The sequence below is a fragment of the Capsicum annuum genome, unplaced genomic scaffold (assembly GCF_002878395.1).
Source record: "Capsicum annuum cultivar UCD-10X-F1 unplaced genomic scaffold, UCD10Xv1.1 ctg4748, whole genome shotgun sequence".
Classification (NCBI taxonomy): Eukaryota; Viridiplantae; Streptophyta; class Magnoliopsida; order Solanales; family Solanaceae; genus Capsicum; species Capsicum annuum.
The window spans coordinates 2,814,661-2,886,749 of NW_025855126.1; positions in this window are offsets into that span (position 1 = coordinate 2,814,661).

Consider the following 72,089-nt stretch of genomic DNA (forward strand, 5'->3'; position numbering starts at 1 on the left):
TTTATTGATTATTATAAAAGGGTAGCATGATGGCTCCCGTTGTGAATTGTTGAATTGTTTATTTGTGGATTTTCTTTTGAAAAGATCTGAGCTAAGTACGGGAGTAGTCTTTAGCACCGAGCGGGAGGTATAGCAGAATCGGTACTTCCCTAGAACTACGTGCCCACATAGGTTGTGAGCCTGAGGTTGATTTATATAGTGATCACTAGTGTTTGCATTGATGATTTAAGGTCCTACTCCGATGGTAAGGATAGGACAGCTCTCCCTAACGTGGGTTACATGTTGGACTCCATGGAGCTCACATGGTTTATGTCGGTTGTAAGAGACTCCTAATGTGTGTGTGTGTATTCTCCCATCTAATATGAAAAGTCTTATTCTTCTATCTTAGATGAAAACATATTTGTTTTAAAGACTGAGTTTGAGAGTCATTGTTTTCGACAGATTTAATGAACATATATTCCAAAGAGAATTGTTATGAGATTTGATTGCTTTGATGATTTGGAATCGAGATGGAAGTGAATTGAGATTTATTATGATGACTCACATGTTTCACCCAATATATTTTACTTTCTTATGATTATGATGATTTTAATTTGAGCTAAGTGAGTCATTTATATCAGCATGCGTAATTTTATAAACTGTGATGATATTAAGATATTATTTTATATATGCATTGCACCCCCATATGATCGGTACCTTTCCATGGTACTGACCCACATATTCGTACGTGGGCTATATTTTCTTGAAATGTAGGTACAAGGTATAGTGTATATCTTCAGATCCAGTCAGTTCGCGGCATCCAGTCAGCAGGTGATGAGTCATTTTGATTCAAGGGCTTGACTTTGTTATAAAGTTTGAGAAGTGTTGTATTTTCTTTCTTCAGTCGTATTGAGTTGGGTTAGACGAGAGTCATGAACCGGAACCTACAGTCAGTACTAGTAGAGGCTTCATAGACAGTCAGTAGAAGTTGATGTATTCTATTTCAGTTTTGGTTTTAAAAGCAGAGTTGTAATCTTGTAAATTTAGTTTTGTATCTATCATATTCAGAAAAGAGTTATTTTCCGCAGATTCGTATAGATTTATACTTTTTGTTCAGTTGCTTATGAGTTATGCCAGTAGAAGGGTTAGCTTGGGGTCACTTGTGATCCTAAGCACCATGTGAAGTTTCGGGACCCGATATCGGAGCGTTACACATCGTTACTGGAAGCTTTGATAGTGCTTTAGTAAATTGGTCTTAACTTCTTACTCTGCTATTGGAATAAATAAAAAATAGTTGCACTGGAAATATAATTCAATTATCTATCTTTTGGTGAGTCTTGAGCTCAACATATCATAGTAATCAAGAAGTTAGGATCGTTTGAAGTTAAATATAGAAAGATTTTTCTCAAGAATTCAAATGGTAACGGATGTCATGACTTGGCTATGAGATATGAGTTATTTGTGGCCTTAATATATGTCTAAATCACTTTACATACCACCAAAATATTATGTTTAATTTCACAAGTAGTTAAACAATGGTCCTAATATTAGCTTGAATTTTTGGGGTGTTACAAGTGCTGCTATAGGTGAACAATATTTTATTCCGTATCTTTTCAAAAAATTTCAATGTGGGCTCTTTGAGAGAATCAAAGCAATCGTTGAAATATATATTTGTGAATCTCTATGCCAATGATATATTACACTTCACCCATATCCTTCATTTCAAAATTCTGGATAAGAAACAATCCCGTCTCATATAACAACCCCAAATCATTATTAGCAAGTAAAATATCATTCACATATAGGCCAAGGTAAATATATTTACTCCTACTTATTTGAAGGTATACACATTGATCAATAATGTTCTCCAAAAGTTTGAATGAAGAAACAACATTACAAAATTTAATATACCATTGGCGAGAAACCTCTTTTAGTCCATAAATAGATTTATTTAACTTGCTAATAAGGTGGCATTCATCCTTATCACTAAATACTCTAGGATGACACATGTATACCTCCTCTTCACGATCTCTATTCAGGAAAGTCATATTCAAATCTATTTAATGTAACTCTACAATAAAGTTAGCTACTAATGCCATGATTATTCTTAATGAATCCTTCTTTGATACGGGAGAGAAGATTTCATGAAGCATCTACTCGATCCTTCTACTAAAGTTCTAAACTTAACTGATGGCTGAGACTTCATCGCAGCGTATGCTCGATGCTAAGTACTACTCCCAACTAAATGACACTGATTACTGAAAATGCTCAATAATAGTAATATTATAAAAAATAAAATAAACACATTATCTTAAAGTACTCAATAACATGTAAGATGAAGGATTTAGCAATCAAAAGTGTATGCACAAAATCCTAGGTCATCGAGTGTTCATAACCCACCATCTCTGAAGAATGCAACTAATCTGACCCAACCCGACCCCGGGCCTTGTCGTAATAGGCATCTCAAGTTTAACCAGGACCGGGGACCTCCCTCTATTACCAAACCCAACCACTTATGTCCAACGTTATATGGGCTGAATTTCAAACATATAACAAGATAACATTATTATTCTGATAAAGACTTTAGGATTGGGTCACAACCGTGACCGACCCAACCAAGTCCGACCGTTCCTCATCAACCGACCAACCGTACCAAACCAAACCATAGACCATAAACCAAAGGAATACCAAAACATCATATGAAAATAAATCCCAAAATGTAATATGATGGAAAAATGAGAAATTATGTCCGATGATGCTAGCCTCAATAACAATATCAATTCTAAGGCTGACACCTCTATCGATCCCGCCCATACCAACCCCCACAAGTACCACAAAACCTATATCCAAAAGAGTAAACAAATCCAGTTGGGACATCCCCCAAACTATGGCAAAAACCAATATCCAAAATAAAATAAAAATGTCTAAAGAGAATCTGCAAAATGAAATGATGCCTTTCCAAAAGATGGAAGCTTACCATTTTAGTCCAAATGTTGATACCGAATATGCGTGCTAAACCGAAGGAGTAGAATGGATAGTTCCTGCATAGCGTGGGTATACAACCACCAGTATAAAGGGTTAGCGAATGACTGCTCTAATGAAACTCTGCGTAAGGATAAAATAATGCCAATTATAAAGCCAAGTAATATCACTCATAATTCCTACAACTATACATGTCTATAAGTATCGGGAAAAGGGACCGGGTTTAGTATGCACTTAAACCCTTTACCTGGGCTATGTAGTTTTACCGTCCTAACAACCCTTGGGCGATATGGGTTCATCTCTTCCTGCTGAAAAGGTCCTGGTGTGTGTATTCGCATGACTGGGCAATATCCCATGGGATGACTAGTACATCCCTCAATATAAAGCATGATACTAACATGTGGTTATTAAGGACCCCTCATATCGACAAATATGAGTTTTCGATTTTGGTCCCCCATGACTGCCATCTTCCATAGCTTAGCCACACACCCTACCAGCCCAATTAAAACCATGTACAAACAATTCATTTACCATTTATTAACCAAGGCACATATTGGTGGTATCGTCATACCATCCCTTACTTTCAAGTAATATCCATAGCCAAACCATTTACGTTAAGGGGACCTTAGGTGCCTTTTCCATATACCATATTAAATCCACTTGGGAGACTTTCATGTTCTCCACAAGCATAACCATTTAGACTTTCTCCTTTTCAAACTATTTAAACCATGCATAAATCCTTTATCCACTTTAAAACATGCAAGTCCCATGAAAAGAAGTCAATACAATAAACATATCTTTATAAGCATTTTATCAAACACCTTGAAGGCATAATATAACAAAAACCAATACCAATGACAATAAAATCATTACCATGCAATCCAATTGTCCAAAACAACCATTAATGCATATAAAAGCATATTTAAAACCATAGGAAACCATAACCAAGAATTCAATATCAAAACCCCCAATAATAGTTGAAATCCATAATCATGGAATAGTAAAAACCTTGAAATCAATCATATAAACCATGCCTTTAGTTGAAATTACAATAAGGGAAGAGAATCATGTCTTATACCAAAGAATTGATGGAAAGAAATCGCCAAAGCAAGCCCCAAAGCAATCCTTTAGTTGAAACCCTAGCTTCCTTTCCCCAAAAGCTCTTGAGAGAACTAAGAGATGTTTTGGAATAATTTCTACGTGTAAATGAATATAATAATTAGGTAAATAACCTCTTAAGTGTATTAGAAGTCATGGGTCCTAATTAGGGTAAGTAGGAAAATGTCCAGAATACCCCCACTTAAGTTGCACAAAAATACCATCACAGAGATACGACTGGCCCTCACGATTCGTACCCTTCTATACGATTGGTATCCACCACTCAAACCTAGACCTCAACCTTTGGATCAAACACTATTTAGTATACGACTCATCCAACAAAGTCGTAACCACAGTATATGATCTATATCCATTACCCTTATCAATGGAAGAATAAAATACTTGGGGAATTGAACTGCTTACCATACGAGTCCTGGGTATGACTCGTACCCTAGCTTATGGCTTATGGTGTGCCACTCGTACTCAGATCCAACCTAAGTAACAAAGTCTAAAATTAAGTTAAGGAACCAAATGACCCATATCCACCAATACGACTCGTACCCCTAAGTCGTATTCATTCCAGTAACCAAAACCATCCCACCAACTACCACTGGTCAAACATATAACAGGACTATACCATTCATACCCTAGCATACGGCTCTTACCCATGAGTCATACCGGGTATGGAGAATGAATTTTCAGAAAATTTTCTAAGGGCCAAAACTCAGGATGTTTTAATATCCCCTACTAGGAACATTCATCCCCAAATGACGGACAAGGTAGGGGTAACCACACACAGAGTCATTTACATTATCAAACAACCCTTTAACAAAGTTTGAAAATAAAGATGCAAATATTTAATATTTTTTTTAACAAACTCAGAAAATAAAGATGTGTTCAAGAGCACATACCTTCCACACGAATCCCAGGAGTAGAAAAAATGTGGATACTTTGACTTCATGTACTCTTTCTCTTCCTAAGTAGCTTCTTCTACCTTATAGTTCCTTCATAGAACCTTAACCGAAGACACCTACTTGGTTCGTAACCGATGAACTTGCCTATCTAATATCTCAACCGAAAATTCTTCATAAGATAGAGAATCCAAAATACCCAACCCTTCCAATGGAATAAACGAAGAAGGATCACCAAGACACTTCCTCAACATAAAAACATGAAAGATCAGATGAACCAAACTTAAGCTAAATAGCAACATCAACTCATAAACAACATTGCCCACTCTTCATAAAATCACATAAGGACCAAAAAACCAAGGACTGAGTTTCCCCTTTTAGCAAAATTACACCATTTTATTCATTGGAGATACTTTAGGAACACCCTATCCCCAACCTCAAACTCCAAGTCTCTACACCTAATATCTACATAGGACTTTTGGCGACTTTTGGTAGCTTTAAGCCTATCCCGAATCAACTTTACCTTCTCCATAGCCCGATAAACCAAATAAGGACCAAACATATTTGCTTCTCTAAGCTCAAACCACCCAATAGGAAATCTACATCTCCTACCATACAATGCATCAAAAGGAGCCATACTAATACTCGAATAATAGCTATTGTTGTAAGAAAACTCCATCAAAGGCAAATGCTCAAGCGAATTGCCACCATAGTAAATCCCACAGTCTTGAAGGATATCTTATAAAGTCTAAATAGTCCTCCCCGCTTGCCCATCCAACTGTGAATGAATAACAGTACTCAAACTAACCTTAGTCCTTAACCCTTTCTAGAAAGACTGCCAGAAGTGAGATGCAAACTGCATACCATGATTGAAGATAAAGGAAATAGGTACCATATGTAGCTTCACAATCTCTTGAAGTTACAACCACGCATAATCCTCTGCCTAAAAGGTAGTCCACACTAGCAAGAAATGCTTAGACTTAGTCATCCTATACATGATGACCCAAATTGAATCATACTAGTTCTAAGACCAAGGAAGACTGGTAACAAAGTCCATATTAGTCATGTCTCACTTCCATTTAGGAAAGTCAATCTCTTGATACAACCCTCCTGGTCTCATGTGCTCAACCTTAACCTGTTGACACACCACGCACTTGGACACGAAATCAGCATACATCCCTTTTCATGCCATTACACCAATAGATCTCCTTGAGATCATGATACATCTTAGTCCAGTCGGGATAAATAACATAGCGCGACTCGTGCACCTCAGCCAAAACCCTTTACCATAACCCATCAATATCAGGAACACACAACCTCCCTTGGTACCGTAAAGTACAATCACCACTAATCTCAAACACGACTACCTTTTGCCACCAATATCAATCTTGATTTTTATCAAGATAGGACCTAGCACTTACTTCTCCTTAATCTCCACACCAAGAGATGATTGAACTACTTCTTGCCCTATCATACCTCCATCCTTAGAGTCTGAGAAACGAACTCCAAGATTAGCCAAGTAGTGTATATCCTTCACCAATTCCCATTTGCCTTCCTCCATGTAAGCCAAACTCCACATAGATAACCTGCTAAGAGCATCAACAACCATATTAACCTTACCTGGTTAGTAATGAAGACTGATATCATAATCCTTAAGAAGCTCAAGCCACCTCCTCTTTTTGAGATTAAGCTTTTTCTGAGTGATCACTTATAGAAGACTCTTGTGATAAAAAAAGATATCCACGTGAACACCATACAAATAATTCTGCTATATTTTTAAAGTAAACACAACCGCCAATAACTCCAAATCACGAGTAGGGTAATTTCTCATATTTACCTTCAACTTCCTTGAAGCAAAGAAAATCACCTTCCCATGCAGTATCAAAACACAACCAAGTCCTACCCAAGATGCATTATAATAAAAGAAAAACCTATTAGTTCCTTTCGACAAGATCAGGATTGGAGCTGAAGTCAACTTATCTTTAAACTTCTCAAAACTCCCTTCACAAGCATCCGACCATGAAAACATAACCTTCTTATGAGTCAACTTAGTGAATGGAGAAACTATCAAAGAAAACTTTTCCACAAACTGCCTATAATACTCGGCCAAACCCAAGAAGCTCTAAATATCGGATGGAGTCATGGGCTAGGCCACCTTTTCACTATAGCAACCTTCTACGGACCTACTATGATCTCTTGGCTAGAAATAACATGATAGAAGAAAGTCACAGCATTCAACAAGAACTCTCAGTTAGAGAATTTGGCATACAACTATTGTTCCTTTAGGGTATGCAACACCATACGGAGGTGATAGCATGACCCACCTCACTGTTCGAATAAACTAGAATGTCATTAATAAACATAATGATGAAAAATTCCAAATACTGCCTGAACACTCTGTTTTCAAGTCCATAAATGTAGTCAGAGTATTAGTCAATCCAAATGACATCACCAAGAACTCAAAATACCCATTACGAGTATGAAGATCCATCTTAGGAATATCCATATCCTTAATATTAAGATGATGATACCTAGACCGAAGATCTATCTTATAGAAGAACTTGGTCCCCTGTAACTGATCAAATAGATTATCTATCCAAGCAAAAGGATATTTGTTTTTGACTGTTACTTTGTTCAGCCGCCTTAGTCAATGCACATCTGAATGGAACCATCTTTTTTAGCACAAAAACACTAGTGCACCCTACGAAAAAAAACTAGGATGAATAAACCCCTTATCCAGAAGATCCTTAAGTTTCTCCTTGAGTTCTCTCAACTAAGACGAAGCATTTTCATATGTTGAATGAAATCGGATGAGTGTCCGGAAGTAAATAATTACCAAACTCTATTTCCTTATCTGGAGAAATACCGAGAATATCATCCATAAAGAACTCTGGAGAATCATTAACCACAGGGACCGAAGAGAAAAAAGGACGTTCCAAGTTAGATCTTTAATCTGGACCAAGTGATAAATACAACCCTTAGATATTAACCTCTCAGTTCAAAGATAAGAAATAAACCTCCCCCTAGGAGTAAAGGAACTACCTTCTCACTCTATAATTGGTTCACCAGGAAACTTAAAGATAACCCTACGGTTCCAAAAATCCACTGATACATAATAAGAATGCAACCAATCCATACCTAAGGTTACATCAAAATCTACCATATCTAACTCAAACAGATTTGCCAAGGTCTGCTTGCTTCTAACAGATACCACAACCCCTATAGACTATCTTAACTATAACTGAGTCACCAACTTGGGTAGAACTAGAAAAGGATCCAAAATAACTTTTAGATCGAAACCAAATTATACAACCATATCTGGAGTCACATAAGAAAAAGTGGACCCCGCATAAAAAACAATATACATCCTAAGAGAAAAGCTGTTACATACCAGTAATAACATCAGGTGATGCTTTAAATTCCCGTCGGGACACCAAAGCATACAACCTATTCCGACCAACACAAGAACCATGGGTAGTAACAGAAGTAGATGCCACACCACAAGTGTAGGAGTAGAAGATAAAACAACAGGAATCTTATTTCCCCCTTTAGCAACTTCGTTGATCGAACAATACCTGAATCGATGGCCTACTTAGCCACACTTAAATCACTTATCCCTTTTTCATCGCAATAACGCCAATGAGAAAACTACAGAATTGATAAGAAAAACATGAACAAACTGACTGACCTTTGCTAGCCTGTGATTGGGAAACCTATGCACGAGAATTGTCAGCACCTTGATGATGCCTGTCTCTTGATTGTTGTAGGTAAGAAGCATTGGTAGAAAAAGAGCTATAACTCCCCTACTTTTTTTCTTCTACTTTTCACCGTCTCTACCTTCCTGAGACTAAGGACCTCCATGATCAGAAAACCTGTTCCGCTTCCCTTGCCTATCCCTAAACTTTGCTTGTTTCCTCTTTTTACCCTCAACCTATAGTATATGAACATTAAACCTTGAAATATCTATATCCTTAATCATCAAGGCAGTCTTGCTCTCCATAATCAAATCTTTATTCAACCCAAAAGTGAACTTCCTCATTCTCGACCTCATATCAACTACTAAATCAGGAGCATATCTAGATAGCTGATGGAATGTCAAAGTGTATTCTTTTACAAACATCCTTCCCTGCCTGAGGTTCACAAACTCGTCCATCTTTGCTTCCCTCAATTCTTGAAGAAAGAACTGATCAATAAAGGCATTGCAAAAAGCATCCCATAATCCTTCCTCTTCCATATCAACTCTATCCCTATTCCACTCCTCGTACCGTTAATAAGTAACATCCTTGAGCCGATAAGCTACAAAGTTAACTCTCTCTACATTAGTAGCCTGTATCACCTAAAATGTTTTTTCCATTTTATCCAATAAGCCCTATCAATCCTCCTCTACCTTCACACCAATAAAAGTTAGAAGACCCATCTTTATCATTAGACCAACCCTTGTGGCCTCAGCAGACAAAGCACTAGTCATACCCCGCTCAGCCAAAGCAGCAACCAATTAGGCAATGACATAAATATAGTAATGAAATTCTGCATTGGTCACATTTCCTTGTGGGAACTAAGGATAACTAGCCAAAATAGGAGGAACTCCAGTACTATCAGGAATAAGACCATGAGATCAAAGATATATGGCGTGCCCTTTCAGCTTTATCCCCAGATGGGATGGGAGAATTTCCTTGTGTTTCATATCTAGGAGGCATGATCTGAAAGATGAACAAAAAAGGATTAGATGAGACTCTAGGATTGAGAACTCAAGCTTGAAGATTGAATACCAAGAGAGTGAAAATTTCCTAAATATCTTGCAACAAATGTCTTATTAGCGTGGCACGCTTCACACCCTTAAGAAAGACTCTACTTGATACGGCCTTGTGGACTTCCCAGTTGACCATAAACCTAAAGCTCTGATACTAGCTTAACATGACCCAACCTTGGGCCTTGTTGTAATGGGCATCCTAAGTCCAATTGAGATCGGGGACCGCCCCCTATTACTTATCCCAACCACCTATGTCCAACCTTAGATGGGCTGAATTTCAAACATATAATAAGATAGTGTTATTGTTCTCATCAAAACTCTGGGATAGGGTTACAACAGTGATCGACCCAACCGAGTCCAACTGACCAACCGCACCAAATCAAATGATAGACCATAAACCAAAGAAATACAAAAACATAATAGAAAAATCAATCCTAAAATGTAATATGATACAACGGTGAGAAATTATATGCGATGATGCCAGTCTCAATATCAATACCAATGCTAAGGTTGACACCTCTACCGATCCCGCATATACCAACCCCCAAAAGTACCACAAAGCCTATATCTAAACGAGTAAACAAATCCGGTTTGGACATGCCCTAACCATGGCCAAAACCAAAATCAAAAATAAAATAAAAATGTTGAAAGAGGATCCACTACATGTAATAATGCCTTCCAAAAGAATAGAAGCTCACCATTTCAGTCCAAATGTTGATACCTAATCTATGTGCTAAACAGGAGTAGAATAGCTGAATCTTGTATATTGTAGGTATACAAACACAAGTAGATGGAGTTAGCTAATGACCGCTAGCATGAAAATCAGGGCAAGGATAAATCCTTTATCCACTTTAAAACATGCAAGCGTCCCATGAAAAGAAGTCAATGCAATTAACATATCTTTATAAGCATGTCCTCAAACACCTTGGGGGCATTATATAACCAAAACTAATACCAAAGACAATAAAATCATTACCATGCAATCCAATTGTCCAAAACCTCCATTAATGCATATAAAGGCATAATTATAACCATAGTAAACCATAACTAAGCATTCAATATAAAACCCCCGAATAGGAGTTGAAAGCCATAATCATGGGATAGTAAAAACTTTAAAACCAATCATATAAACCATGACTTTAGTTGAAATTACAATAAGGGAATATAATCATGTCTTATACCAAAGAATTGATGGAAACATTATCCAGTATAAGAATCATCCAACCAAGTCGTAACCACAGTATATGATCCGTATCCATTACCCATATCCCTGGAAGAATAAAATACTTTGTAATTGAAACTGCTTGCTATTCGAGTTCTGGGTATGACTCATACCCTAGCTTATGCCTTATGGTGTGCCACTCATACTCAGATCCAACCTACATAACCAAGTCTAAGATTAAGTTAAGGAACCAAATGACCCATAACCACCAATAAGACTCATACACCTAAGTCGTATTCATTCCAGTAACCAAAACCATCCCACTAACTACCACTGATCATACATATGATAGGACCATACCATTCATACCCTAGCATAAGGCTGTTACCCATGAGTCATACTGGGTGTGGAGAACGAACTTTTAGGAAATTTTCTAAGGGACAAAACTCAAGATGTTTTAATCTCCCCTACTAGGAACATTCATCCTCAAATAACAGATAAGGTAGGGGTAACCACACACATAGTCATTTACATTATCAAACATCCCTTTAACAAAGTTTGAAAATAAAGAGGCAAATATGTTAATCTTTTCTTTAACAAACTCATAAAATAAAGATGTGTTCAAGAACACATACCTTCTACACGAATCTCAGGAGCAGAAAAAAATATGGTTACTTCAACTTCATGTCCTCTTTCGCTTCCCAAGTAGCTTCTTCCACCTTATGGTTCCGCCATAGAACCTTAACCGAAAACAGATACTTGGTCCGCAACCAATGAACTTGCCTATCTAATATCTCAACCGAGAATTATTTATTAGATAGATAATCCAAAATACCCAACCCTTTCAATGGAATAAACGAAGAAGGATCACCAAAACACTTCCTCAACATAGAAACGTGAAAGATCGGATGAACCAAACTTAAGCTAAATGGCAACTCCAACTCATAAAAAACATTGCACACTCTCCATAAAATCATATAAGGACTAATAAATCGAGGACTGAGTCCCCCCCTATTTGGAAAATTACACCATTTCATTCATTGGAGACACCTTTAGGAACACCTTATCCCTAACCTTAAACTCCTAGTCTTTAAGCCTGACATCCATATTGGACTTTTGGCAACTTTGGGTAGCTTTAAGCCTATCCCGAATTAACTTGACCTTCTCCATAGCCCGATTAACTAAGTAAGGACTAAATATATCTGCTTCTCCAAGCTCAAACCACCCAGTAGGTAATCTACACCTCCAACCATACAACACATCAAAAGGAGCAATACTAATACTTGAATGATAGCTATTATTTTAAGAAAACTCCACCAAAGGCAAATGTTTAACCCAATTGCCACTATAGTCATCCCACAGGCTTGAAGCATATCTTCTAAAGTCAAAATAGTTCTCCCCACTTGCCCATCCGACTGTTGATGAAAAATAGTACTCAAACTAACCTTAGTCCCTAACCCTTTCTAGAAAAACTGCCAGAAGTGAGATGAAAACTGCATACCATGATCGGAGATAATCAAATTAGGTACCACATACAGCTTCACAATCTCTTGAAGATTAAACCGCGTATAATCCTCAGCTAAAAAGGTAGTCCATACTAGCAATAAATGTATAGACTTGGTCATCCTATGCATGCTGGCCCAAATAGAATCATACTAGTTCTAAGACCGAGGAAGACCAATAACAAAGTCCATATTAATCACGTCCCACTTCCATTTAGGCAAATCAATCCTTGATACAACCCTTCTGGTCTCATGTGCTCAACCTTAAATTATTAACACACCACATACTTGGACACGAAATTAGCCACATCCCTTTTCATGCCATTCCACCAATAGATCTCCTTTAAATCATAATACATCTTAGTCGATCCGGGATGAATAACATAGTGCGACTTGTGTACCTCAGCCAAAATCCTTTACCGTAACCCGTCAATATCACGAACACACAATAACCACTGATCTCAAATACCACTCTCTTTTACCCACCAATATCATTCTTGATTTTTATCCATATAGGACCTAGCACTTGCTTCTCCTTAATCTCCACACCAAGAGATGATCGAACTACTTCTTGCACCATCATACCTCTATCCTTAGAGTTTGAGAGACGAACACCAAGATTAGCCAAGTAGTGAATATCCATTACTAATTCCACTTTGCCGTTCTCCACATGAGCCAAAAACCACATCGATAACCTGTTAAGAGCTTCAACAACCACATTAACTTTACCTGGTTGGTAATGAAGTCTGATATTATAATCCTTAAGAAGCTTAGTCCACCTCCTCTGCCTGAGATTAAGCTCTTTTAGAATGAACACTTACTGAAGACTTGTGATCAGAAAAGATATCTACGTGAACACTATACAAATAATTCTACCATATTTTCAAAGTAAATACAACTGCTAATAACTCTAAATTATGAGTAGGATAATTCCTCATATTTCCTTCAACTGCCTAGAAGCATAGGCAATCACCTTTCTATGCAGTATCAAAATACAACCAAGCCCTACACGCGATGAATCATAATAAAAGACAAGCCTATCATTTCCTTTCGACAAGTTCAGGATTGGAACCGAAGATAATTTATCTTTAAAATTCTCAAAACACCCTTCACAAGCATCCAACCAAGAAAACTTAACCTTCTTCTGAGTCAACTTAGTCAAAGGAGAAACTATCAAAGAATTTTTTTTCACAAATATCCTATAATACCTGGCCAAACCTAAGAAGCTAAAAATATAGGATGAAGTCATGGGCTAGGTCACCTTTTCACTATAGAAACCTTCTACGGATCCACCATGATCTCTTCACTAGAAATAACATGATCCAAGAAAGTCACAGCATTCAACCAGAACTCTCACTTAGAGAACTTGGCATACAACTATTATTTCTTTAGGATCTACAACACCACGCAGAGGTGATTAGCATAACCCACCTCACTCTTCGAATAAACTAGAATGTCATTAATAAACATAATAATGAAAAAGTCCAAATACTGCCTGAACACTCTGTTTATCAAGTTCATAAATGTTGTCAGAGCATTAGTCAACCCAAACGACATCACCAAGAACTCAAAATACCTATACCGAGGATGAAGATCCATCTTAGGAATATCTACCTCCCTAATATTAATATGATGATACCTAGACCGAAGATCTATCTTATAGAAGAACTTGGCACACTATAATTGATCAAATAAATCATCTATCTGAGAAAAAGGATATTTATTCTTGACCGTCACCTTATTCAACTCCTTAGTCAATGCACATCCGAATGGAACCATATTTTTTGTGCACAAACAACACTACCGCACCCCAGAAAGAAAACTAGGATAAATAAACCCCTTATCCAGAAGATCCTTAAGTTTCTCCTTGATTTCCCTCAACTAAGCCGGAGCCATTCCATATGTTGAATAAAATTTGATAAGCATCCAGATGTAAATAAATACCAAACTCTATTTCCTTGTCTGGAGGAACACCAGGAAGATCATCTAGAAAGACCTCTGGAGACTCATTAACCACAGGGACCAAAGAGAAAAAAAAATATTCCAAGTTAGAATCTTTAACCCAGACTAAGTGATAAAGATAACCCTTAGATATTGACCTCTGAGGTTTAAGATAACAAATAAACCTCCCCCTAGAAGCTAAGGAACTACCTTCTCACTCTATAATCAGTTCACCAGTAAATTGAAAGATAACACTATAGTTTTGAAAATCAACAGATACATAATAAGAATGTAACCAATCCATCCCTAAGATTACATCAAAATGTACCATATCTAACTCAAATAGATTTGCCAAGGTCTGCTTGCTACCAACAGATACCACATCCCCTATGGACTCTCTTAACTATAATCTAGTCACCAACTTGGGTAGAAATAGAAAAGGATCCAAAATAACTTTTAGATCGAAACCAAATTATACAGCCACATATGGAGTCACATAAGAAAAAGTGGACCCCGCATTAAGAAAACAATATACGTCATGAGAGAAAAGCTGTAACATACCAGTAATGACATCAGGTAATGCTTCAAATTCCTGTCGGGACACCAAATCCTAAAACCTATTTCGACCAACACAAGAACCATGAGCAGTAACAGAAGTAGATGCCATACCACTAGGTGCAGGAGCAGAAGATGAATCAACAGGAATCTTATTTCCCCTTTTAGCAACTACGTTGAATGGACAATGCCTGAATCGATGGCCTACCTGGCCATACATAAATCACTTATCCCTTTGTTCCTCACAATAATCCCAATGAGAAAGCTACAGAATTGATAAGAAGGATATGAAGAAACTAGCTAACCTATGCTCGCCTGTGATTGGGAAACCTATGCACGAGAATTGTCACCACCTTGATGATGCCTGTCTCTTGATTGTTGTGGGTAAGGAGCATTGGTAGAAAAGGATCCAGAACTCCCCTATTTTTTTTTCTTCTACTTGCCACCGTCTCTACCTCCCTGAGACTAAGGACCTCCATGATCAGAAAACCTGTTCTACTTCCCCTGCCCATCCCTAAACTCTACTTATTTCCTCTTTTCATCCTCAACCTACAGTATATGAACATTAAACCTTGAAATATTCATATTAACTCTATCCCCATTCCACTCCTCGTACCACTAATAAGCAACATCTTTGAGCCGATAAGCTGCAAAGTTAACTCTCTCTACATTAGTAGTCTGTATCACCCAAAATATCTTTTCCATTTTATCAAAGAAGCCTTGTGGATCCTCCTCTAACTTTATGCCAATAAAAGTTAGAGGACCCATCTTTATAAATTGACCAAACCTTATGGCCTCAGCAGACAAGCACTTGTCGCACCCCGCTCATCCTGAGCAGCAACCAATTAGGAAATGATATGAATATAGTAATGAAATTTTGTATTTGTCACGTTACCCTGAGGGACCTAAGGATAACTAGCCAAAATAGGAGGAACTCTAACACTATCAAGAATACGAACATGAGATCAAAGATGTACGACGTACCACTTCAGCGTTATCCACAGATGGGATGGAAAAATTTCCTTATGTTCCAGATCTTGGTGGCATTATCTGAAAGATGAACAAAAAAGGATTAGATGAGATTCTTGGATTGAGAACTCAAGCATGAATATTGAATACCAAGAAAGTGAAACATTCCTAAGTATCTTGAAACATCTCTCTTATTAGTGCGGCACGGTTCACACCCCTAAAAGAGACTCTACTTGACATGGCTTTGTGAACTTCCAGTTGACCATGAACCTAAATCTCAAATACTAACTTGACATGACCCAACCTCGGGCCTTGTTGTAATGGGCATCCTAAGTCCAATCGAGATAGGGGACCGCCCCCTGTTACCCAACCTAACCACCTATGTCCAACCTTAGATGGGCTGAATTTTGAACATATAATAAGATAGTGTTATTGTTCTCATTAAGACTTTAGGGTAGGATCACAAGAGTGATCGACCCAACTGCGTCCAACCAACCAACTGTACCAAACCAAACCAAATACCATAAACCAAAGAAATACCAAAACATAATATAAAAATCAATCCTAAAATGTAATATGATACAACGGTGAGAAATAATATTCGATGATGCCAGTCTCAATATCAATACCAATGCTAAGGTTAACACCTCTACCGATCCCTCCTATACCAACCCCAAAAGTACCACAAATCCTATATCCAAAAGGGTAAACAAATTCGGTTTGGACATGCCCCAACTATGGCCAAAACTAATATCCAAAATAAAATTAAAATGTCGAAAGAAAATCCACTACATGTAATAATGCATTCCAAAAGAATAGAAGCTCACTACTTCAGTATAAATGTTGATACCTAATCCATGTGCTAAACAGGAGTAGAATAGCTGAATCTTGTATAATTTAGGAATACAACCAGTAATAGATGGAGTTAGCAAATGACTGCTAGCATAAAACTCAGGGCAAGGATAAATCCTTTATCCACTTTAAAACATAAAAGAGTCCCATGAAAAGAAGTCTATGGAATGAACATATCTTTATGAGCTTCTCATCAAACACCTTGGGGGCATAATATAACCAAAACTAATACAAAAGACAATAAAATCATTACCTTGCAATCCAACTGTCCAAAACCACCATTAATGCATATAAAAACATAATTAAAACCATAGGAAACCATAACCAAACATTCAATATCAAAACCCCCAATAATAGTTGAAATCCATAATCATGGGATAGTAAAAACCTTGAAATCAATCATATAAATCATGCCTTAGTTGAAAGTAAAATAAGGGATGAGAATCATGTCTTATACCAAAGAATTGATGGAAAGAAATCACCAAAGCAAGCCCCAAAGAATCCCTTAGTTGAAACCCTAGATTTCATTCCCTAAAAGCTCTTGAGAGAATTATGAGATATTTTGGAATAATTTCTATATGTAAATGAATAGAATTATTGGGTAAATAACCTCTTTAGTGTATTATAAGTCATGGGTCCTAATTAGGGTAAGTAGGAAAATGTCCGGAATACCCCCACTTAAATGGCACAAAAATACCATCACAGTGATACGACTGGCCCTCACGAGTCGTACCCTCCTATATGATTGGTATCCACCACTCATATCTAGACCTCAACCCTTAGATCGACACTATCCAGTATACGACTTATCCATCCAAGTCGTAACTACAGTATATGATATGTATCCATTACCCATATCCCTTGAAGAATAAAATACTTGGCCTATTAAACACTACTTACCATACGACTCCTGGGTATGACTTGTACCCTAGATTATGGCCTATGGTGTGTCACTCATACTCAGATCCAACCTAAGTAACCAAGTCTAAGATTAAGTTAAGGAACTAAACAACCCATAACCACCAATATGACTCGTACCCCTAAGTCGTATTCATTTCAGTAACTAAAACCATCCCACCAAATACCACTAGTCAAACATATAACAGGACCACACCATTCATACCCTAGTATACGACTCTTACCCATGAGTCATACTGGATGTAGAGAATGAATTTTCAGGAAATTTTTTAAGTGCCAAAACTTCGGATGTTTTAATCTCCCCTACTAGGAACATTCATCCCCAAATGATGGAAAAGGTAGGGGTAACTATACACAGAGTCATTTACATTATCAAACACCCTTTTAACAAAGTTTTAAAATAGAAAGACAAATATGTTAATCTTTTCTTTAACAAACTCAGAAAATAAAGATGTGTTTAAGAAAACATACCTTTCACACGAATCATAGGAGCAGAAAAAATGTGGATACTTCTACTTCATGTCCCCTTTTTCTTCCCAAGTAACTTATTCCACCTTATGGTTCCGCTATTGAACCTTAAACTGAGCCACTTACTTGGTACGCAACCGATGAACTTACCTATCTAATATCTCAGCCGGGAATTCTTCATAAGATAGAGAATTCAAAATACCCAACCCTTCCAATGGAATAAATGAAGAAGGATCACCAAGACACTTTCTCAACATAGAAACATAAAAGATCGGATGAACCAAACTTAAGCTAAATGGTAACTCTAACTCATAAACAACATTGCCCACTCTCCGTAAAATCATATAAGGACCAATAAATCAAGGACCGAGTTTCCCCTTAATGCACAATTACACCATTTCATTCATTGGAGACACCTTTAGGAACACCCTATCCCCGACCTCAAACTCCAAGTCTCTACGCCTAACATCCACATAGGAATTTTGGCGACTTTGGGTAGCTTTAAGCCTATCCTGAATTAGCTTGACCTTCTCCATAGCTTGATAAACCAAATAAGGACAAAACATATCTCTTTCTCTAAGATCAAACCACCCAATAGGAAATCTACACTTCCTATCATACAACGCATCAAAAGGAGACATACTAATACTCGAATGATAGCTATTGTGGTAAGAAAACTCTACCAAAGGCAAATGGTTAACACAATTGCCACCATAGTAAATCCCACAAGCTTGAATCATATCTTCTAAAGACTAAATAGTTCTCCCCGCTTACCCATTCGACTGTGGATAAAAAACAGTACTCAAACTAACCTTAGTCCCTAACCCTTTCTAGAAAGACTGCCAAAAAAGAGATTTAAACTGCATACCATAATCGAAGATAATCAAAATAAGTACCACATGCAACTTCACAATCTCTTAAAGATAAAACCGCGTATAATCCTCTGCCAAAAAAGTAGTCCACACTAGCTAGAAATGCGTAGACTTAGTCATCCTATGCATGATGACCCAAATTGAATCATACTGGTTCCAAGACTAAGGAAGACCAGTGACAAAGCTCATATTAATCACGTCCCACTTCCATTCAGGAAAATCAATCTGTTGATACAACCCTCCTGTATCATGTGCTCAACCTTAACTTGTTGACACACCACACACTTGGACACAAAATCAGCCATATCCCTTTTCATGCCATTCCACTAATAGATCTCGTTAAGATCATGATACATCTTAGTCGAGCTGGGATAAATATCATAGTGCGACTCATGCACCTTGCCAAAATCCTTTACCGTAACTCATCAATATCAGGAACATACAACCTCCCTTGGTATCATAAAGTACAATCACCACTAATCTCAAACACCAGTACCTTTTCCACACCAAGAAATGATCAAACTACTTCTTGCACCATCATACCTCCATCCTTAGAGTCCGAGAAACGAACTCCAAGATTAGCCAAGTAGTGAATAGCTTTCACCAATTCCCATTTACCTTCCTCCAAGTGAGCCAAAATCTACATAAATAACTTGTTAATAGCATCAACAACCACATTAATCTTACTTGGTTGGTAATGAAGACTAATATCATAATCCTTAAGAAGCTCAGCCACCACCTATTCCTTAGATTAAGCTCTTTCTGAGTGAATACTTACTGAAGACTTTTGTGATCAGAAAAGATATCCACGTGAACACCATTCAAATAATTCTGCCATATTTTCAAAGTAAACACAACCGCCAACAACTCCAAATCATGAGTAGGATAATTCCTTATATTTACCTTTAACTGCCTAGAAGCATAGCAATCACCTTCCCATGTAGAATCAAAACACAACCAAGCCCTACCTGAGATGCATCACAATAAAAGTCAAACCCATTATTTCCTTTCGACTAGGTCGGGATTGAAGCCGAAGTCAACCTATCTGTAAAATTCTCAAAACTCCCTTCACAAGCATCCGACCAAGAAAACTTAAACTTCTTCTGAGTTAACTTAGTCATAGAAGAAACTATTAAAGAAAATTTTTCCACAAAATGCCTATAACACCCAGCCAAACCCAAAAAGCTCAAAATAGAGGATGAAGTCATGGGCTAGCCACCTTTTCACCATAGCAACCTTCTTCTGATCCACCATGATCTCTTCACTAGAAATAACATGACCCAAGAAAGTCACAGCATTCAACCAGAACTCTCACCTAGAGAACTTGGGGTACAATTTTGTTCCTTTATGGTCTGCAATACCACGCGGAGTTAATTAGCATGACCCACCTTACTCTTTGAATAAACTAGAATGCCATTAATAAACATAATAATTAAAAAGTCTAAATACTACCTAAACACTCTGTTCATCAAGTCAATAAATGTTGTCGGAGCATTAGTCAACCCAAATGACATCACCAAGAACTCAAAATATCCATACCGAGTATGAATACCATCTTAGGAATATCCACCTCCCTAATCTTAAGATGATGGTACCTAAACTGAAGATCTATCTTATAGAAGAACTTGTCACCCTGTAATTGATCAAATAGATTACCTATCTGAGAAAAAAGATATTTGTTCATGACCGTTACCTTGTTCAATACCTTAGTCAATCCATATCTGAATGGAACCATATTTTTTGTTCATAAACAACACTAGCGCACCCTATGAAGAAAACTAGGATAAATAAACCCCTTATCTAGAAGATCCTTAAGTTTCTGCTTGAGTTCCCTCAACTAAGCCGGAGCCATTCCATATATTGGATGAAATTGGATGAGTGTCTGGAAGTAAATAAATACCAAACTCTATTTACTTATCTGGAAGAATACCAGGAAGATCATCTAGAAAGACCTCTGGAGACTCATTAACCACAGGGACCGAAGAAAAAAAAAGAACGTTCTGAGTTAGAATCTTGTACCCAGACCAAGTGATAAATACAGCCCTTAGAGATTAACCTCTGAGCTTTAAGATAAGAAATAAACCTCCTTTTAGGAGCTAAGGAACTACGTTCTCACTCTATAATGGGTTCACCAGGAAACTTAAAAATAACCCTACGGTTTGGAAAATCAACTGATACATAATAAGAATGAAGCCAATCCATACCTTAGATTATATCAAAATCTACCATATCTAACTCAAATAGATTTGCCAAGGTCTGCTTACTACCAACAGATACCACACCCCCTATAGACTCTCTTAACTATAACCAAGTCACCAACTTGGGTAGAAATAGATGAGGATCCAAAATAACTTTTAGATCGAAACCAAATTATATAGCCACATATGGAGTAACATAAGAAAAAATGGACCTCACATCAAGAAAACAATATACGTCATGAGAGAAAAGCTATAACATACCAGTAATGAAATCAAGTGATTATTCAAATTTCTATCGGGACACCAAAGCATACAAACTATTCCGACAAATACAATAACCATGAGCTGTAACAAAAGTAGATGCCACACCATCAGGTACAGGAGCAGAAGATGAATTAATAGGAATCTTATTTTCCCCTTTAGCAACTGTGTTGACCGGACAATGCCTGAATTGATGGCCTACCTATCCACACTTAAATTACTTGTCCCTTTCTTCCTCTCAATAAACCCAATGAGAAGACTATAGAATTGATAAAAAGGATATGAAAAAATTGACTGACCTTTGTTCGCTTGTGATTGGGAAACCCATGCACGAGAACGGTCACCACCTTAATTATTCCTGTATCCTGACTACTATGGCTAAGGAGCATTGGTAGAAAATGAGCTAGAACTTCCCTACTTTTTTTTCTTCCATTTGTCACCGTCTATACTACCCTGAGACTAAGCACCTTCCTAATAAAAAAACTTGTTCTACTTTCCTTTCCTATCCCTAAACTCTACTTGTTTCCTATTTTCATTCTCAACCTACTATATATGAACATTAAATCTTGAAATATCCATATCCTTAATCATCAAGATAGTTTTGCTCCCCAGAATCAAATCTCTATTCAACCCAGAAGTGAACTTCTTCATTCTCGACCTCATATAAACCACCAAATCTAGAGCATAACTTTATAGTAGATGGAACTTCAAAGCATGTTCTTTTATAAAGATTGTTCCCTGCTTAGGGTTCACAAACTCCTCTATCTTTGCTTCCCTTAATTCTTGAGGAAAGAACTGATCCATAAAGGCATTAGAAAAAGCCTCCTACAATCCTTCCTCTTCCATATCAACTATATCCCTGTTCCACTCCTCGTACCACTAATAAGAAATATCCTTGAGCTAATAAGCCGTAAAGTTAACTCTCTCTACATTAGTAGCCTATATTACCTAAAATATTTTTTCTATTTTATCCAAGAAGCCTATGGATCCTCCTCTACCTTCACGTAAATAAAAGTTAAAGGACCCATCTTTATAAATTGACCAACCCTTGTAGCCTCAGTAGATAAAGAACTAGTCGCACCACCAATTAGGCTATGACATGAATATAGTAATAAAATTCTGCATTTGTCATGTTGACCTGAGGGACCTAAGGATAACTAACCAGAATAGAAGGAAATCCAGAACTATCAGGAATAGGACCATGAGATTGAAGATGTACGGCATACCTCTTCAGTTTTATCCCCAGATGGGATGGAAGAATTTACTTGTGTTTCAGATCTAAGAGTCATGATCTGAAAGATGAACAAAAAAGGATTAGATGAGATTCTAGGATTGAGAACTCAAGCTTGAAGATTGAATACCAAGAAAGTGAAACATTCCTAAATATCTTACAATATCTCACTTATTTGTGTGGCACGCTTCACACCCCTAAAAGAGACTCTACTTGACATAGATTTATGGACTTCCCAGTTAACGATGAACCTAAAGCACTGATACCAAATTGACATGACCCAACCTTGGGCCTTATTGTAATAGTCATCCCAAGTCCAATCGAGATTGGAGACCGCCCCCTGTTACCCAACCCAACCATCTATGTCCAACCTTAGATTGGCTAAATTTCGAACATATAATAAGATAGCGTTATTGTTCTCATCAAGACTCTAGGATAGGGTCACAAGAGTGATCGACCCAACTGCGTCCAACCGACCAACTGTACCAAACCTAACCATAGACCATAAACCAAAGAAATACCAAAACATAATATAAAAATCAATCCAAAAATGTAATATGATGCAACGGTGAGAAATTATATTCGATTATACCAGTCTTATTATCAATACCAATGCTAAGGTTGACACCTCTACCGATCCTACCTATACGAACCCCCAGAAGTACCAAAAGCTATATCCAAAAGAGTAAACAAATCCAGTTTGGACATGCCCCAACCATGGCAATAGCAAAAATAAAATAAAAATATCGAAAGAGAATCCACTACATGAAATAATGCCTTCTAAAAGAATATAATCTCACCACTTCAGTCCAAATATTAATACCTAATCCATGTGCTATACAGGAGTAGAATAGCTAAATCTTGTATAAAGTAGGTATACAACCATCAGTAGATGGAGTTAACGAATGACCACTAGCATAAAACTCAGGGCAAGGATAAAATAATGCCAGTTATAAAACCAAGTAAAATTATCCATATTGGATATTATTATACATATATATAAGTGTCGAGAAAAGGGATTGGGTTTAGCATTCACTTAAAACCTTTACTTGGGTTGTTTAGGTTTGCCGTCTTAACAACCCTCGGGTGATATAGGTTCTGCCCCCCTGCTGAACGGGTCCTAGTATATGTAGTCGTACATCTTACAATATCGTATGGGATGACTAGTACATCCCTCCAATATAAAATATGACACTCACATATGATCATTAAGGACCACTCATATTGGTAAATATGAGTTTTCAATTTTGGTCCTCCTAGGACCGCCACCTTCCACGGCTTTGCTACACAGCCCACCTTTAATGCCCAATTAAAACCATGTCCATAAAATCTTACCATTTATAAACCAAGGCTAATATTGGTGGTATCGTCATACCATCCATTAATTTCAAGTAATATCCATAGCCAAACCATTTAGGTTTTAGGTGAACTTTGGTGCTCTTTCTATATACCATATTAAATCCACTTGGGAGACTTTCATGTTCTCTATAAGCATAACCATTTAGCCTTTAGACTTTTCAAACTATTTAAATCATGCATAAATCCTTTATCCAGTTTAAAATATACAAGATTTCCATTAAAAAAGTCAATGCAATAAACATATCTTTATAAGCATTTCATCAAACACCTTGGGGGCATAATATAACCAAAACCAATTCCAAAGACCATAAAACCATTACCATGAAATACAATTGTCCGAAACCACCATTAATACATATAAAAGCATAATAAAAACAATAGGAAACTATAACCAAGCATTCAATATCAAAACCCTTAATAATAGTTCAAAGCCATAATCATGGAATAGTAAAAACCATGAAATCAATCATATGAACCATTCTTTTAGTTGAAATTACAATGAGGAGAGCAAATCATGCCCTATATCAAAGAATTAAGGGAAAGAAATCACCAAAGAAATCCCTAAAGCAATCCCTTAGTTGAAACCCTAGCTTCCTTGCCCCAAAAGCTCTTGAGAGAATTATGAGATTTTTTTGAATATTTCTAAGTATTAATGAATAGAATAATAGGGTAAATAACCTCTTTATTGTATTAGAATCCGTGGGTCCTAATTAGGGTAAGTAGGGAAATGTCCAGAATACCCCCACTTAAGTTGCATAAAATCCTATGACAGGGATACGACTAGCCCTCACGAGTCGTACCTTCCTATACAATCGGTATCCACTACTTGTATCTTGACCTCAAACTTTGTTTCAAACACTATCCAGTATACGAATCATCCAACCAAGTCATAACCATAGTATACGAATGGTATCCATGACCCATATCCCTTGTAGAATAAAATAACTTAGGAATTGAACATTATTTACCATACGAGTCATGGGTAAGATTCGTACCCTGGCATACAGTTCATGGTGATCCACTCGTACTCAAATCCAACCTAAGTAACCAAGTATAAGATACATTTAAAGAACCAAATGACCCGTAACCACCAATATGACTCGTACCCCTAAGTCGTACTCATTCTAGTAACCAAAATCATCCCACCAACTAACACTGGTCAGCATATGATAGAACAATACCATCCATGCCCCAGCATACAAATAATATCCATGAGTCATATTAGGTTCGAAAAATAGATTTTCAGTGAATTTTCTAAGGGCCAAAACCTAGGCTATTTCTTAATCATGGCAATAATATAATCTGAATGTAATAAGGAATTTCAACACTCAATCCTAAAATCAAGAATTTATCAATACAATGATGTTTCATGGTCATGCGTATGGAAATATACTCAAATTTATGGGAAAATATATATTCAAGGTTCAGTCAAAGCAAGAAACAAAAAACTAAAGTAATTTGCACTTTATATGGAAACCCTAAGCTTGAAGGGTGAATTAAACTTGGGGGATTGAGTTAAAATTTGGACCCAATGGGTGAAAGTAAAGACATTGATAAAATCTCACATACTTGAGGTTGAAAAACATGATAAAATATTTAGATTTGAAGTTTGCTTCAAGAAGAAAACTGTCGCTTTCTCTTTAAATTTTCTAAGTGTCGAGTGAATTGTGAGGAATGACGTACTTGGGATGTTTTATAATAATAATTCAGAATATGGGTATCTTACACAAAATAGTTTTGATGATAAAATAGTGTGAAAAGACCAAACAACCCCTTAAAAATTGTCTAAAAACTGTTGGATACAGTCCTGATGACTCACCTAATGACTCGTAGGGTCTCACTACTAGTCATAGCCTGAGTCTTAGCCTAGGTACTCAAATTTGGGACCCTGATTCATTAACTGTGAGTCACCCTACAAATCATAGTGTCTCTTAATGATCCATAGGGTCTGACATCGACTCGTAATGTCCGAGTCGTTGTTACTAGCAGCTTTGACTGTACTTTTGTAAATTGGCCATAATATTTTACTGCGATATTGCATTAAGGCTAAAATAGATGTGTTTGAAAGATAATTGAAATATTTATATTTTGGTGGCTCTTAAACTTACCATATATTAGTAACCTAGAAGTTATGCTCGTTTGAAATTGATTATAGCAAAATTCTTCTCAAGAATTTAATTTGTAAGGGATATCTTGACTTGGCTATGAGATAGGAGTTATTTGTTTCCTTAATAAATGCATAAATCACTCCTAATACCACCAAATGTGATGTTTCATTTTATAAGTAGTTGAACCATGGACCTAATCTTAGCTTGAATTTTTGGGGTGTTATAGGTGCTGCTATAGGTGAACAATTTTTCATTTTGTATCTTTAAAAAATTCTTTCCATGTGAGATCTTTGAGATACTCAAAGACATTGGTGAGATCTATATTTGTGAATCTCTATTCCAATTACGTATGAGACTTTAACCATATCCTTTATTTTAAAATTTAGAATGAGAATCTATTTCGATTCATGCAATCCAAATCATTACTAGTAAGTAAATGTCATCCACATATAGGATTAGAAAAATATTTTTACTCCAACATATCTTAAGGTGTATACATTGATCAATGATGTACTCTATAAATTAAAATGAAGAAATAATATTATGAAATTTAATATGCCATGAGTGGGAAGCCTCTATTAGTCCATAAATAGATTTATTTAACTTGAAAATAAGGTGACTTTTATCCTTATAACTAAATTCTCCAGGTTGTCGCATGTATGCATCTTCTTCAAGATCTCTATTGGGGTCTATTTGCACATCTATTTAATGTAACTCTAAATCAAAGTGAGCTACTAATGCCATGATTACTTTTAATGAATCCTTCTTTAATATAGGAGAGAAGGTTTCGTGGTAGTTCTGGAACTTAGGAGATTTTAAAAAAGGTCTCAACCTAACTGATGGGTGAGCCTTTGATAACTATCAACTTACACGTCAATTTAGTGCAAAGCGGTCGTCGTCAATATATTTACCCAACTTTAGAGTCAGGGTCGAATCCATAAGGGACAATATGAGTGGCGATTAAACTGATTTGAAACTATAGCTACAAGTTAAATTCAAACAAATGATATGAAAAGATAAAATGGGTTTTCTTTTTAGATTAACAAGTAATTGTTGGTCATTTTAGTTCTAGTGCTTGCAAATCAAGAGTTTATGAAATAACCAGAATTATGTTCACTAGGGCGTCCGGTACATGACAGATGCTAAAAGTGGTTCAAGATTCTCACGGTGGGTAGGATAACAAGCTATCTTTATGGATGTTATGCTTAAATGTCTCTCGACCTACTTAAGCATTTAATTCCCTAATCCTCTCAGACTTAGGGAATTTCTATTTACTGTCCAGATTTTACCTCAGGTTACCCAACCTTGTTACAACGCTAATTATTAAACGAAGTATTTTCGAGTCCCTATTGATAATTCACTTCCTACTATATTTGATTTCTTTCTCAAGAAAATCAAATTAGGTGTGTATACTGTTTGCAACCAACAGACATTAATTAAAACTTCAGAATTATCAAGACATCCTACCACCTTTTGAATCTTAAATGCTCAGCACCTCATCAAGACCTAACCCTAGATCCCATAACTCAGGTTAATGGAGTTTAGCCACTCATGATGTAAGAAATGAAACACATAATTAAATTTATGATTTGAAAGATAAACTTACAGATATGAATAATAACTAGTGAATTGTAGATTAGATCACAAAGGAAAAATCCTAAAATACTGATAATAATCTCTCTCAAGTATTTGCTTTTTCAAGCCAAGGCACTCCAAAGAGAAAATATCAAAATACATCTCTTTAAAACTCAAGTGCCAACAACCAGAAAAACCCTAAACAATACTTTTTATAGTTAATCCTAAATAAGGAAATAAAATTACAATGTTCAGAAAATCCTTCAGGATAGGTGACGACATTTGTGACGGCGTGTCAGGGTCCTGACAACTTATCAGAAATGTTGTCAGGCCCTCCAGCATTCTTGGCATCTTTTACTTTAACTGACAACAAATATTGATGACTTATTAGATACGTGACGACATATCAGAAATGTTGTCACTTCTTCATTTAAAATTTGATTCTCTGCCTATACTTGATGGAAACTCTGACGCCTTATCACAGGTGTGACGACACATCAGAAATTTCGTCACAGTTTCACTTTAGTCCTTTTAACACTGCAATACCTGACGTTATTTCTAACAACTTATCGCAGGGCTGATGACTTATCAGAAATGTCGTCAGCCACACTTCCAGTTTTTTTGCATTAGTTTTTAGCTCTTTTGTTTCCATTTTCTTAAATTTCTCTCGCATCATGACCTTTACTGCAATATCAAAGTAAAATAATAAAAAATGACAAGTTTCTTAAGACTTCACAATTATTCTCAATTAAAAGCCTTAAATGTGTTAGCATCCGCTCACACATCAGCCTTCATCTCTGCGTCCGCTCAGTTCTATGTACTATTCTTAATTGAACGAAACTAATAACTAAAAATATTCAATAATGATAGTATTCTCAAAATTGAAAATAAATGCATAATCTTAAAGTACCCAATAACATGTAAGCTAGAGAATCTAATGCTCATAAGTGTATGCACAAAATCCTAGGTCATCGGTTGTTCTTAACTCACTATCTCTGAAAAATACAACTAATCATGGCAATACTACAATTTGAATGTAATAAGAAATTTTATAACTAAATCCAAGATCAAGAATTCATCAATATAATGATCTTTCATGGTCATGAGTATGGAAAGATTCTCAAATTTATGGTAAAATATACATTTATGATTTAGTCTAAGCAAGAAACCTAAAACTAAAGGAATTCACTCTTTACATGGAAACCCTAAGCTTGAATGGTGAATTAAACTTTGTATTGAGTTAACTTTAGGACTCAATGGGTGAAGTAAAACCCATTGATAAAATCCCACATACTAGAGGTTGAAAACCTTGACGAAATCTTTGTATGAAGCCGGAAGTTGAAGAACCCTAGTTTTTGCTTGGAGAAAAAAATTACCCCTCCCTCTCAAAATTTTCTAAGTGTCGTGTGAATTAAGAGGAATGGAGGAATTAGGGGTGTTTAAGAATAATTATTCAACCTTTGGGTAGCTTAAATATCATAGTTTAGGTGTTAAAAAAGTGGGAAAAGACCAAACAACCCCTTTAAAATCATCTAAAAAATTATTAAAAGCAGACCCGATGACTCATAGGGTGTAGCTATGAGTCATAGCCTGGGGAATAAAATTTTGGTCCCCATTTCTATCACTACAAGTTACCCTACGACTCATTGTATCTCACAATAATTCGTAGGGTCTAACAATAACTCATAGTGTTTGAGTCGTCGTCATTGGAAGCTTTGATAGTACTTTAATAAATTGGACATAACCTCTTACTACAATATAGTATTTAGGCAAAATAAATTATTTAATAATATAAATCAATTATCTATATTTTGGTGGGTCTTGAGCTCAACATGTTTAGTAATATTGAAGTTATGCTCGGTTGAAGTTGATTATAGCAAGATTCTTCTCAAGAATTCAGTTGGTACTAGATATCTTGACATAGCTATGATATAAGAGTTATTTGTCATCTTAATATATGTCTAAATCACTCCTTATATGACCAAAATATGATTTTTTTATTTTACAGTAAGTTGAAGCATGGTTCTAATCTTATCTTGGATTTTTGGGGTGTTACGGTGCCGCTACACGTGGAAAGTTTTTTATTCTGTATTATTCCAAAATTCTTTCAATTTGGGATCTTTTAGATAGTCAAATCAATTTTTGAGATATATCTCTGAGAATCTCTATGGAAATGACATATAAGGCTCCATCCATATCTTTTATTTTAAAATTCTAGATAAGAAACTGTTTCATCTCATGCAACAACGCTAAATCATTACTATTAAGTAAAATGTCATCCATATATAGGACTAGGAAAATATATTTACACCCACTTATCTTAAGGTATTTACATTGATCAGTGATGCTCTTCATAAATTCGAATGAAGAAACAACATTATGACATTAATATAACATTGGTGGAAAGCCTCTTTTAGCCCTAAAATAAATTTATTTAACTTGCAAATAAGGTGACTTTCGTCCTTATCACTAAATCCTTTAGGGTGACTCATGTATACCTCCTCTTCAAGATCTCTATTCAGGAAATCTATTTTCACATCTATTTGATGTAACTCTTAATCAAAGTGAGCTACTAATGCCATGATTATTCTTAATGAACCCTTCTTTGATATAGAAGAGAAGGTTTTATGGTAATTGATACCTTCCTTTTAAGTGAATCGTTGGCTACAAATCTAGCTTTATACCATTCAACATAGTCACTAGGAATTAATTGGCTATAAACTCTTGATGATTTCCTTAGTTCCACTTGTTCAAGTTTTCCTTTAACAATGGGTTCATGTAAAACAAGTAGCTTTTCAAGTTCCTCATCAATTGGTGGTGGCTCTTCAACTTGTTTCTCTTCAGCTAATTCCTGAGAATTTAACTGATTTGCTTTCAAATCTTCAGCAAACAAAGGTACCATAAGTGATTTTCCTATCTCTTTTAGTTTCACTACTTAAGTTAAAACACTACCACTTACTTTATGTTTCCCCAGAAATTTAGCATTTCTAACCTCAACAAATTTAGGAGAATGAGAAAGACTATAATTTCTAAATCCTTTAGGTTTAACTACATGGCCTATAAAGAAACCGCTTATTATTTATTCATCAAACTTGTTTAAATGTGCATTATAAATACTCACTTTAGTTGGAAATCTCTAAATGTGTAAATAGGTTAAACTAGGTTTCCATCCTTTAAATAATTCAAAAGGTTTCTTGAGAGCCGCCTTGGATGAGACTCTATTTAAAATATACACAACAATATTTAAGGCTTCACTCTATAAGGATAAACATAAACTTGATCTGCTAATCATACTTTTTACTAAGTCGATTAATATTCAGTTCCTTCTTTCTGCCACTCTTTTGTTGTGGTGTTCTTGGCATGATGTACGTTCAATTATACCTTATTTTTCAAGGAACTCAATAAATGGACCTTTAATGTGTCTTTTTTCTATGTACCTACCATAATATTCTCTACTCCTATCAGATCTTATAATTTTTGTCTGAGCTCTAATTTGTTTCTCTACTTCTATATTAAAAACTATAAAAGCATCAAGTGCTTCCGATTCATTAAATAGAATATAGGGATACATATATATTGAATATTCATCATTAAATGAGTTAAAATATCCCTCACCTTTCAATCAAGGTATTCCAAAAGGTCCACAAATATCTGTATGTATGAACTCAAGCAATTGAGAGCTCCTTTTGCCACATTTATTGGATTTGTTGGTATTCTTACCCTTTATGAAGTCAACACAAATCCCAAAGTAAGGAAAATCAAGTTCTCCTAGAACTCCATAATTAACTAACCTTTTAATTCTTTCAATAGAGATATGTCTCAATCTCTTGAGCCAAAGGCTTGATAAATTCTCATTGATAACACATCTCTGAAAGCTAATTTCTTTATAATGCAGAGTTATGACATTACATTCAATCGTGGGGGATAGCTAAAATTTTAATAACTTTTTATTATAATTTTTAAAACCAATAACTTTATTCCCTTTCAAATATTTCATTATAGACAAAAGATAATTAAAATCATAATAAGTTATTAATAGTCTAGAAAGAGAGATTAAATTTCTAGAAAATAATGGACATAAAAAGTGCTATCTAAATCTAATTGAAAATTATCTTTTAAAATAAGCCTATAATCCATCATGGTTTCCACATGTGATGTCATCCTATTGCCAAAATAAATATTTTGTTCACTTTTCGTTGGTTACTTTAGAGTTAAAAAATCCTGCATGATTTTGGTAATATGAGTTGTGGATCCAGAATTGATCCACCATGTATTATCAGAAACATTAATGAACATAGATTCATAACATACAAGGGTAAAATTACCGTTCTTCTGAATCCACTTCTTGTATTTTAGGCAATCTGTCACAAGCCAGATCAGGTGTAACACCTCAATTTTCTGAACCGGAATGCTACACGGTGATCATAACCCTGAAGGACCACAAATGAATCCATGACTGATATCTGTACCTGTATACTGCATAATATATCATAAAATGCAGAAACATAAACATCAAAGGCCATAATGTTCAAACTTGATAAACATCTGATAACAAAATGTTTGAAAAAGGTATAACAATACCAAAACAAGTCATAAATACTGAAAATAATGAGATTTAAATATCTAATCTGACATTTAGTCTGAAAGCTTTTAACTAAACTCAATAAGGAGTTGAAGGAACATGTCTCCAACTAACTCCATCTAGCAACTAAATAGTAAATGTAGCAATAATAATATCGTCCTCTAATGAGAAGGACTTACTATAAACTCTGAACACTAGAATACTACTACTGATCTGGAGCTCGTGCCTCTGAACCTATGGTGTAACATAAGAGAAAGCATCATAGCGCAAATACGTCAGTACGTCTGAATGTACTGAGTATACGAGTGAGGTAGGCTAAATGCAAAGGGTTATATGCATAAACAATGGTAACTAATATGAACGTGAGAATACAAACATATATAAATAACTATAACTAAACTCGTGATGATGCTGACAACTGAGTCGAACTAGATTATTAACTATTTCTGATAGTTCAAATTATAAAGAACTAGTTTGAATGACTGTGTCTAACAGTCCTGAAACTAAATATAGGTAACGTAAGCTATGATAACTGATATAGCTAATATAACTGTAATAATTGGACTAATTGATACAACCGATACTGAGCGACTGTATTAGACAGTCTAAGTTCTGATAAAACTATCTGAGTTTCATTCTACTTGAAGTAACTAAATCTGAGATCAGTCCTATCTAACGGGTGATCATGAGTATACTGATAATAAGGATGATTTGACTTAGTCTGAGATCAGTCCTATCTAGCAGGTGATCTTTAAATTTAATGATTTTGATACAGATTAATCATAGTTGAGATCAGTCCTAGCTAATGGGTGACCTTAAAGTTTATTTATAATAATAAGCATTGGCTGTATCTAACAATACTGAATCTGTACTACTAAGCTGAGTTGACTGTGTCTCAAAGCCCTGATTCTGTAATTGAAACTGTGAGATGTGGTCATCAAACCAACATGCCCCAAGCTAAGCTGACTGGGATCCAATCCCTGCCCTAACTTAAAGGGTGTCAGTACCACGCCACCAGTAAAGACATCTATTGTGGAGTCAGTCCTAATATACCTGGTGACACCTGGGATCAGTCCTATACATATAAATATGCTAACGGGTGACCCCTAAGTATGTCAATCCTATCTAATGAGTGACATCTCGTACCTACGCTGGCTACGTAGTTCTAGAACTTAGGGACTGCTTCAAGGGATCTTAGTCCTATTCTAGTGGGTGAGTGCACATCCCTAGGCTCACTCGGTGCTGAATCCTACTCCCATCTGAAATACACTAAACTGAATAACAGAGATGAATTGAATAACTGAACTAAATTGATTAGCTCAACAGATACTAGGGTATTGTTTAGCAGAGCTAAACTAAATTTACTAAATTTTGATGACTAACAAAATGTATTGAGTTCTAAGGACTGATTGAGAGTACTGAAGTTACTGAGATTGACTATGAATATTGAAGTTACAGACTGAGTACTGAGATCACTGAGATTACTGAACTACTGAGACTACTCAGATATTTGAATTTTCCTGAGTCATATGACTGACTGAATTTTATCGATCTTGGCTTAACTGAGAGTATTATGATAACATAAAATGGTTCTAAGCACACAACTATATTTCTCGGGTACGAATACCCCCAGGACTCGATGGAAGGACACTGACACACATGACTGACTTGAGTACATGACCAACATCAACAACCCATAATATCATAACTTGGGGAATTCCATGAAGTGCATCGATATCATACATTTTATACATAAGTAGGATTTGCAAGTAAGCATGGCATAATTTCATAAGACTAGTTCATGAACATCCTAACAACATTTACAAAACACAATATAAACATGAAAATCATTAGAATATGAGGGCTTATCATGAATCCTTCACTTAGTCACAATTTAGCTATAATGCATGATTTCTAGTCTCTTAGTTATTTTATCAAACACCTTACATGCACAACTTAGGCATAGGTGTAAATTATACAATTACTCATCATAAATATTCAAACTTATATGTTTTCAACTCATATGATGTCATAGATTTATAATAACAGATAAAGATTCTATATTGGCATCATTCCACACATAAACATGATCAACAATCCTTTCATAACATGAAAACCATAATATATAGTTTTAGAAAAAGTTTCTTGAACTTCATGGAAGAAAGGAGTCCATGAATGAACACACGCATACCTTAGAAAGGAAACCTTAATGATTCGCTGGAGAGTTCTTGGATTAGGAAACTTAATTCTTGATTATGTTGAAAAAAGGCTTGAATCTTGCTTTCGAGAGACGAGTTTGATGGGAACCCTAATCTTCTGGTTGAGAGTATAAAGAGGGTTTTAGAGATGCTTAACAGAAGAAAAATGGGAAAAATTACTCCTCTTTAGGGTTATAAGTCGTGGAAGGTAAATGAAAAGACCAAAATAACCTTATGAAATAATTTTCCAGTTACTAAAAAATCATAGCTGAAGACATTGGTGATAGGGCATCAGAGTTATGATACGTCATCAAAATGTTGTCAGATTTGTGATAAGTTATCACAAATGTCATCACTTAGGAGCTGGTTTCTGGCTAAAGGCTGACGACCTTCATGATAGGGCATCACAAATATGATAAGCTATAACAAATGTCGTCACTTAGGAGATGGTTTCTGCCTAAGGCTGACGACCTTCGTGATAGGGCGTCACAAATGTGATAAGCTATCACAAGTGTCGTCACACTATTTCCAGCCTAATATGCTATAGTAATATAGGCATAACTCTTTGCTCCAATATTGGATTTAGGTAAAATTAGTATCATTCGAAAGATAATTAAAAGAGATTTCATTTGACAGATAGTAAACCACCCAGTTAGTCATATACAAGGAGTTATGGTCGATTTAAGTTGATCCAAGTTTTGACGCTCACTAAAACTTGAACGATAGGAAAGATTTCAATTTATACTTGAGTTAGGGGACCTCTATGATCTAAATTCATGCTCAAATAGATTCCCACACTATATAATTGATTAACACACTAAATTTATATAGGATTTGAGGCTTTTGAAACATCCACGCATAGTTATGATGGATTTTTATTCTACTCCAAAATGTAGGGTATTACAGTATCTTCCCCTTTGGAACATTTGTCCTTGAATGGTACTGGCTGAGATGAGATAAAAGTCAAATTACATGAATATATAGCATAAATGACTGATCGTGATTTCATAGCTGACATGACTGAAAACTGAGAATATCATACTGTACATGCATATCTGATTCATGGGTAGCTGATTTATGAATGTAGGACTGAGTTTTCTGATAAACTTTCTTAAAATAAGAATACATATCTGATGCTTAACTAATAATTTGAATCCATGCATATCTGATGCATGATTATATGACTAACATGATACGTGAATGCACGACCGAAAGTACCGATAAGTAGACCACGCATATCTGATGCGTGAACAGATGACTGAACTGACTCACAAACATACGACTGAACATGAAATGGTAAAACCACTAAGATTGAACTGAAACATGAGAACATGACTGATTCTTTTACGTGATATATGGACTGAACATCATGAACTGAACTGAACCTCTGAATGCTTGACTTACAGCTGAGGTCTAACTTGAAGGTCAACTTATGAGTACCCTCTATTCTAGAATGAATTCATTATGCAAGGAGAAATTGAAGGATCTAAGGCATGAGAGCGTTAAGAGAAAGTGGGGTATATCCCCCTTGGGATGCTATATCCCTCTAAAAATGCTTATGTTACGAAGATACTGCGTGATGCACAGGGCATCTACGAACTAGATTATAACTAAACTTTGGGAGTCTGAAACTAATGCATGATGCATGGTATGAACTGAACTTGCAACTACTAGGAGGTTCTACCCTGAAATTGTTACAGTCTTTGAGATTTTGGATAGCATGAATAGATGCAAGGATGGGAAAATAAGCTATACAAATCAGACTACTCACTGGCACGACATGAATACTAAAAGAAGGGAAACTGTTCCTAAAAAATCTCATAGCCACCTGCAAATAGGTGTGGTGCACAACACACGCATGTACAAGACTCTACTAGATGAGGCTTTCAAACTTCCTAGGAATCTATTGAACCTTAGGCTCTAATAACAAGTTTGTAACACCTCAATTTTCTAGACCAAAATGCTACACGGTGATCATGACCCTGAAGGATCACAAGCTAACCCATGACTGATATCTGTAGCTGTATACTATATAATATATTATAAAATGCAGAAACATGAACATGAAAGGCCATAAGGTTCAAACTGAATAAATAACTGATAACAAAATGTTTGAAAAAGGTATAACAATACTAAAATAAGTCATAAATACTGAAAATAATGAGATCTAAATATCTAATCTGACATCTAGTTTGAAAGCCTCTAACTGAACTGAATAAGGAGTGAAAGGAACATGTTTCCAACTAACTCAATCTATCAACTGGATAGTAAATGTAGCAATAATCATATAGTCCTCAAATGAGAAAGACTCACTGCAAACTCTGAACACTAGAATGCTACTTCTGATATGGAGCTCGTGCCTCTGAACCTATGGTGTACAATTAGAGAAAGCACCATAGCGCAAATGCGTTAGTACGTCTGAATGTACTGAGTATACGAGTGAGTTAGGCTAAATTCAATGTGTTATATGCATGAACAATGCTAACTAATATGAACGTGAGAATACATACATGCATAAACAACTATAACTGAACTCATGATGATGCTGACTACTGAGTCTGAATGTTGACGACATGACTTTACGGTTACTGAGGTACTGAATAGATTATTGACTATTTCTGATAGTTTTAATTATAAAGAACTGGTTTGAATGACTGTGTCTAAGAGTCCTGAAACTGAATACTGGTTATCTGAGCTATGACAATTGATATATCTGATATAACTATAATGATCGGTCTAATCTATATAACCAATACTGAATGACTATATCTGACAGTGTAAGTTCTGATGGAACTATCTGAGATTTGTTCTACTTGGAGTAACTAAATCTGAGATCAGTCCTATCTAGCGGGTGATCATGAGTATAATAATAATAAGGATGATTTGACTTAGTCTAAGATCAGTCCTATCTAGGGGGTGATCTTTAAATCTAACGATTCTGATACTGATTAATCATAGTTGAGATCAATCCTAGCTAATGGGAAACCTTGAAGTCTATTTATAATGATAAGCATTGACTGTATCTAACAGTATTGAATCTGTACTACTAAGCTGAGTTGACTGTGTCTGAAAGCCCTAATTTTGTAACTGAAACTGTGGGATGTGCTCATCTAACCGACATGCCCTAAGCTAAGCTAAATGGGGTCCAATCTCTGCCCTAACTTGAAGGGTGTCAGTACCGTGCCACCAGTAAAAATATCTGCTGTGGAGTCAGTCCTAATCTAGTGGGTGACTCCTAGGATCAGTCCTATACATGTAAATGTGCTAACAGGTGACTCCTGAGTATATCAGTCCTATCTAACGGGTGACATCTCGTACCTACACTGGCTACGTAGTTCAAGAACTTAGGGATTGCTTCTAGGGATCTCAGTCCTATTCTAGTGGGTGAGTCACCATCCCTAGGCTCAATCGGTACTGAATCCTACTCCCATCTAAAATACACTAAACTGAATAACAGAGATGAACTAAAAAGCTGAACTGAACTGATAAGCTGAACTGATACTAGTGTTATTTTTTAGCAGAGCTAAACTAAGTTTACTAAATTTTGATGACTAATAAAATGTACTGAGTTTTGAGGACTGATTGAGAGTACTGAAGTTACTGAGATTGACTGTGAATATTGAAGTTACAGTCTGAGTACTGAGATCACTGAGATTACCGAACTTCTAAGACTATTGAGATTTATGAGTTTTCCTGGGTCACATGACTGACTGAATTCTATAGATCATGGCTTAACTGAGAGTATCGTGATTACATGACATGGCTTTAGGCACACAACTATATTGTTTGGTTATGAATACCCCTAACACTCGATGGAAAGAAACTGGAACACATGACTGACTTCAGTACGTGACCAACATCAACAACCCATAATATGATAACTTGGGGAATTCCACGAAGTGCATGGATATCATATATTTTGTACATAAGTAGGATTTTCAAGTAAGCATGGCATAATCTCATCAGACTAGTTCATGAACATCTCAACAACATTTACAAGACACAATATAAACATAAAAATTATTGGAATATGGGGGTATATCATGAATCCTTGACTTAGTCATAATATCGCTATAATGCATGATTTCTAGTCTCTTAGGTATTTTATCAAACACCTTACATGTACAACTTAGGCATAGGTGTAAATCATACAATTACTCATCATAAATAATCAAACTTACATGTTTTCAATTCATATGATGTCATAGATTCATAATAATACATAAAGATTCTATCTTGGAATCACTCCACAGATAAACATGATCAACAATCCTTTCATAACATGAAAACCATAATATATAGTTTTAGAAAAGGGTTCTTAAACTTCGTGGACAAAAGGAGTCCATGAATGAACACATGCATACCTTAGAAAAGAAACCTTAATGATTCACTGGAGAGTTCTTGGATTGGGAAACTTAATCCTTGATTATCTTGGAAAAAGGCTTGAATCTTGCTTTTGAGAGATGAGTTTTTCGGAAACTCTAATCTTGTGGTTGAGAGTATAAAAGAACATTTTTGAGATGCTTAACTGAAGAAAAACGGGAAAAATTATGCCTCTTTAGGGTTATAAGTCGTGGAAGATAAAGGAAAAGAGCAAAATAACCTGATAAAATAATTTCCCAGTTGCTGAAAAATCATAGCTGACGACATTGGCGATAGGGCGTCAAACTTGTGATAAGTTGTCAAAATGTCATCAGATTTGTGAAAAGTTATCAGAAATTTCATCACTTAGGAGCTGGTTTCTGCCTAAGCTGATAACCTTCATGATAGGGCATCACAAATGTGATAATCTATCACAAATGTCGTCACTTTGGAGCTAGTTTCTTCCTAAGGCTGACGACCTTCGTGATAGGGTGTCACAAATGTGATAAGATATCACGAATGTCATCACACTATTTCCAGCCTGATATGTTAGAGTAAAATAGACATAACTCTTTGCTTTGATATCATATTTAGGAGAAATTGGTATCGTTAGAAATCTGATTCAAAGAACTTTCATTTGACATATATTAAACCACCTAGTTCGTCATATAAAATGAGTTATGGTCGATTGAAGTTGACCCAAGTTTTGATGCTCACTAAAACTTGAACGATAGGAAAGATTTTAACTTGTACTCGAGTTAGGGGACCTCTATGATCTATTTTCATGCTTAAATAGATTCCCACACTACAAAATTAATTAACACACTAAATTTACATAGGATTTGAGGCTTTTGAAACATCCACACATAGGAATGACGAATTTTCATTGTAGTCCAAAATTTGGGGTATTACAATATCTCCCCCTTGAGAACATTTGTCCTTGAATGATACTGGCTGAGATGAGAGAAAAGACAACTTATACGAATATATAGCATGAATGGATGATCAAGATTTCATCACTTACATTACTAAAAACTGAGCATATCATACTATACATGCATATATGATGCATGGGTAGCTGATTTATGAATGTAGGACTGAGTGTTCCGATAAAATGAGTTTCTCAAATTGAGAATCCATATCTGATGCTTTACTAATAAGTTGAATCCATGCATATCTGATGCATGATTATATGACTGATATGATACGTGAATGCATGACTGGAAGTACTAATAAGTTGACCACGCCTATTTGATGCATGAATACATGACTGAACTGACTCACGAACATGCTACTTAACATGTAATGGTAAAGGCACTAAGATTGAACTAAAACATGAGAACATGACTGATTCTACTACGTGACATATGGATTGAACATCATGAACTAAACTGAACCTATGAATACTTGACTTATAACTAAGGTCTAACTTGAAGGTCAACTTATGAGTACCCTCTATTCTAGATTGAATTCGTTATGCAAGGAGAAATTGAAGCATCTAAGGCATGAGAGCATTAAGAGAAAGTGGGGTATCTCCCTTTTGAGACTCTATGTCCCTCTAAAAATGCTTATTTTACAGAGATACAGGGTGGTGCACAATTCATCTATAAACTAGATTATAACTAAACTTTGGGAGTCTGAAACTAATGCATGATGCATCAGATAAATTGAACTTGTAACTACTACGAGGTTCTACCTTGAAATAGTTACATTCTCTGAGATTTTGGATAGCATGAATAGATGCAAGGATGAGAAAACAAGCTATACAAATTTGACTGCTCACTGGAACGACATGAATACTGAAAGAAGGGAAACTATTCCTAAAACATCTCATAGCCTCCTGCACATAGGTGTGGTGCACAACACACGCATGTACAAGACTCTACTAGATGTGGCTATCAGACTTCCTTAGGCTCTATTGAACCTTAGGCTCAGATACCAAGTTTGTAATACCTCAATTTTTTGAATCAGATTGCTACATGGTGCTCATGACCCCAAAGGACCTCAAGCTAACCCATGACTGATATCTGTACCTGTATGCTGCATAATATATCATAAAATATGGAAACATGAACATAAAAGGCCATAAGGTTCAAACTGAATAAACGTCTGATAACAAAATATCTGAAAAAGGTATAACAACACCAAAATAAGTCATAAATACTGAAAATAATGAGATCTAAATATCTACTCTGGCACCTTGTCTGAAAGCCTCTAACTGAACTGAATAAGGAGTTGAAGGAACATGTCTCCAACTAAATCCATCTAGTAACTGAATACTAATTATAACAATAATCCTATCATCCTCGAATGAGAAGGACTCACTACAAACTCTGAACACTGGAATACTACTGTTGATCTGGAGCTCGTGCCTCAGAACCTATGGTGTAACATAAGAGAAAGCACCGTAGTGCAAATGCGTCAGTACGTCCGAATATACTGAGTATACGAGTGAGGTAGGATAAATGCAAAGGGTTATATGCATGAACAATGCTAACTAATATGAACGTGAGAATACATACATGCACAAACAACTATAACTAAGCTCGTGATGATGCTGACTACTAAGTATAAATGCTGACGACATGACTTTACAGTTACTGAGGTACTGAATAGATTATTGACTATTTTGGATAGTTCAAATTATGAAGAACTGGTTTGAATAAGTATGTCTAACAGTCCTGAAACTGAATACTAGTAACGTGAGTTATGACAACTGATATAGTTGATATAACTGTAATGATCAGACTAATCGATATAACCGATACTGAGCGACTGTATCAGATAGTCTAAGTTCTAATAAAACTATCTGAGTTCCATTCTACTTGGAGTAACTAAATATGAGATCAGTCCTATCTAGCCGATGATCATGAGTATACTGATAATAAGGATGATTTGATTTAGTCTGAGATCAATCCTATCTAGCGGGTGATCTTTAAATCTAATGATTCTGATACTAATTAATCATAGTTGAGATCAATCCTAGATAATGGGTGACCTTGAAATCTATTTAAAATGATAAGCATTAACTATATCTAACAGTACTAAATCTGTTCTACTAAGCTGAGTTGACTGTGTCTGAAAGCCCTAATTCTGTAACTAAAACTATGGGATGTGTTCATCTAACCGACATGCCCCAAGCTAAGCTGACTAGGGTCTAATCTCTGCCCTGACTAGAAGGGTGTCAGTACCGCGCCACCAGTAAAGACATCTGCTCTGGAGTCAGTCCCAATTTAGCCGGTGACACCTGTGACCAGTCCTATACATATAAATGTGCTAATGGGTGACCCCTGAGTATGTCAGTCCTATCTAACGGGTGACATCTCGTACCTATGCTGGCTATATAGTTCTGGAACTTAGGGAGTACTTCTAGGGATCCCAGTCCTATTCTAGTGGGTGATTTCCTATCCCTTGGCTCACTTGGTGCTGAATCCTACTCTTATCTGAAATACAATAAACTGAATAACAGAGATGAACTGCATAACTGAACTAAACTGATTAGCTGAACTAATACTAGTGGTATTTTTTAGCGGAGCTAAACTGAGTTTACTAAATTTTGATGACTAATAAAATATACTGAGTTCTGAGGACTGATTGAGAGTACTGATATTACTGAGATTGACTGTGAATACTGAAGTTACAGACTGAGTACTGAGATCACTGAGATTACTGAACTACTAAGACTCCTACGATTTCTGAGTTTTCCTGAGTGACATGACTGACTGAATTCTATAGATCATGGCTTAACTGAGAGTATCGTGATAACATGACATGGCTCTAGGCACACAACTATATTTTTTGGGTACGAATACCCCCAGGACTCGATGGAAGGAAACTGACACAGATGACTGACTTGAGTATGTGACCAACATCAGCAACCCATAATATTATAAATTGAGGAATTCCATGAAGTGCATGGATATCATACATTTTTTACATAAGTAAGATTTGTAAGTAAGCATCGGATAATCTCATAAGACTAGTTCATGAACATTCCAACAACATTTACAAGACACAATATCAACATAAAAATCATTGGAATGGGGGCATATCATGAATCCTTCACTTAGTCATAATTTAGCTATAATTCATGATTTCTAGTCTCTTAGGAATTTTATCAAACACCTTGCACGCACAACTTAGGCATAGGTGTAAATCATACAATTACTCATTATGATTAATCAAACTTACATGTTTTCAACTCATATGATGTCATAGATTCATAATAACACATAAAGATTCAATCTTGGCATCATTCCACACATAAAAAGGATCAAGAATCCTTTCATAACATGAAAACCATAATATATAGTTTTAGAAAAGGGTTCTTGAACTTCATGGACGAAAGGAGTCCATGAATGAACACACACATACCTTAGCAAGGAAACCTTGATGATTTGCTGGACAGTTCTTGGATTGGGAAACTTAATTCTTGATTATCTTGGAAAAAGGCTTGAATCTTGCTTTTGAGAGATGAGTTTGATGGAAACCCTAATCTTGTGGTTGGGAGTATAAGAAAGGGTTTTTAAGATGCTTAAAAATGTGAAAAATTACACCTCTTTAGGGTAATAAGTTGTGGTAGGTAAAAGAAAAAGCCAAAATAACCTTATGAAATAATTTTCCAGTTGCTGAAAAATCATAGCTGACGACATTGGTGATAGGGCGTCAGACTTGTGATAAGTCGTCCAAATGTTGTCTCATTTGTGATAAGTTATCACAAATGTCATCACTTAGGAGCTGGTTTCTACCTAAGGCTGGCGACCTTCGTGATAGGGTGTCACAAATGTGATAATCTATCACAAATGTCATCACTTAGGAGCTGATTTCTGTCTAAGGATGACGACCTTCATGATAGGGTGTCCACTATTTCCATCCTGATATGCTTGAGTAAAATACGCATAACTCTTTTCTCCGATATCGGATTTAAGCAAAATTGGTATCGTTGGAAAGATAATTCAAAGAGATTTCATTTGATATATAGTAAACCACCCATTTTGTCATATACAACAAGTTATAGTTGATTAAAGTTCACCCAAGTTTTGATGCTCACTAAAACTTTAACGATAGAAAAGCTTTCAACTTGTACTTGAGTTAGGGGACCTCTATGATCAAAATTGATGCTCAAATAGATTCCCACACTACATAATTAAATAACACACTAAATTTATATAGGATTTGAGGCTTTTGAAACATCCACGCATAGAAATGACGGATTTTCATTCTAGTAAAAAATGTGGGGTATTACATCAAGATCTGGCCGTGATGGGTATCTCAAGTCCGCTATAGACTTGAGACCAGCCCCTTAACCTAACCTCAAGAGCACAATAATAATAATAATAATAATAATAATAATAATAATAATCAAAATATGAAGGCTGGTTAAATAGCAGTAAGAAGATAAATGAGCAGCTTAACAAAAACTATGAGCCAAAACATCAGTCAACGAACCCACATCTATCCACATAGCCTCTGAAACCTGGATAACAACTAAGTCGAGACATGCCCCTGGCTATGACCAAAAAGAATCCATAAGTGATGAGTCAATAATGGAAGAATAATGAAATGATAAGGCATTCCAAAGAATGGATCCTTACCACTTCACATCAACTTAACAAACGTGCTAATACACCTAACACTGCACAGGAGCAATAAAAAAGTCTTCAAACCCTACATAATGAAATGGCGTAGCGTCCTATGATGGTCAGTGGGATAAGCACTGGCATGCAAATCAAGAAAAGTGATAAAATAAGGCCAAGTACAAAAATCAGTCAAAACTACATGCACACATTCATATATATCTATATAAGATGCTGGGATAGGGTAAAACTCCCTCTGCTGAAAGGGCCCAGTGCATGTTAGCCGCTCGAATAATGTGGCCCCCAACACTGGCAAACATGGTTTCTAATACTTGTCCCCCCAAGATTTACACTTTCATGGTGAGCTACACAACCCCTTTTAAGACAAATTTAAATAATTTACATATAAACGAGTCCATTAACCCAGGAGTCATTCATTAAGGTATTTACCACTTGGTATCTTCAAACCAATATGCTTGTAAGCTAAAATATTTATGACAAACCAATTCACATAGCCAATTTGGACTCCCAAGTTCCATTAAAATCCAAACCATGGATACCAAATCCATTTTTATATCCATGTATCCATTAGTTCTATGCATTGGGTTCAAATAAATTAAACCACACAATTTTCCATTAAAAATCAAGTTTACAAAGTGGGTTGAGGTTTATACAATTCCAAGACAAGATTAATCCAATTTAGGGAAAGCCATATCTCTCATTCCAACCATTTAAATTATGTACCAATTTAGTCCCTAAAATATCAATTGAAATAATGAATAATCAATTCTAAACATGGGACAAGTAATTCATTTAGTAACAACCAAAACCCCTCAACTCAATTTCAAAACCCACAATTAAATCATATGAAAATCCATTTAATTCATATCACAATGAAAAAATAATGTTTAGGGAAGAGAAACATTCCTGAAACACACATAAAATTGAAGTCAATTTAAAGTTTGGAGCCTGGATGGTGAATTTTCTATGAAACCCTTAAATATTCTTGGGTTTTGAATTTTAAGAGAGAATGGATGATTTTGATCTTTGAAAACCAAATAAAAGAGGCATATTTTAAGTTTAAATGTTGTACAAGGGGCGAAGAGACCAAAAGCCGCTCACCCTAAGTAAAAAAGTAACACTGGATGAAATTAACACACTGACATGGCACGCTGTTATAACATAGGTTATCCTCTATGCCACACATATATTACGTAGGGTACCTCTATGGAAGAAAAATATCACGGACCCTCACTGCCTAAGGATCCCAAAATAACCCCGAACCCTTTCCAAAAATTTTGAAACTTTCTCAAATTACCCTTTTAACATCCCTAAACATAATTCAAGTATAAAATTGATATTACACATATGGATGGTCAAAACTAAAATAATCAAAGTTTTACAGGGTCTCAATTGCTCCCCCTTCCCCGTCCCCTCCCCCCTCCTCTAATGGTCATTTATCCCCAAATGATGAGTTAGGATATTGTTCGCACTAAATTGAAAGAATACACTAGAATCAATTGACAAACTTAGAAAGTGACAAAAAGAAAACAAAACTCATACCTCAAGCACTTTCATCCAACTCGAGGAACAAAAATGTGTATTTGGCCTTCATATCTTCCTTGGATTCCCATGTAACCTCTTCTACCCTTTGATTTCTCTAAAGAACCTTCATCAAAGCAACATTCTTTGTTCTCAATTTAGGAACTTGCCTATCTAATATCTCAACCAGGACCCCTCATAAGAAAAGGAATCTGTAACACTAACATCCTTAATAGGCACTATCAATGAAGGATCACTCACACACTTTTTTAGTATGCATACACGAAAAATAGGATGAATAGAGCCCAAACTCACAGATAAATCCAACTCATAAGCAACATTCCAAATCCTACTCAATATTTAATATGGTCTAACATAACAGGGACTAAGCTTCCCCTTCTTTCCAAACCTTATGATTCCTGTCATAGGAGACACCTTCAAGAATACCCAATCACTTACTTCAAACTCCAATTCTTTTCGCCTCATATCCACAAAAGACTTTTGGCAACTTTAGACAATCTTAAGTCTTTGTCTAATCACTTTTACCATCTTTATGGCTTGGTGAACCAAGTCAGAACCAAACAACCTAGTCTCACAAACCTCAAACCATCCAGTAGGAGACTTACACTTCTTACCATAAAGAGCCTCAAAAGGAGCCATTTGAATGCTTGAATGATAACTATTGTTGTACACAAACTCAATAAGAGAAAAATGATCAATTCAACTTCCCTTAAAATCAATCACAAAGGCCCTTAGCATATCCTTCAAAGTCTGAATAGTACACTCTGCTAGCCCATCCACCTGAGTATAGAAAGAGATCCCATGTTCACCTATGTACTTATACCTTTCTAAAATAAACACCAGAAGTGAGTTGGTTTGAAATAATGGACACTGGTTTACCATGCAACTTCACAATCTCCTGAATAAATAACTTAGCATAAGTAGTTAGTCCTTATAGGTAAGAAGTGAGGGGACTTAGTCATTATCTCCACAATGAAGTAAATAAAATCATATTGATTGCAAGACCACGGAAGATCCATAGTGAAATCCATATTAATCAGCTCCAACTTCCACATGGGAAACTTTATATCTTGAGACTTGTCACCAGGCCTCAAGTGTTCGACCTTGGCTTGTTGGCAAACCATACATTTAGCCACAAGTTTGTCATGTCTCTCTTAATATCTTCCACCAGTAGGTTTAATTTAATTAATAATTTATCTTAGTTGAACCTGGATGAACTATATACTTGGACTCAATATCAGGAACATACAATCTACCTTGATACCTCAAGATCCCATCTCCCCCGATCTCAAAAGCCATAATATTTTACTGGCCCACATTATCCCTAATCTTCATGAGTATGGGATCCAAAACCTCCTTCTCCTTAACCTCATCACCAAGACATAATTTGACAACATCTTGAACAATCACTCTCCTATTCTTAGAGTCCAAAAGACAAACTCCAAAGTTAGCCAACCTAAGAATGTCATTTACTAATCCTCTTTTCTCTTTATTAACATGAGATAAGTTCCCCATATATAACATGCTAAGAGAGTCAACAACAATATTATCTTTACTTGGGTGGTAGTGCAAGCTCGTATTAAAATCCTTGAGAAATTCAAGCCACCGTCTCTACCTGAGATTCAAATCCTTTTGAGTAAACACATACAATAAGATCTTATAATCTAAATAGATGTCCACATGAATCCTATACAAATAATTGCACCAAATTTTCAATGCAAATACCACAACCGCCAACTCTAAGTCAAAAGTCAGATGATTCCTCTCTTGAACCTTAAGTTGTCTTGAAGAATAAGCCATAACCTTACTATGTTGCATTAAAATACAACTTAATCTTATATGGGATGCATCATAAAACCCAAAAAAACCATTAGTACCCTTGGGTAGGGTCAAAACTGGTGCAATTGTAAACTTATCCTTCAATTTATCAAAACTACCACAAGCATCCGACACAGAAACTTAACAATTTCATGAGTTAACTTTTTCAAAGGAGCAGCAATAGATGTAAAACTCTCCCAAAATATCCTATATTACCCAACTAAGATCAAGAAGCTCCTAATATAAATTAGGGTCATGGGTCTAGGCCATTTCTTAACTGCCTAAACTTTCTGTGGATCTACCTTAATCCACTTACTAGAAACAACATGCACAAGAAAAGTCATAACACAATCAAAACTCACACTTAGAAACTTTAGCATACAACTTGTGATCATTAAGAGTCTATAACACAATTCAGAGTTGATTGTCATGATCCTCCTCACTTTTAGAGTACACTAACATATAATCAATGAAAACTATCATAAAAAAATCTAGAAACTGCTTGAAAACTAAATTCATAAAATCTATGAAAAAGATCAAAGCATTAGTTAACCTAAATTACAATAACCGTATCAAGTTCAAAAAGTAGTCTTGGGAATATTAACCTCCCAAATTTTCAACTGATGATAGCCCGAACGAAGATTAGTCTTAGAGAAATATCTAGCAACCTAAAGTTGATTGAAAAGATCATCAATCCTAGGAAGAGGATACTTATTCTACACTATCACCTTATTCAGTTGGCAATTGTCTATACACATCTGAAGTAACCATCCTTCTTACGCACGAAAAGCATAGAAGCACCCCAAAGAGAAACACTAGGATGAATGGATCCTTTATTAAGAAGATTTTTAAATTTATTTTTTCACTCATTTAGTCCAGCTGTATCCATTCTATAAGGAAGAATGCAAATAGCACGAGTATCTAAACAAAGATTAGTACCAAAATCTATTTTCCTATCTAAAGAAATTTCAGGAAGATCATCATAAAATACTTTAGGAAATTTAATTAACCACCGGAACAGATTGGAAAGAAGGACTTTTAGAGTCAAAATCCTCAACCCAAACTAGATGATACATACACCCTTTTAAAATTAATTTCTAAGTTCTAAGATATCAGATAAACATCCCTTTGGGTACAAAGAAAATCCCCTCCCATTCTAATACAAGTTCATTAATGAATTGGAAATTAACCTTCTGAGTCCTATAATCTAGAGAATCATAGCATGAATGAAGACAATACATCCCCAATATTATATTAAAATCCATCATATTGAACTCTATCAAGTCCACTAATGTTTCTCTTTGAAAGATTGACACCACACAAAACCTATAGATTTTTCTACCAACTATAGAATCAACCACCGAATTAGGCACAGAAAAGGGGTTGAAGATACTTCTAGGACCAAAACTAAAAAGCACAGCAATATAAGAAGTCATATAAAATAGGAGAGAACCCAGATGAAGAAAATAGTTAACATCACGGGAAAAGAGATATAACATACCATTAATAACATCTAGGGATGCCTTAGATTCTTAGCGAGTAGCAAGTGCATAGAGATAATTTTGGCCAATACCAATACCATAAGTAGTGTCGTTTGGCATAGGAGATGGAGATATGGTAACCGAAACTTTATTAGCTCTAGTGATAAACTTGGCTGCAGGAAAATCTCACTGTATATGACCAAGCTATCAATAATTATAACACTCTCCCTACAAAAATAACAAGGAGGATAAATTGGGGAAGAATGATCTCCACTAGCCTGAGACTAGTCACCCTTTGCCTTAGGACAACTGCTAGCCTGAAGACGATGATCACCCAAAGGCTTAGGATAAAAGCACTAGCAAACAAATAAGAACTCTCTTAATTCTTCTCTTTGGTCTACTGCCTACCATTTCTTCCACTATTATACTGGGCCACACTATGCTCTACATCTCTAAACTTTTTATTCTATCTCTCCCCTATCTCTACCTATTTTTTTTTTATCATCTACCTATTTTATACTGACCACAAGTCTAGAGATATCCATATCATTGTTTAATTTTGTGGTTTGACACTCTAATACCAACTCACGGGACAATTCAGAAGTAATTTTTCTCATCTTGGATCTCATGTTATCCACTAACTAGAGCATAATGGGACAACTGCAAAAAGTTTAGAGCATACTCCTTGACTCTCATCTTACCTTGATTCAAATTAACAAACTCCTCATCCTTAGCTTTCCTCAACCTCTAAGGAAAGAACTGATCAAGAAAGACCCTTGAAAAGTCATTCCACAGCCTGCTTAACATCATCACCATTCATAGCTTCCCATCACTCATACCACTAATTAGCTATATCTTTCAACTGATAAGTAACAATCTCCATACCCTCTATATCAGTAGTATGCATCACCTTAAAAATCTTCTCTATCTCATCAATGAACCCCTATAGATCCTCCTCAACACTAGAGCCTATAAAGGTTGGGGGATTCAACCTCATAAACTGGCCAACCCAAGTGACCTCAAAACAATGAACAAAATTACCAACATGGTTAGACTGACGAGACTGAGATGTCATCAAATAAGTAAGCAAATAAATAGACTGATATAACTCCACATTAGAGATATCTCCCTAAGGTGACTGAGCATAAGTGTCACCATCACGGGGAGCCCTAGGAGGAATAGTAAGGATAGGTAGAGCTCCACATAGAGCAGGACAATTAGGAGTAGGGATCATAGACCAGGTTTGCACTCCATACACAAGCTGAGTCCCCTCCACATTATCCTCAGGTAGGACAGAGTTCCCAATAGAGTTCCTTCAAATGTTAGATCTTTGGGGAGGTATGGTCTAAAAATCAAGAAAGTTAGGAGTTAGAGAAGTTTATGGCACTAGACTCTATATCTAAATAATATAACACAACAAAGGGAAACATCCTTAAATACCTTATAGCCGCTTCCTTATAAGTGTGGTGCACTACACACCCATAAAAACAACTCTACTTGACATGGTTTTGTGGACACCAAATGACTCTAAATTGTGCTCTAATACCAAGCTTGTCACAATCTGAACTAGGGACTGGTGACAGGTATCTCAGTCTGTCATAGACCAGAGTCCACCCACTTGACCTCACCTCAAGAGGATAATAATAATAATAATAATAATAATAATAATAATAATAATAACAATGTGGAAGCCATTTAAATGGTAATAAGAAGATGAATGAGTAGCTTAAAAAAACCATAGGTCATAACAACAGCCAACCAGCCCACATCAGTTAATAATAGCCTTTAAAACCAGGATAATAACTATGTCGGGACATGTCCCCAACTATGACCAAAAAGAATCCATAAGCACTGAGTCAATAATGAAAGAATAATGAAATGATAAGGCCTTCTGAAGTATGGAGGTTCACCACTTTATAGAAACTCAACAAATGTGCTAATCCACTTAACACTACACAAGAGTAACAAAAAAGTCTTCAGACCCTGCATCATGAAATAATGTAGCATCCTAAGATGGTTAGTAGGATAAGCGTTGCATGTAACTTAAAGAAACTAATAAAATAATTTTATGTATAATAATCAGTTAGAAATACATGTACACATTAATAGATACATATATAAGATGCCAGGATAGGGTAAAGGTTATGAACAAGAGAGTTTAAATAATATTATCTTGGACTCTATAGCTCGATCTGTCCTAAAGACCCCCATGGGCTATATAGGTTTAGCTCCCCCTATTGAAAGCACCCCAGAGCATGTTAGCCGTACGAATCAAGGAAAAATTGAGAAAAAATTAAATACACCAAGGCAATAATCGTCCCAAATATATATATCAAGTGTATGTCAAGAAGATTGTCATATACATCCCCAATGCCAGCAATATAGTTTCCAATGTTCACCCCCTGGGACTTACACCATCATGGTGAGCTACAAAACTTTCATAGTTTCCAATGTTCACCCCCCTAGAATTACACCTTCATAGTGAGCTACTCAACCTCGTTTAAGACAAAATTAAAATAATTTACACATAAACCAGTCTATGGACTTAGGAGTCATTTATTAAGGCGTTTACCATTTGGTATCGTCTTACCAATACGCTTGTAAGCAAAAATATTTATGCCAAACCAATTCACAAAACAAAATTAGACTCTCAAGTTCTATTAAAATCTAAACCATGGCCACAAAGCCATCCAAATCCATTTTTATATCGTTGTATCCATTAATGCTATGCATTGGGTTCAAAAATAAGTTAAACCATGAATTTTCTCATAAGAAATCAAGTTTAAAAAGTGGGTTAAGGTTCATGCGATTCCAAGCCTAAATTCAATTCAGTGAAACCCATGTCTCCTATTCCAACCATTTAACTTATGTACCAATTCAGTCCTAAACATCAATTTAAAGAATGAATAATTAATTCAAAATATGGGACAAGTAATTCAATCAGTAACAACTAAAATCCTTAAACCAATTTCAAAACCCATAATTAAATCACATAAGAATCTATTCAATTTATGTCACAATATAAATTAAAGTTTAGGGAAGAGAAACATGCCTAAATCACACAAAAAATTGAAGTCAATTTGAAGTTTGGAGCACAGATGATGAATTATCTATGAAACCCTTGAATGTTAGTAGGTTTTGATTTTTAGGAGAAAATGGATGATTTAAATCCTTAAAGATTACAGAAAAGAGGCTTATTATATGTTTAAAGATCGTACAAGGGACAAAAATTCTACAAGCCCCTCACCCCAAGTGAAAAAAATAAAATTGGACAAAATTAACACACTGGTGAGGCACACTGTTATTACGGAGATTATCCTCCTTGATGCACTGATATCATGGATGGTAACCTCTGGGACACAATAATATCACGGCTCACTTTCTTAAGGTCCCAAAATAAATCCTAACCTCTTTAGAAAATTCCAAAACTTTCTCAATTTACCCTTTTAAATTGCCTAATCATAATTAAAGTCAAAAATTGATATTACGCATGCGGGAAGGTTAAAAATAAAATGATAAAAGTTTAATGAGGTCTCACCTAATATTTCTTCTAGTGCCCCTTCTTTCTGCCGAAATGGCAAGTGTATTTTGTCAAGACAACCCTTCTACTTTATAGGAACACTTTTTCATTTTCTCTTATCATGAGTCACCAAATTAGTACTCTTAGGTGTCTCGTATTTCAACCTCTTCTCTTCTTGCACACACATGGTCAAAAGTTCATTGTGTGCTGGAAGATATCTTGAACAGACTATATTCTATAGGAAGAGAGTTGCGAACAAAATGCATAATAAATGGTGCAGACATATCAGCTTCAAGGTACTTGAGTTTAGCAGCAAGATCTCTCATCTCTATAATGTGCTCATACACTATACAACTTTTATTAGATGTCATACTTGAGAGCATCTTCATAAGGTATTGGCCTATGCTTTTTCAGAGCTTACTAATTGTTCATCAATTACCTTCATGTAAGCATTGACATTGTCATTTTTAGGGATGAAACTTCTAATGCTTTGACTTATATGAGCCTTTATGGGCATTAATCTCAAGCGATTAGATCACTCCCACTGCTCATAAGAAGCCTTAGCTTCTGGCTACTTTTTTCTGTGGGCTTTTTACACGGAGTGCTCAGTTATGATCTGAACACCCTAAAGTGAAAAGGACTTTCTCCTTCCATTCAGTACAGTGGTCACCAGAAAGTATTGAAATTTGAGTATTTTCATTAAATAGAGCAGCATGAAAAGCTGTGTTAACTGCAAAACAAGGATACGCACACATAAGCCATAAAATACATAACCATAAAAATGAATCACATAAATAAAAATTCATAAGTAAATTCTAAACCATCCTATGGGTAGAAGTTTCAACACATGCACAGAATTACTTAACTTTATTAGACTAGTAAATCAAATAAAACTAGAAAAATAATCCATACTAATGGGCATAAGATAATTTTTAAATGAAAAGGTTTTCTATCTATTCTAATTAATCTAACCAAACTATTTATCTCCATGTGGGGTAAGGTTACTATTTTAATAAAATAATAGGACTTTATTAGATGTCATTATTATATCTTCATCACATACTCCATGTGATTAATGAACTTATTTTCCTTATATCATACGCTGAGGATGTGGCTAACCCAAACATATGATAAAAAACTCAAAATTGACACCTCAAAATAAATAATTAACTTAAAATAATGTTAATTATCAAAATAAAAAAAATTAAATAGGCAAAGCCTAAATCAAAATAATTCAATGTACAAAGCATCTAATGTTAATTAGGGAATAACTGCACAAGAACGAAGTATGTTGATCCTACATATCTATCATTCATATTTCTTACAATTATTACAGGAACAATTTTAATCAATAATTCTTAAATTCATCTAAATACTATAACAATATCCCTTAATATCAGAAAGAATGAAAACAAATACATACACACACATATATATAGCATCACATTTGCACTAGAAAAATAACTTTCATGCTTATTAATATTTTATGACAAATCCATAACCAATAAAAGGTCAACAATAACATTTAATACACCAAATATTAAAGTCAAACTAACCTTTTTGTTATGAGTTCTTAGTGTTTATAAGAGAAAATCATTATATTTACAATTAAGGTCACACAAATCACTTCTTTTAATTGTAAATATTCATGAACACCTTGAAAACTTAGATAAAATTTTGCATACGATCGAGTTAGTAGGGAGGTGATATGCCCTCATGTGTTAGTTTGGTGGAAGCTAGAGAAGGGGTTGTTAGTTAAGGTGAATAACAACAGTTTTACTCAATGAGGTATTATTTTAATATTATCAAAATACTAAACAATGCGGCTAAATTAGGCTCTGATACCATATGTTGAATTTCAACACATACACAAAGCCAAAATACAGAGGAAAAATAAATGGAAACATACCTTCAACCATTGTTGTGGAGAATCCTATATCAAAACTTTAATAAGAAAAAGGTAGATACGAAACATCAATATTTTCTGTCTTATGTCTCTTAAAGGGTATGTCAGACTGATGGAGTCACGTGCATATTTATAGATAGTCTAGGTACTATAGGCAAATAACTTTTATCCTAGATACTTCCGTAGTTATTTCTTTCAATTAAAGATACCATATAAGTATGTGAGGAAAAATAATTGACTGATTTATTAATTTAGTTGAGAGACAAGGTAAATTATTATAAAAAAATATGTGAGTCATTAATACGTAATAGTATAATTCTATGGGATTTTGGAGTTTTCGTTATAGTGTTACCAAAATATAAGATGAGATTATATATTAGATTACTAGCATATTTAGAAAGTACAAAACGAGAGTCTACATATTGGATAAAAATAAAAAACACCTAATTCATATTTCTTTTTTTTTAAAATAATGTAAATAAATTACAATATGACCCTACAAGTGGTACTTGTACCAATCTTTGTAACCTTATGAGTAATGCTTTTACCAAGCCTACTATAGTCGATAATGGGACCGAGATATGAATATCAGGAAAAATCCTACCATATTATAGGAGGATGTCTAACCTAAATTAAATTCAATAAAAATAGATAAATATCAATTATATGCAAAAATCTCACATTATGATCTTAAAATGTGCATGCATCTTACTCAATGAATCTCAATCAAGAGATTTACATGAATTCTGCAGATAACAAATCAAAAACATGATATTTTAGTTTTTTTTCTTTTCTTTCTTAGATGATCGTGGTGTCCGAACCAACTTCCATGCACCTTGACTAATTTCATGGGATATCTGTCACCTCATGTTTTAGATTTTTCGTTACACAGTTACAATATCCTATTATAGCTATGATTTGAAGAGTGAAACTACTCTACATTAGATTTTGATTTTCTAAGCATATTAGTTGAGTTATTGATGGGTATTATCTACAATCTGTAGATTTTGGGATGTTTGTTTTGTAATATACTTCTATTAGACAAATGGCGCAAGAGTGGGAGCTAATTTTCGTGATATGTTGTATTTATTTGGTTATTTTATTCTCTCAATATCATAAGGAGGCCAATTAATTACGACTAGTGTTGGATTTTTAAGAGGTGTGAATGAAAATTGAATAGGTGTTTTTTTTTTCGAAAAGACACCAAAAGAAAGGATTCAATTTGAATAGGCAACTTTTCAGATTGAATAGTTATGATCTTTCCAATCGGTTGTGACTTTTCTGAAGAGTTTCACCTTAATGAAGGGGTTGACCTTTCTAAACCATTGATTCTCTTCATTATTTAACACCTTGATGGATATGAATACTTGATTTTTTCCTTAGGTAAAGTCAAGTTTTTTTGGTAGAAAATCAATTTTCTTCTTCTTCTAAAAACTCTTGTGTAATCATAAAATCATTAAGTGTGTTCAAAGTTTTTAAAAATTTGAGGTACCACTATTTTCAAAAACAGAATCATTTTATCCTGAGAGGAAATATTTCATAACCTCGAATACTTGAGGGGAATAAATTCCTTAAGGACACATTGTGCATTTGGTGGACTTGATTCTACAATTTTCTGCTTCATCTTCTTTCTTAAAGTTGATAAATACTTCATTTTGATAGTTTATTTTATCATACATTTGGAATTATTTTTGAAGTTGTTGTAACTTTATTATAGTTCTTGAAAGTTGTTCTTGAACTTAGTATTGAAATTTGGGTTGAGACAAACAGATTTGTGTAACTGGAACAACAAACTTCAGGAATTTATTGAAAAAAATTGTTCTTTTTGGTGTAGTATATTTTTCACCATTTAGAAATAAAGTACATTCATAATCTGTATTGTTTGGTTTCCGGAGAATAAAGCTTATTGCTTTCTACTCTATTTGAACTTAATAGTGGTTTGAAGATATTAAAAAATTCATCACAAATTAAAGTTTATTAGGTTGACGATTAGAAGAACATAAAAACTTCATCGTAAAACTAGAAACAAGTTGGTGTTTAAATTTTTTGTATTTTGACATATTAAGTTGGTTGTATTTTTGTGACAGCAAAATTAATACCAAAAGTATTCTAAATAATGGAGTGGCAAGTGTAGCAGCAACAACTGCTGCTATGACAAGTCGTAAAAATGTTGCGCCCACAATGGCATTTGCAGAGAAACCCAAAAAGTTTTCGAGTATAAATTTCAAATGTTGGCATCAAAAGATGTTTTTTGACTTAATGACTCTAAGTCTTCAAAGGTTCATTACTAAAAATGCTTTAGAATTTCTTGAAGAGACACCGAACAAGGAGCGGTTTGTTATAACGGAGGCATGGAAATACTCGGACTTCTTATGCAAGAATTATTTATTGAGTGGCCTCCAAGACGACTTGTAAAATGTGTACAATGGTATTAAAACCTCGAAAGAGTTGTGGAATTCTTCGAAAGGAAAGTATATAACTGAGGATGCAAGAACTAAAAAGTTCTTTAGTGCAAATTTCCTTGACTACAAGAAGATTGACAGTAAGACTATCGTCTCTCAAGTACAAGTGTTGTACCCAAGAGCACATGCAAGGGTACGTGGTCTCACCAAGTAGTAAAGAGGCCTCATAAAAGCCAAGTATCGATCCCACACGGACTAGTGTTAAGAAACGACCCAATTCTAGTTTACAATTGAGATTAACTAAGTGCAAATGTAACCATACATTTGAGAGTTGTAAAATGAAAGTAAAGTAGACAATACAGAAAAGTAATGTTCTTGGACAACCAATGGAGAGAATCCCAGGGTTAAGGCTCTACGAACAATCATACTATGTTATTGAACTTCATTAGTTATGTTACTTATTTTAGTTGTTGATTCACAGAGTTGATATTATGATTATGGTTTATTGAGCCTCTAATCACCTATCTAACTCAGACCCACAACTACATCATTGAGCGAGGATTTGAGAAATAAGTTAAATGCATTCATATTTCATCCCATAATAAACCAAATAGGTCACTTATGTATATTCCTATCCTAAGTATAAATTATAGCTTGATTTTGTAGAAATCATAATCCTACTCTATTTACCTCACATTCTATCTCTTGTTCCTCCTTCTGGGCTCATAAAATGACAATGGATGTATTCTAAGGGTTGTGAATCCTTAAAATAGTAATAAAAAGGATAAATAAAAAACTAATATGATAAATAATAAAAACCAAATCAATTCATAATAACAGTAATTATGTTCTTGGCCTTAAATTTGGAAAATGGATTTTAGCCGCTCATGGACATAATTTTAATCACTATAGATCAATACATGATAAAATACATAAACAAACTAAAGTAAAGGAAGAAAACCCCTATTTGAAGTGTTATCTAGCCTCCCTCAAAGTTTCAAAGTTGTCCAAGGTGTTTTGCATCATGTTCAAGTGACCTATTTATAGGAGGTCAAATCTGCCGATTTTGAGCTAGGGTATGTGTCACTACCTTTATTTTGGTACCGATGGTGCACGATGCACCAAGGAATCCAAAGTGTCCATTTTATTTCAAATCTTATCCCTTGATTTTGTTTATCCATTCCAAGCCTTGTGGTATTGTTTCTACTTGATTTCCAGCTTGTGTATCATCCATATATCATTATCATCAACTCACAAAGCATCCTATAGCATCAAAAACTACAAATTAGAGCTCAAAAAAATACACTATCCACAACAATGAACTAGAAACATAAGCTAAGAACTAGTTTCATTCTTTTAATCTTTAGCTTAGTGTTTTGACTCTTGGCTTGATCCAATTGAACTTTAAATATTATAAACAGGTTGTTCTACATATAATTATACAATCATACCATTAGGAACACATTACATACACTAAGTCCATCGAGATGAACTAGAACAACACCTAGCTTAAGCTAGTAACACTAGTTTTCTCGTCTATACTCTAAGTGATCAATTTAAGTCCAAACTTATTCGAAAAAACTCCCTAAACATTGAAATCAAGTACTTTAACACTTAGATGATCATTTATACCATTATTAACACATTAAGCACACAAAAAGTCCTCAAAACAGTATTAAACAAGCATAGATAATAAATCTGAGGTGCATAAATCCACCTCAGATCACAACCCCACACTTAAATCCTTGTTTGTCCTCGAACAACTCTTCACTCTAAGAATCATAATCAGAGAAGACTCTACACTTCTATAACAAGCAAAACATGAAGGCTAGTACTACGATTACTACACGGAATGCAAGTTTTTACACTAAGCATGTTATACATACAATTGAAAGCTCAAGAATACTAATCCAAAACATCCTCGCCTCAAGAAGTGACTCACCAAGTTGGCAAACTCATACATATTTCTCAATCAATGAAATTATCCAAATCGCCCAAATATCATAAATCATGTGCCCTCTCCGTAAAAGAGTTACCTATACTCACTCACATAGATGCAATTTATCACATAATGGATACAAAAATCAAATAACGCTCACTCTCACAAGGAATTCACAACATACACAAAATGAACCATAGGCTTGAACTTAGTGTAGTACTTCACTAATAACAAAATGTTAAAGCTCAGGATCAAGTAGGTCTTTAAGGATTGTAATGTAGGCTAAGGGATGGGTAGGAACTATTTCTACCAAGATTAGTGACTATTTTTCTAAGATCTTTAATAAATCATACTTTTCATTCAATACACTTCAAAAAAAACTTTCACCACTTCTATCTACACACATCTTTTTGTTTTACACCATTATTAATCTCACTCACATACAATATGAAAGGTGGTATTTTCTATCAATTCATGATTTAATTTATAGCATAAATTTATTTCATTCCCAACCATAATGCATCAATTGTACACACCGATAACTATTACTTTGGGGATTCAATTTCACATTTATCCTACTTAAATTTCAAATTTCTTAACTCAATTAATCTTACACTAAAGCGCTTAGGAGTTTTGGATAAAATTAAGGTCAATTAAAGAAGGAGATATAGGCTACGTATAAGGTTGCCAAAGAAAAAAGCTATAGGATCAATGGGGTTGATTAGGATTATTCACAATGGTAGGTCAAAAAGGGGTATGAAACATGGCTATCAAAGAATTGCCTATATCATCCCCGAAACCCACACTCTTTATTTTTCTTTGTGCTCACACCAGGAAAGTTCTAGATATCAATTATAAGAAGGAATACACAAAACCTCACACACACATGGCACATGCTTAGCTCAATTAGGATCATTATAGACTCTTAACGAAACTATCACATGTATTTAGCATTAAGCCAACAATGTACAAGAGTCATAATCATGAGCCTAGGAGTCTAAAAAGTAGTAATTCACATAGTCAACATGCTCTTTACAAAAAAAATACTTGCATCATGCAATCACACATAGCACCAACAAGAATATCTCCCTTATTCCTAACACAAAAGTTTTTAAAATTACTCCTAAAAAAAGGAAAAGGATGCCATAGGAATTTCCCCACCCTATACTTAAAAATCTACATTGTTCCCAAAGTATACTTAAATGTTGATATAGAAATACTCCCTGAGGCCTCTCGGCCTAGCTAGTCCAATCTTTATACATCAAGAGAGCCTGGGAACCCCACACTTAGTCTTCGTCATGCTCCTTAGCTTTAGGTTTCCGGCACTCAGACTTCCCATCAACCTGTGAATCAATAAAAACAAAAACTACATGATGTAAAAACTAAAAATCATAAAATTAAAACCTACCTTAACTTGGGTTGTCTTCCAAGAAGTACTTGATTTAGTATAACAGCATGAACCAACATCAGACTTAACTATTTTCCTTCATCTTCTTTCTCATACTTAGAGGCCATCTTCTTATTCATTTCTAACCTTTTGAGTGTGAGCTCTCAAGGTCAACAACTTTCTCAACAATAGCCTTTTTAGGATTGTCAATTAATATCATATTAGGCTTAGGTATTAGTGGCTTGGGCAGCTCAATGAGAGAGTTCAAAGAGGTCTTTGGTGGATTAGGCTTTACCACCCTACATTCATCCACTTCCATCACTGTAATCATGTAAAAATCTTTATACTAGGATAGTGTGTTTAGTGGTTGGTAAACTTTGAAGAGCACTTCTTTATCATCCAACATTATTTTGAGTGTGTCTTCTTTAACATCTATCAATACTCCTTCTATCATAAAGAATGGACATCCCAAGATAATTGCACCTTGTCACTTGCCTTAAAATCCAAAATAATAATATTAGTAGGAATAATAAACTTATCAACCTTGATGAGAATATCTTAGATAATTCCTTCAGTACGGAGTATGGTTTACCATTAGGATTAGCATAGAGCACAGTCTTGGCTTCCCCAAACCCAAGGTATTGAACATTAATAGGAGAATCAAATTCATACCTTCCCCCCAAATCACTCAGTGTGTGGACCACTTCGCTGTTACAAATCTAAATAGGTAGAGTAAAGTTCCTAGGGTCCTTATGCTTTTTAAGGATCTTCTGCATCACTACAGAGTGACACTCCTTAATAAGTGCTACTATCTCAATATCCTGCAAATTAAATTTATTAGTCACCATGTCTTTCAAGAACTTAGCATACTATGGTATTCCCTGCAAAACATCTAATAGAGGAAGGTCAATGTGAAGCTCTCTGAACATGTCAAGGAATTTCTTAAAGCACGTATCCTTCCATTATTTTATTATCCTCTATGGAAATAGATGTGGTAGATACATACTAACCCATTTAATAACTTTAGTTTTTGAGTACTCATACTTTCTCATTATCACCAACTTTTTCATCTACCTATTGAGGAGCCAAATCTTCTTCTACCTCCTTATTTTTCTTTAGAGGCCTTTCAATAAACTATTTATCACCCCTCAAAATAATTTCCATTACCGATTTAGGAGGTTCAGTGTCACTTGGCAAACCACCTTGAGGCCTGATATTTTGTCCTTTCTGTATTTTTCCCCAACTGATACTCCAATTGCTTCTGAATTACTTGTTGATTATTAAGTTCAGCAACTATCTGTTCTTGGGTGGCCATGATCCTCTTTAACATATCCTCTATGTTATTGTCCTATGTTTTATGCTGCTGTTAAATTTTTTGATTATTGTTCCACGAATATTTTACCGCCTGAGTCTACGACTTTTGGTTGTAGGAATTACCGTAGTTTGTCCTTTGAGCATTACTGACAAAATTTACTAATGCAAGAGTTGCACTACATATATCTACAGAGTGGCCACTATTGCCATAAACCCCACACTATGACGAAGTCTGCTGCACTATATTAACCTCAGCTTGAGACTACTGCATACCCAACTTGCTTAATAGTGTCATCATTTGGTTCCACAAAGCTAATATTTGGGAGGCTAAGGCTTTAATATTGTCAACTTCAATCATGCCTACAACCTTTTTTATTAAGCCTCTTAAGGCATCACCATGCCAATCCAAATTTCCTTGTGCAATCCAGTTCAAAAAGGTGTATAGCTCATCATATGTCTTTTCTATAGCCTAATCACCTGCAGCTTAATCTAAAAAAAAACTTTATGTTATGGTCAATGGATCCAACAAAAGTGTGATCTAATACCTCATTAGACTATTGATAATGTGGACAATTCCAAAGAAGAGACTTGAATCTCTCCCAAGCATGATAAAAGATGTCATAAGGCCTTTGTTTGAAGCTTAAAATCTCACTGGAAAGTCTGTTAATCTCATTAAATGGAAAGAAGTGAATGAGGAACTTTCGGTCTAGGTCATCCCAAGTTGTGATTGAATCTGCCAACTCAGTATTCAACCACTTCATCTCTTCCCCCAACAGTGAAAAAGGGAAAAGGTCCATCCACACATAATGAGCCGACATGCCGGCATAGATAAATGTATGTAATGCCCCAGGAGTACACCCTTAATGCCACACGGTGCTAACGGTCACAAGTGACCACAAGTTAACCCATAAGCTAGTACCTGCTGTGAGCACTGAATAATAACAACAAAATAACATGTGTGGAATATTTAAATATGCCATATGGTTCTAAAACATAGTTTTGATACGGTCATTAAAACAATACTAACAATACTGATATAATAACTAAAAACTATCTGTACTAGTCTGAAAGCCTCTAACTGAATAACTGAGGAGTTAATGGGACAATCCCCCAACTAACTTTGATTGTCTAGTAAAACTGAGAAATTAAAATAAACATAACTGGTCCTCAAAACATGAGGACTCACCACTACTATTGCTACTGGTGTGCTGGGATAACTAGGTACGGTCATAAAATTGAGCATTCGATCCTATGATATGAAATATCATAGCCCATGAAAACGAGTATGCGATCAGTACTTTGAATGTATTGGTATGCTAAATGAGGTAAGGCTGAGGTGCATAGGTTTATGTGCATAAATGATAGCCAACTGAATGAATAGCATGGGCTAACTAAACATGAAGTTATAACTAGCTGAATGATATGAAGTAACTTAGTAAGCATGCATGGAGCAGAGACTATCTGGTTAGCATGAGAACTCTGAATATAAATGTGTGGAAGCTGAAAAATCTGAGAATGCATGACCAAGCATATAATATGTTTCTGATTTAGTCTTTAACAGAAATACTAAAATCTGATAACTGAGTAACAGATAAACTCTATGCTATGGTAAAGCAAAAGTAAAGTGAGTTCTGAACTAAACACTGAAACTAAGACTATGGGAGGTATTATCTAACTGACATGCCCCAGTCTGAGTTAATCGGGGTCCAACCTGTGGCCCCAGTTGGAAGGGTACTAATACCATGACACAGGTACTAAAAATAGTTGGAGAGTCAGTCCTAACTAATGGGTGACCCATGAGATCAGTCCTAACTAGCGGGGGATTCATGAGAGTGTCAGTCCTAACTAATGGGTGACATCTCATAACCTATGCAGGCTACATAGTTCAAATCTTAGGGATTGCTTCTAAGGACCCAGTCCTAACTAATGGGAGAGATCTCATCCCTAGGCTTGCTCGGTGCTGAATCCTACTCCCATATGAACTGACAATGATTATGGGACAGATTTAAGATTAACTAGAAAAGTAATTGATCATAATGGCTAACTGGATGAATATGCTAATACGCGTCTAAAACTAATCTGAAACTACTTAGACTAAGTAAGAAGCTAAATTTTGGGTATTCATAACCCAAAGGACTCGATAACAATAAGAACAAGGTCATATGAAAGCTTTGAAACCATGGAAGGAAATTATTGTTCACAATTATTCACTTAAGCATTTCATCAAAGACAGGGGACCAAGACTTTAACATGAGGATACTTCTAGACATGATGAGATAGCACGATCACATGACAAAATAATAAACTGAGGATTTATTCTGAATTGTCATGATTATGATATGGCCATAATATTTAAAACGTATTATAATGCATTCTACTTGAAAACAAATTCCAAAATCTTAAATTTTAAACATGTAATAAGTAGTCATTGTTCAAAACCCAATCATTTAGGCATTTCATCAAACACTTGCAATTCGTGGTTTAAACTATGCATAGTAATATTTTAAAACTTGTAGTAATAGCATGACATCACTTCTAAGATCACCAATTAGTGTTTAAATTCAACAAATAATACCATTCAAACATGTAAGGTTTAATATCACCAACAATTTCATGGAAACGGGATAAAGATTCAAAATTCATATAAGTTCATGGACATAATTTATAAAAAATGTAATGAGGGATACTTTCAATGAAAATAGATTGTAAACATCATGTATAATCAATATTCATAAAAAACTTCATAGAGATAAATCATTGTAAACATGTAACTTCATGATATAAAACATAAAAGATGAATTCTTGGACTCCATGGGTGAATAGGGCCCATGGGTGAACATCTAACATACCTTAGAACTTTAATATTTAAAGAGAATTGACTTTTCTTAAACGTTCTTGGATTGGGAATTATAATTTCTTAGTTTTCTTGGAGAAGGACTTGAATTTTGTTCTTGGGAGATGATCTTGTAAGGAAACCCTAATTTTCTTGTTCTTGAGAATGGAGAGGATTATGAGTGATGAAAAATAGATATTTTATCATTTAATAGGGTTTAATGCATGATTTAAGTCATGGGAGGTGAGGGAAAAGACTAAAATACCACTCCAAATTCAAATAGAAATTTCTCAATTTCAAGGGTGACGACCTTGGTTGTTAGGTCATCATCCAAGTGATAGACTATCAACCCAAGTCGTTAGTAAGAATCTTATTTTATAATTTGCTGGTCTTGGGTGACGACTTGGGCTGACAGGTCATCACTTAGGTGATGGCCTATCAACTCAGGTCGTCACTTGGAAGCTAATTTTATGAGTTGCTGGTCTTAGGTGACGACTTGGGCTGATAGGTGATCACTTAGGTGATGGCATATCAACTCAGGTCATCACTTGGAAGCTGAAATAATTACTCATTGGTTTGGGGTGATGACTTGGCTGATAGGTCGTCACTTGGGTGATGGCCAATCAGGTCGTCACTTTGTAGACAGACAAACATGCTGAAGTAAAATGAGCATAATGTTTCTCTTTAATATCAGATTAAGGTGAAAGTACATGCGTTGGAAAGAAGATTTGAAGATCTTTCATTTTATATATATTAGGCTACGTAACTCATTATGTACTAGAAGTTATGTTCTTTGAAAGGCAACCCAAGTCGAAATAATCACAAAAACATAATCGATAGGAGCGTTCTCAACTCGCCTTTTAGTTAGGAGAATTTTATGACCTCGACTGATATAAAAGGAAATTTTAACACTATAAAACTAATTATCACCCATATATAGACATAGAGTTATTAGTTTGAATCCTAGTCCGAGATTGTAGGGTGTTACAATATCTCTTCCTTGGGAACATTCGTCCTCGAATGAGGCTGGTCAAGATGATAACACTTAGCAATTGAGGTTATAAGTTGAGTATACATACTTAAAACATGATTACATGACCGAGTCTATAAAATGACACATGACTCAACTGGTTTAGTTGATGCATGAAAGGGGAACATGGGAACATAACTGGGTCTAAAACAAGATACATGAACTGAATATCATGAACTAAACTAATTTTATAGAATACATGCAATGACATGAGAATGGTTATGAGGCTAAGATTAGAATGAGAGATTCAACTTATGAGTACCCATTACCTTATTCTAGAACTTGTTACATAAAAAAAAGTTTAGAGGTTTAGGATATGAAAACTTAGGGTATTCCCATATCTCTCCCTTAGCTTAATGCCATCATTCTAAGTATGTGAACCACTTAATCAACAACTCTAAACTGAAATATCACCACTTTAGATTTTGAGATAGACACTGAGGAAGTTAGAGTATCGGGACTGACACCAAAATTAATAGTTATATATATATATAGGGGTTAAAAAGGAAAATGAAGCTTCGGCATTTAATAAAATATACATATAAAGAGTAAAGGTCGGTAATATACCAATACTATATCAGGAGAGCTTTCTTGATCATGACAATACTGGAGTGCATAGAGTATGTTCTGGCGTTAGCCACTAGTGGCACTGGAAGTGGCTCCCTGCTGAGTCAAGCGACCGGATGGGACTAGAGGATGGCTGAACTGACCTTGCCGGCGCAAATCTTTTCCCCTTTGAGCCATTACCTACACCCCCACATCATGTGGCCTGGCTTACCACATCCAAAACATACATCGTTTCTCAATCTACACACACCTAGTTAATTTGTACCATATTCCCCATAAAGTAGATGGGTACGACCACTGCTCACACTACTCTGGGTTTTGGATCCTGACGCCCCATCATGACTATCATTCTTGAGCTTTGGTACTGGCACACTATCTGAAGAAGGATCTGGGGCTAAAAACTTTTGTTAGAACTGTGAACGGTTACCACCCTCTAACTTGGATTGAGAAAAATAAGAACTACCTACCTTAGCCCTCTTATTATCTCTTTCCTTCTCCTTAGGTTTATCTTTCTCAATCTGATGGGTATGGACCATGATCCTATACAAGTCCATCTCCTTAATCAACATAGCAGTCCTACACTCCTTAACACTACTATCAGCTATACCAAAAACAAACTTACTTATTCTAGACCTGTTATCAGCCACCACATGAGGAGCATACCTAGATAGCTGAGTAAATATGAGGGAATACTCTCTCAGACTCATGTTGACCTACTTCGGATTAATAATATATAACACCTTAGCCTCTCTCATCTCCAAAGGGAAAAATCTATCTAAGAAGGATGTAGCAAACTCCTCCCATTCTACAGGCCCTGCATCGACTACCCTATCCTCTTTCCAATGCTTAAAATAGGTATGAGCTACATCCTATAACTGTTTAGTAGCTAGCTTTACACTCTCACTATAAATTACCCCCATAATGCCTTTTACCTTCTGCACCATGTCTAGGAATTCCTATAAATCCTCTTTAGACTTGGATCCCAAAAATGAAGGAGGATTATTTCGGGTAAAGTCCCAAATTCTGGCAGCTGTAGTATTACCCACTGTGTTAGCCTGAACAGCAGTTGGCCGTACATTTTGGACTACTATGGATTAAGCTAGAGTGGTGAATGTAGCTTTGAACTCTGCATGGGAAATATGCTTATTTAAGGGATCTTCCTGAACGGGTTGAGATGTTGGCTGATTTCTAGTTCTTATTTAGTTAGTCTTCCTAGGAGGCATGTTTTGTAAATAGAAGGAAAAGTTGAATTAGATAGAGAGTTTAACTAGAGCTCCAGCTCATTCGCACGATATAAACACTGAATGAAGGGAAACTTTTTTTAAAACATCTTGGAGCCTCTTGCCCTTAAGTGTGGTACACTTTACACCCATGCACAAAACTTTACTTGACGCGGATTTCAGACTACCTAGGACACTTTAAGACCTTAGGCTCTGATACCAAGTTTGTAACGCCCCAGGAGTACACCTTGGATGCCACCCGCTGCTTATGATCATAAGTGACCACAAGCAAACCCATGAGCTGGTACCTGTTGTGAGCACTGAATAATAATAACAAAATAATATGTGTGGAATATTTGAATACACCATAAGGTCTTAAAACATACATCTGATAAGATCTTTAAGACAATACTGAAAATACTAATATAATAAATGAAAGTTGTCCAATTGTCTGTACTAGTCTAAAAGCCTCTAACTGAATAACTGAGGAGTTGATGGGACAAGCCCCCAACTAACTCCGACTGTCTACTAAAACTAAAAAACTGAAATAAGCATAATTGGTCCTCAGAATATGAGGACTCACCACTACTACTGCTACTGGTGCGCTGGGATAACTAGGTATGATCAGGAACCTGAGCATCTGATCCTATGATATAGAATATCATACCGCAAGAAAACGAGTATGTGACCAGTACTTTGAATGTACTATTATGCTAAATGAGGTAAGGCTGAGATACATGGGTTTATGTGCATAAATAATAACCAATTGAATGAATATCATGGGCTAACTGAACATGAAGTAATAAATAAATGAATGATATGAAGTAACTTTGTAAGAATGCATGGAGCAGAGATTGTCTGGATAACGTGAGAACATTAAATATAAATGCGTGGAAGCTGGAAAATTTGAAAATGCATAACCAAGCAGATAATGTGTTTTTGATATAGTCCATAACTGAAATATTGAAATCTGATAACTGAGTAACTGATAAACTGTATGCTACAGATAAGTAAAACTGAACTAAGTTCTGAACTGAACACTAAAACTTAAATTATGGGAGGTATCATCTAACTGACATGCCCTAGTCTGAGCTAGTCGAGGTTCAACCTGTGACCCTAGTTGGAAGGATGCAAATACCAGGACATGGGCACTAACAATGGTTGTGGAGTTAGTCCTAACTAGCGGGTGATCATTGAGAGTGTCAATCCTAACTAATGGGTGAAATTTCATAACCTACGCAAGCTACGTAGTTCTAGAACTTAGGGAATACTTCTAAGGACTCAGTCATAACTAACGAGTGAACCCTTATCCCTAGACTCGCTTGGTGATGAATCCTACTCCCAACTGAACTGACACTGATTACAAGATAGAGCTAAGATTAACTAGACAAGTAAATAATCATGATGGATAACTGGCTGAATATGCTCATACGCATCTGAAATTATTCTGAATATACTGAGACTAAGTAACCAGCTAAATTTCAGGTATTCATAACCCTCAGGACTCAATAACAATAACAACAGGGTCACATGAAAGTTTTGAAACCATGGAAGGAAATTATTGTTCACAATTATTCACTTAAACATTTCAACAAATACAGGGGGACCAAGACTTTAACATGAGAATACTTCTAAACATGATGAGATAGCATGATCACATGACAAAATCATAAACTGAGGATTTATTCCTAATTTTCATGAACTTGATATGGAAACCATAATATTTAAAACATACTATAATTCATTCTATAAGAAAACAAATTCCAAAATCTTAACTTGTAATCATGTAAGAAGTAGTCATTGTTCAAAACCCAATCATTTAGGCATTTCATCAAATGCTTACAATTTATGGTTTAAACTAAGCATAGTAATAGTTTTAAGACTTGTAGTAATAGTATTATTTCACTTCTAAGATCACCAATTAGGGTATAAATTCAACAAGCAACACCATTCAAACATGTAAGGTTTAATATCACCAACAATTTTATGAAAACATGATAAAGATTCAAAATTCATGTAAGTTCATTGACATAGTTCAACATGATAGGTCGTCACTTGGGTGTTGGCCTATCAACTCAAGTCATCACTTTGTCGACAGACAAACATGCTGAAGTATAATGAGCATAACTTTTTGTTTCAATATCGGATTAAGGTGAAATCAAATGTGTTGGAAAGAATATTCAAATTCCTTTCATTTAACTTATTATGGACAAGAAATAATGCTAATTGAAATTTGACCCAAGATGAAATATTTACTAAAACTTAATCGATAGGAGCGTTCTCAACTCATCTTGCAGTTAGGAGACTTTATGACCTCGACTGATATAAAAGGATATTTTAATACTATATAATTGATCATCACCCATATATTAACATAGATTTATAGGGTTTCAGTCTGTATACCTAATAACAATGGTTTGAATCCTAGTTAAAAAATATGGGGTGTTACAATGTGTCCCTGATCTCCAAAATGTTCTACACGTAGACCTATGGATCTTCATGTGTTATCCTAGTGAATTGTCAACTGCTATGCATGAGCTACACCATATTATTCTTAAGCTTGAGTCTACCTCCAACAGCCAGTTTTTGAATAGGGGATGTCAAATTTGTCGCAGGTGGGATTTCTACTTCGCGAACTATTCTGCAGGTTGGTAGATCCATAGACATGGGAATAAGAATATCTTGTCCTTCATTGATTTGGGGAATATAGTAGGAAATAATGGTTTCTCTCCTCCGTTGGTGTGAAGTTGTTCTAGCTCGGGGTCTATTTCAACTAATTCCTAGTCCTTTGCTAGAATACTAGCCTGTAAACGTATTTCCTACAAATTTAAAAACCAAGACCAAGAGAAAAGCCCCAAAAAAATCTAAAAAGTAAAAATAAAGAAAGAGCAGTTGCCAAATTTCAAGTCCTCGGCAACAGCGCTAAAAACTTATTTCTCCCAAGCGTACACATAAGTGTACGTAGTCTCACCAAGTAATAAAGTGACCTTGTAAAAGACAAGTATTGGTCCCATGGGGACTAGTGTTACGCAAATATCCAATTCTAGTTTACTATTGGAATTAATCAAGTGTAAACGTAACCATGAAGTTAAGAATTGTAAACTAGAAGTAAAGTAGACAATGCGGAAAAGTAAAGTGCTTGGACAATCAATGTAGAGTAACCCAGGGTTAAGGATCTATAAATAATCATACTATGTGATTGAACTTCACTGGTTATGTTATTTATCCTAGTTGTTGATTCATGTGGTTGATATTATGATTATGGTCTTTCAGGCCTCTAATCACCTATCTAACTCAGACCCAAAACTACGTCATTGAGCAGTGATGCAAGAAATAAGTTAAATGCATTCATATTTCATCATGTAATGAACCAAATAGGACACTTAGGTATATTCCTATCCTAAGTGCAAACTATACCTTCATTCTACAAAAGATCATAATCCTACTCTATTTACACCATGTTCTATCATCTTGTTCCTCTTTCCGGGCTCACAAGATGACAATGGATTTATTTTGAGGGTCACAAATCCTTAAAATACATATAAGAATGATAAATAAACAACTAAATATGATAAATAATTAAAACAAAATCAATTTGTAACAATAGTAATCATGTTCTTGGCCTTAACTCCGAAAAAGGGATTTTAGCCGCTCATGGACATAACCATAATCACATAGATGAATTTGAAGTATTATCTAGCCTCTCTTAAAGTTTCAAAGTCGTCCAAAGCTTTTTGCATCAAGTTCAAGTATCTTATTTATAGGAGGTCAAATCTTCTGATTTCGAGCTAAGGTACGTGTCGCGCCCTCTATTTCGGTACGTATGGTGTGATATGCGCCATGGACTCCAAAGTGTCCGCTTTACATTAAATCTTGTCTCGCACTTTTGTCCATCAATTCCAAGCATTGTGGTGGTGTTTCCACTTGATTCCCATCTTATGTATCTTTCATATATTATCATCATCAACTCACAAACAATCATTTATCATCAAACACCACAAATTAGAGATCAAAATAACACATAATCCACAATGGTGAACAAGAAACTTAAGCTAAGAACTAGTTTCATCATTTTATTATTTAGCTCAGTGCTTTGACTCTTGGCTTGATCCAACTGAACTTTGAACATTATAAACAAGTTTTTACATATATAATTACACAATAATATCATTAGGAACACATTACATACACTAGATCCCATCGAGATGTGCTAGAACAACACCTAGTTGACGCTAGTAACACTATTTTTCTCGTATATACTCTAAATGATCAATTTAAGTCCAAACTTGTTTGGAAAATACCTTAAACATTGTAATTAATCACTTTAACACTTATATGCTCATTTATACCATTATTAACAAATTAATCACACAAAAAGTCCTGAAAATAAGGCTAAACAAATATAGATATATACACTGAGGTGTACAAATCCACCTTAGATCACAAAATCCAAGTAACCATCCATTATCTCCTATCAGAAGGTATGAATATATTAAATACCTTATTTGAACATGTTAAGGTTTATCTTAGTAATAACATGACCATTAATGTAGGTTTAATTGTGAATGAAGCTTTCAAGTAGCAGCTAGAATAGAACAATTATCACATTTGAGGAATGATTTTAAAAACTACTTGAAGCATAAAAGAAGGAAACTGTCAGTCGAAGACCTCATTGTGAGTTTATGCATAGGTTATGCCTT